Source organism: Coloeus monedula (genome assembly GCF_965178545.1).
Source record: "Coloeus monedula genome assembly, chromosome: 4".
Lineage (NCBI taxonomy): Eukaryota > Metazoa > Chordata > Aves > Passeriformes > Corvidae > Coloeus > Coloeus monedula.
In genome coordinates this window covers 28,045,975-28,112,792 of record NC_138784.1, presented here as the reverse complement: position 1 = coordinate 28,112,792, position 66,818 = coordinate 28,045,975, and the positions used below count along the sequence as shown (strand labels likewise).

The 66,818-nt window shown below is 48.7% G+C and overlaps 20 protein-coding genes across 20 annotated transcripts; 9 read left to right on the top strand and 11 right to left on the bottom strand.

Moving 5' to 3' along the window:
- Positions 1-2,419: 2,419 nt before the first annotated feature.
- Positions 2,420-3,100, bottom strand: LOC309571745 (histone H1.03-like; the record flags this gene model as incomplete). The annotated part of the gene is made up of 1 exon (XM_082279525.1): positions 2,420-3,100. The coding sequence occupies one exon, from the start codon at positions 3,098-3,100 to the stop codon at positions 2,420-2,422; it is 681 nt and encodes a 226-aa protein (XP_082135651.1).
- A 6,221-nt stretch (positions 3,101-9,321) lies between these two features.
- Positions 9,322-9,666, top strand: LOC309572347 (histone H4; the record flags this gene model as incomplete). The annotated part of the gene is made up of 1 exon (XM_082280547.1): positions 9,322-9,666. The coding sequence occupies one exon, from the start codon at positions 9,322-9,324 to the stop codon at positions 9,631-9,633; it is 312 nt and encodes a 103-aa protein (XP_082136673.1). The 3' UTR covers positions 9,634-9,666.
- An 818-nt stretch (positions 9,667-10,484) lies between these two features.
- Positions 10,485-10,874, bottom strand: LOC309572073 (histone H2A type 2-C; the record flags this gene model as incomplete). The annotated part of the gene is made up of 1 exon (XM_082280071.1): positions 10,485-10,874. The coding sequence occupies one exon, from the start codon at positions 10,872-10,874 to the stop codon at positions 10,485-10,487; it is 390 nt and encodes a 129-aa protein (XP_082136197.1).
- An 879-nt stretch (positions 10,875-11,753) lies between these two features.
- LOC309571780 (histone H3.2) lies at positions 11,754-12,164 on the bottom strand (the record flags this gene model as incomplete). The annotated part of the gene is made up of 1 exon (XM_082279585.1): positions 11,754-12,164. One exon carries the CDS (start codon positions 12,162-12,164, stop codon positions 11,754-11,756), a length of 411 nt encoding a protein of 136 aa, XP_082135711.1.
- Positions 12,165-13,457: 1,293 nt separating this feature from the next.
- On the top strand, positions 13,458-13,847 carry LOC309572584 (histone H2A type 2-C; the record flags this gene model as incomplete). Its single annotated transcript, XM_082280952.1, has 1 exon — positions 13,458-13,847. The coding sequence occupies one exon, from the start codon at positions 13,458-13,460 to the stop codon at positions 13,845-13,847; it is 390 nt and encodes a 129-aa protein (XP_082137078.1).
- Positions 13,848-14,701: 854 nt separating this feature from the next.
- Positions 14,702-15,151, bottom strand: LOC309572500 (histone H4; the record flags this gene model as incomplete). Its single annotated transcript, XM_082280831.1, has 1 exon — positions 14,702-15,151. Exon 1 carries the CDS (start codon positions 15,011-15,013, stop codon positions 14,702-14,704), a length of 312 nt encoding a protein of 103 aa, XP_082136957.1. The 5' UTR covers positions 15,014-15,151.
- An 8,353-nt stretch (positions 15,152-23,504) lies between these two features.
- On the top strand, positions 23,505-25,062 carry LOC309571748 (histone H1-like). The gene has a single exon (XM_082279529.1). The coding sequence runs from the start codon at positions 23,550-23,552 to the stop codon at positions 24,207-24,209; it is 660 nt and encodes a 219-aa protein (XP_082135655.1). The 5' UTR covers positions 23,505-23,549; the 3' UTR covers positions 24,210-25,062.
- A 138-nt stretch (positions 25,063-25,200) lies between these two features.
- Positions 25,201-25,590, bottom strand: LOC309571754 (histone H2A-IV; the record flags this gene model as incomplete). The annotated part of the gene is made up of 1 exon (XM_082279552.1): positions 25,201-25,590. The coding sequence occupies one exon, from the start codon at positions 25,588-25,590 to the stop codon at positions 25,201-25,203; it is 390 nt and encodes a 129-aa protein (XP_082135678.1).
- Positions 25,591-25,901: 311 nt separating this feature from the next.
- Positions 25,902-27,011, top strand: LOC309572636 (histone H2B 1/2/3/4/6). Its single transcript, XM_082281035.1, has 2 exons — positions 25,902-26,400; positions 26,753-27,011. Exon 1 carries the CDS (start codon positions 25,940-25,942, stop codon positions 26,318-26,320), a length of 381 nt encoding a protein of 126 aa, XP_082137161.1. The 5' UTR covers positions 25,902-25,939; the 3' UTR covers positions 26,321-26,400; positions 26,753-27,011.
- Positions 27,012-34,951: 7,940 nt separating this feature from the next.
- On the bottom strand, positions 34,952-35,341 carry LOC309571793 (histone H2A-IV; the record flags this gene model as incomplete). The annotated part of the gene is made up of 1 exon (XM_082279609.1): positions 34,952-35,341. One exon carries the CDS (start codon positions 35,339-35,341, stop codon positions 34,952-34,954), a length of 390 nt encoding a protein of 129 aa, XP_082135735.1.
- A 344-nt stretch (positions 35,342-35,685) lies between these two features.
- Positions 35,686-36,066, top strand: LOC309572524 (histone H2B 1/2/3/4/6; the record flags this gene model as incomplete). The annotated part of the gene is made up of 1 exon (XM_082280865.1): positions 35,686-36,066. One exon carries the CDS (start codon positions 35,686-35,688, stop codon positions 36,064-36,066), a length of 381 nt encoding a protein of 126 aa, XP_082136991.1.
- Positions 36,067-37,822: 1,756 nt separating this feature from the next.
- Positions 37,823-38,233, bottom strand: LOC309571776 (histone H3.2; the record flags this gene model as incomplete). The annotated part of the gene is made up of 1 exon (XM_082279581.1): positions 37,823-38,233. The coding sequence occupies one exon, from the start codon at positions 38,231-38,233 to the stop codon at positions 37,823-37,825; it is 411 nt and encodes a 136-aa protein (XP_082135707.1).
- Positions 38,234-53,238: 15,005 nt separating this feature from the next.
- Positions 53,239-53,907, top strand: LOC309572629 (histone H1.01-like; the record flags this gene model as incomplete). Its single annotated transcript, XM_082281014.1, has 1 exon — positions 53,239-53,907. The coding sequence occupies one exon, from the start codon at positions 53,239-53,241 to the stop codon at positions 53,905-53,907; it is 669 nt and encodes a 222-aa protein (XP_082137140.1).
- Positions 53,908-54,217: 310 nt separating this feature from the next.
- Positions 54,218-54,832, bottom strand: LOC309572361 (histone H2A-IV; the record flags this gene model as incomplete). Its single annotated transcript, XM_082280593.1, has 1 exon — positions 54,218-54,832. The coding sequence occupies one exon, from the start codon at positions 54,830-54,832 to the stop codon at positions 54,443-54,445; it is 390 nt and encodes a 129-aa protein (XP_082136719.1). The 3' UTR covers positions 54,218-54,442.
- A 321-nt stretch (positions 54,833-55,153) lies between these two features.
- On the top strand, positions 55,154-55,590 carry LOC309572086 (histone H2B 5). The gene has a single exon (XM_082280094.1). It carries the CDS (start codon positions 55,165-55,167, stop codon positions 55,543-55,545), a length of 381 nt encoding a protein of 126 aa, XP_082136220.1. The 5' UTR covers positions 55,154-55,164; the 3' UTR covers positions 55,546-55,590.
- Positions 55,591-56,991: 1,401 nt separating this feature from the next.
- On the top strand, positions 56,992-57,402 carry LOC309572658 (histone H3.2; the record flags this gene model as incomplete). Its single annotated transcript, XM_082281062.1, has 1 exon — positions 56,992-57,402. The coding sequence occupies one exon, from the start codon at positions 56,992-56,994 to the stop codon at positions 57,400-57,402; it is 411 nt and encodes a 136-aa protein (XP_082137188.1).
- A 1,119-nt stretch (positions 57,403-58,521) lies between these two features.
- LOC309571830 (histone H3.2) lies at positions 58,522-58,932 on the bottom strand (the record flags this gene model as incomplete). The annotated part of the gene is made up of 1 exon (XM_082279682.1): positions 58,522-58,932. One exon carries the CDS (start codon positions 58,930-58,932, stop codon positions 58,522-58,524), a length of 411 nt encoding a protein of 136 aa, XP_082135808.1.
- Positions 58,933-60,337: 1,405 nt separating this feature from the next.
- On the bottom strand, positions 60,338-60,759 carry LOC309572049 (histone H2B 1/2/3/4/6; the record flags this gene model as incomplete). Its single annotated transcript, XM_082280039.1, has 1 exon — positions 60,338-60,759. One exon carries the CDS (start codon positions 60,757-60,759, stop codon positions 60,379-60,381), a length of 381 nt encoding a protein of 126 aa, XP_082136165.1. The 3' UTR covers positions 60,338-60,378.
- Positions 60,760-61,099: 340 nt separating this feature from the next.
- Positions 61,100-61,714, top strand: LOC309572508 (histone H2A-IV; the record flags this gene model as incomplete). The annotated part of the gene is made up of 1 exon (XM_082280841.1): positions 61,100-61,714. The coding sequence occupies one exon, from the start codon at positions 61,100-61,102 to the stop codon at positions 61,487-61,489; it is 390 nt and encodes a 129-aa protein (XP_082136967.1). The 3' UTR covers positions 61,490-61,714.
- Positions 61,715-62,027: 313 nt separating this feature from the next.
- LOC309571746 (histone H1.01-like) lies at positions 62,028-62,657 on the bottom strand (the record flags this gene model as incomplete). Its single annotated transcript, XM_082279526.1, has 1 exon — positions 62,028-62,657. One exon carries the CDS (start codon positions 62,655-62,657, stop codon positions 62,028-62,030), a length of 630 nt encoding a protein of 209 aa, XP_082135652.1.
- Between the last annotated feature and the right edge of the window lie 4,161 nt (positions 62,658-66,818).

The window sequence follows — 66,818 nt, the reverse complement described above, 5'->3', positions numbered from 1 at the left end:
CCTGACAACAACTATCATAAGAGATAAAAAGATACACAAGAAGTACAGGAATAACATAACCCACTAATTGAGAATGAAGACAGGAAGAAATATATGCATGAAAGTTACCTGGTTTTGTGGTAATCTGACAGGCAATTGGTCTTTGTGGTGACTAATGCTGATGAAAAATCTGTAACCCCATCATAAAAAAAGCGTTCATCTGTACAAAGTGGTGCATTATTCTGTGGGGGAGTAACTTAAAGAGAATTCTTGGCAGGTTGCTAAGCCTATTCTGGTATATGCAGGCCTTTATCTAACTCATTGGTTCATTTGCCATTATTGGAACATCATAGACTTTTGATATTGACATCTGCTAAGTAGGTACATATGTGAAATAAACAGCTGACCTACAAACAGGTCTTCCTTGTAATTAATTGCAATACTGAACCCTTTTTTTTTTGACCTTCCCTCTAATTTTGCTGCAGCTTAGCATTTAATCATAAAGTGTATCCTTTGGGTTTTTGTCAAAGTATGCCCAGCCACTAAACACCAGCACACAGCACACCTTAGAAGATACTAAGGAGAGCCCATTTCTTTTCTTTCTTTCCCCAGTATCACGAGGCACTTTAACTTGTTTGAAAAAATAAATTAATGACCATATGTCCAAAAACTATGTCATAGAGGAGCAAGATGTGTTCACTTTTCACTGCAATAATAAATCACACATTTGAACCTCTGTTCGGTAGGTTAGCTAGAAACTTGAGCCATGATAACAAAATAGTATGCCCTGAGTTTTTTTTAGGATATCAACTTTTCTTATGTCTGGAACAAGAATCTGCTTATTAGCTGGAGAGAAGCCTGCTGAAGTCCATGTGAGGGGGACACAGTGATCAGACACCACAGCAGTGACTTAGTAATTTAACATAAGCTGTTTCTGAGGAAGAATCAGTCTGGAGTTGTGCACAGCTCTCCCACAGCTGAGGTGGCAGCCACAGGGCTAGCAGTGCACACTCTGAGGGGGAAGGAGGATGAGAAACGATGAATTAGGGTTACTGACTGATATGCCAATGGTGCAGCTGGCATAAAGATGTCATTACACTTATCCCCACAGTATGACTTTTCCCAGGCCACTCTTGCTCTTTGCCACTGCACCCTCTTTTCCCAGTAGATATCTATGCTGTGCTGCCCAACTCAGCTCTATAAGTTTAACAGCAATGTTTGGTTTGATGGTAATTTTGTTCCTATACTGGACAGTATAACCACTAGAGCTAATATAGCCAGTGCATTCAGCATTCCTGCACACAGACACACTTCCTTTCTTGTCGTGTGGAACAATTTTTTACAATATTTAACAGCTATCTTCAGCTAAGAACTATAAAGTCTAAAGTGAGAGACAAGCTTTGCGCTCATTAACACAGTAAATCCCCGTCCACACGCTGTGATCGCCCCATACTCACATAAGCCGCTTGCTCATAGAGCATGCGCAGTAAAAAAAGTGTGCCCTGCATCCTAAAACTGAGACGGGGTAAGTGCCAGTGACCAGAGCTATAGGTTGTTACGTGTACAGAAAATACCATTTTTTTTGTTCCAAGTGTGCAAAAATGAACACCCGGCTAAGAACTGAGTGCGACAGCTCCAAAGAGCGAGTTTGAGCACCGAGGTGGAGGACTGCGGGCAGCACCAAGGCAGCTCGAAACCTCGGACTTCTCGGACCCCGCTCGCCCTACGGTTTTCAAAGCGGGGACAAAATTGGACTGGAAGTGAAAAAGCCCGCGGGGGGGAGGGGGTTGGGGGAGGCGGTACAAACGTACCAGGGAGTTCGTAGGCCTCTTCCGCCAAGCGAACTTAAAGAAAAAGGTGGGGCACCTTTTTAACCCGAAAACTGCTGGACACTAGAAAAGCCGAAGAGCGACGGCCAATCTTTGCGGAGCGCGGGGTTTTCGAAATCCGCCGGGCTCTGGGGGCGGTCCGAGGCGCTTCCCTGAGCAGCTCTCCGCCTCCCTCCCGAGAGGAGAGAAACTACAGGGCGCCGCAGCATCCCCACTCCCACTCCCCGTCTCAAGAGCCGGGGCGCCCCGAGCGCCGCCCAACTACCCCGAGGAGTTCGGGCTTGCACCCATCTCCTGCGGCCAATGGGAAGGGATTTGCACCGAAGCACACAGGTTTTTTTTTTTTCTTTTTTAATGAGCTGTGCCGCGGTGTGTTCTGCTGCTGCGGTGCTGCTCGGCACCCGGGAACAAGAGCGCAGAAACATTATCGAGTCCACTTAAAAGCCACAGCAATGGAGAAGAAAAAAAAAAAAAGGTTTAAACTGCATACGCGTACACGAACAGGAATCTAAGAAAACAAAGTTCCAGCTCTTTTTGTGAAAACTTGGGTGGCTCTTAAAAGAGCCGTTGGAGTTTATCTGCAAAGCAGATAAGATTTTTTTCGAAACCATTTACTTTTTCTTGGGCGCTGCCTTCTTCGCCTTCGCTGCTTTCGGCTTGGCCGCCTTGGGCTTAGCTGCTTTGGGCTTCACCGCTTTGGCCTTAGCCGGGCTCTTCGCCGCTGCCGCCGCTTTTTTGGGCTTGGCAGCCTTTGTCGCCTTCTTGGGGCTCTTGGCTGCTTTCTTGGCTGCGGCGGCCGCCGGCTTCTTGGCTTTTTTAGGGCTCTTTTTCGCCGTCACCGGCTTCTTGGGCTTCTTGGCGGCGCTGGCGGGCTTCTTAGCCGCCGGCTTCTTGGGCTTGGCTGCAGCTGTTTTCTTCTTGGGAGCTTTTTCCTTCACTTCTCCGGGTTTCTTGCTGAGGCGGAAGGAGCCGGAGGCGCCGGTGCCCTTGGTCTGCACCAGGATGCCCTTGCTGACGAGGCTCTTGATGCCCAACTTGATGCGGCTGTTACTTTTCTCCACATCGTAGCCGCCGGCGGCCAGCGCCTTCTTGAGCGCGGCGAGGGAGAGCCCCTTGCGCTCCTGGGAGGCGGACACGGCCTTGGTGATCAGCTCGGTGACGCTGGGCCCCGCGGGCTTGCGGGCTTTGGAGCCGCTCGCCGCCTTCTTCGGCTTCTTGGCGGCGGCAGCTTTGGCCGGGGCCGGGGCGGCGGCGGCGACATCGGGCGCGGCGACGGGAGCGGTCTCGGCCATGTCGGCTCCTGCTCGATCCGGGCGAACAATGGAAGCGCCGCCGCCGCCGCCCCTTTTATAGCGGCGCCGCGCGCGCTGATTGGTGCGCCGAGCCCCGCTCCGCCGCCCGCCGCCGCGCCCGTTGTGTTTCTTCAAGGTCCAAAACCGACTTTTTCCTCACGAAATTTACCGCCGATGCACCCCGTTTCTTTCCGGGAGGGGAGGGGGGCGTCTGCCCTACAGGCTGGCGGAGTTTCCCGTTAGAAGGAGCAGAAATGAGGGAAATGCGACCGCTGAAAGTCAGCGGCGTGAAGGCGCAGAGACCTCAGCAGAGAGAAACCTTCGGTTTATATTGTAAATTAAAATTTTACTTTAAGCTAAATGGGCACAGCTGGCATGAAATCTTGTTCTATAGAAGGTTCTCTACAGAAGAGGTGAAAAACAGAGTGATTTGAACCGTTGGTCTCAGAGTAAATGGATATTAAATCCGAGGAAGTAACACAGTTTCGCCCCATGGTCCCAGACGCTGATGTAGAGCTGGCTTCCTCGGCTGAGCCGCTTCCCTCCGAAATCACCCTGCTTAGTCTCTCTTCAGCAGTCTCGGTGTCTCAGCTACTGCCTTTTGGGGAGACGTTTGTGCTTTAGCAGTGTGTGTGAAAGGCGATGTTACTTTCTTTATGCTTCTCTATTTCAGTGGAACAAAGCACCGACGTGTCCCTTCCGAAGACTGATGTTCCTGTCAGTGCATTTTCAATGTAACCTTGACGAAATAGCTTTCGTTTGTTAGATTCGGAAGTCAGGATAACTGCAATTACAGTAAAGCTGCTTTTAGTGTTAATACGTGCAGTAATTACCGTATTTGCCTCGTAATTAGATAAAATTGATTGGGAAATAGAATCTGGAGTGTACTGAATTTTGAATTTTACAGGGAGTTAAACCAGAAAATTCGGTCTTTTGAGGGTATATTGAGTAGCCAGGACACTTAACGCAAAACGCATTTCTGGGTTTTAATGAATGAATGTTGATTGTGTAAGTTTTTATCCCGGATAACACCGTCTCGTGATTCACCACTTCGCTATTTTCACAAAAGAAGAACCTACACCTTATCAAGAGGATTCCTGGCCCGGGAAGCGGCAGCTCAATATTACAAACAATGGATGAATTCTCTCTATTTTTTTCCCCCTTCGTTTTCAATGCAATGTTGATTTCGTTTAAATACCAAGCAGTTAACAGTCTGCTGCAATATTATTGTGTTCTGTACCCTCCATATCCGGGCTATCATCAGCTCCTAAAAACCTTTGAGCAGGTACATTCAGAGCTAAAAATAGCTGTATAAGGGTGAATGAAATGTCGGTAAAACGTAGAGTCCTCGCTGTTTGGGAGTGTGAAAATAAAGAAACACAGTGACTTGAGTCATTTGAGAGATGTCATATCCCTTTCTTACTACCTGTGTTTAAGTGGAAAATCGAAACGGCTACAACCAGAGCAAATACTAGATTTATTCTAGTAATTTGAAATACCTTTTTTTTTCTCCTCTTGAAGGTAAATGTTGAAAAAAATACAGCTTAATGAGGTCTCCCTTAGTAAATCTATAAGATGAAGGTAAATGCACGTTTTGGATGATCTGGCTGCGATAATGAGCATTAAAAAACTGCAGTGTGACCCTGAAGAATGTTGTATTGTTTCTTGATAAAACTCAGAAATGGGAAAATCTATTTAATGCCTGTTTGGTACTTATTTCCTATAGTGGGGGAGGATTAAGGCCTTCAGTGACATTACTGAATACACTATCAGAATACTGACACTGAGGATTTTTTTTTCTAAACTAGTAGTAGTAACTCCATAGCCAAGAAGAACAGAGAGCTCAAAACCTCCCAGAGGCACTAGCACTAACGTTTTGTTGTTCTCTAGTCCCTTGATATTTGTATATCAGTGGCTTGTTTGTCAAGCTATTCACATTTAGAGGCAGTTTTCTGTCAGCTTTCTGGACTTGTACAAGAAATGTAATCTTTATCAATCTTTGAAGGACTCCATAACCATTTTATTTCTCCCTGCATCTTTATGGCAGAAACAAATTGTGAGATTACTATAAACTGAACATTAGTGTTTTTCTTTGTTTTCATTGTCATGATTGTATACTGATTTACTTAGAAACTATAAAGTGTTTAGAGATGTGATCCTATACTCTCAAGCCCATCTTTCCTTCATATGGGGTATTACTGAGCATTGGAGATAACCTCAGTCAACAATGAAAGATCAAGAAAAAACAGACTGGTAGTATCAGGCTGTGGATGCTCATAGGAAATGAACCATTATGAATTCCTCTTCGTTGGAGAGCAAAAGAAAGATGGGCATAAAGCAGAAGACAGGAAGGGCAGACCTGAGTGTTGATGCAAGTCAGGGACAATCTGCCTCTCTTTTTTCTTCAGCTGTGTTTTGCTTCTGGATATTCAAGCACAATACCCTAGAATCATCCGAGTACTTGTATTGTAATCCAGTAAATGGTTTTAATTTCTCAGCCACTGCAGACTAAAATTTATTTTTTCAGGCACTGTAGAATATAACCCAAAAGAGGGAACATGTGCTCAACACAGCAAGTTGGTGCATTTGCATACATACAGCAGGAAGGCTTCCCAAGGCTTTGATACTCCATCATTTCTTCACGTAGAAGTTGTTTGGGTATCATCGCTCCATTCACCTTCCCCTAATTTTTAAAACCAGAAAATGTCAATAGAAATACTGAAATATTTTAGTAAAATGTTGTTGCGTTCCTTCCAGGAAATTAACATGTTTATGAATTAACACAGGCCTATACAGAGATTCTACCCAGATTTTTTAGAAGGTTAATAGAAGAAAAAAAAGAACCATTGTCCAGTGGGTTCATGTTCTGCATCAAAATCCCACACATGCTGTAAATTAATTCAGCTTTATGCAGATTGCTTACAGCAACTGGGCAACTACCCTTGCTCCTGTTCCTGAGATGAGTAGGGTAGGTAGTAGCAGTGATTCTTTTTCTGTTTTAATGCCAAATTTCAAAGCTGATTCCTTACACAGGTGTTCCAATGTAACATAAGTAATGAATCTCTGTTCCTTCTGCTTAAAGGAATCATAGGCTGCCATGATTTTTCTCTGTGCCTACTGACATTTATTTTCCTGAATGACTAGTAAAGTCAAAGTGTCCTATAATAAATTTTGATTTGGTATTTCCATTACCTCATGCCTAAATGAACAGCACCTAAATTCTTCACCAAGTGTTGTGACTTCCACAACAGTGAGGCTCTTGACTTGGCAGTAGAGCAATATTATTTTATTTATCTGATAATTTCTGGGTATAGGCCAAGGCTCATGGTGAGATATGCACTTCAAAATGTAAAAAAAGTCTGTATTCCACATTTGAAAGATATATAAATTTTATTTCTTTTTTTCTCATGCAATAGAACATGCCTCATTATCAGGAAATGAAACAATTTTTAAACCACAGGAATTAAAATTCACACCATTCAAATACAGATGGAAACTATATCACCATCTTTCAGCCTTTGTCCATTAGCACTCTTGAGAGGACAGAAATCCTGTTACTCAGCACACAGAAGCACAAATGAGCTGTAACTTTTTTTCCCTCTCAGGTGGAACACTAGGAGTTTCTGACACAGCATTAGACCTAAATCTCCTGCTGGAGCTGGCAAAAATATGTGAATTATAAGAAGGGATATTTTATGCCTAGTCAGCAGTGCAGATCTAGAAATAAGTATGGTCTAGAAAGAGCAATTTTCCAGGTCACAGATTCCCAAAGCTGATTGAAGAATGATATGATCTACAGTTATTTTCTAAGAACCATGTCAGAGTTCTTTCCAGGGCAGGATGTGAATGAGGCCTTCTTGTCTACAAGCAATGAATAGTTATTGCACTTTGGAAACTCCAGATATGACATAAGCAGATAAAGTTTTGGTACAGTGTCGTGAGGGAAGCCAAGGATGTTTGCAAAACTTCTAACCCATGTGGAGTTTTTTTCTTTTCCTCCATATGGCAAAATCAGCTCATGATGTTCCCCAACTCCTTTGATACATACCAGTTAGCTGAATTTCTATTACTGTGTAACATCCCAGACTCTTTAGAGCACACTCCAGGTCTTTCTACACTAAAGGGAATATCTGCCTGCCTGTTTTGAAACCTATTACATCAGTGTTGTAGTTTGAACAAAATACATCTTGCATTGTAACATTTAAACATAACAAGACTTTTTTCTTTTCAGTTTTTGTTATACTAACTGAAAATATCAATTGTTTTTCCGAAAAGAAAGAGGCTTACATCCCTCCTTTAATTTTTTGGTGCTCCTCTTGTCTTAATACTGATGTATTAAAATCTCTTAACCTAAAATTTACAAACAATTTTTTTTTAACTTAATGATGCAAATTGCAGATGAATGAAGCAAAGATTCCAAGAGAACTTTCACCCAATCTTCGGCCCTTGGAATTTTGAGTAAACAGCCAAAACTTTGGGAAAAGTGTGTCCCTGCTGCTTTGCTGTTTTGTAAAGATTTTAACCCTTGCACATAAGAGGAGATTATTAGGTGGATTCTTCAGCATGCACTGAAGTAGATAAAAAGGGGGTAGATGACCAGATGACTCACAAGTCAGTGAAAATATTATTCAAAAAAGTGCTAAATACAAACTCAATGTGTGTGAAACCTTGCTTTCCAAGGCTTTACATATCTGTAAACGTTTAGGGGCATGTAAAGGCCAGGGCAGCCATTTCATAGCAATTTCTGCTGTTTGCTGCAGCTAAGAGTAATTTTGAGATTCAGTTTACAGCTGACAGGCTCCCTTTTCACATGTTCAACACTGGTCCTCACTGATGAAATATAAAGAATTCAGCCTAGTGTTTGTAACATACAAATTAAAATTTCATCCACATAAAAAAATATTTTCATGCTGATTTTCTGAAAAAAAAACCCAAACCAAGCCAAAAACCAACTAAGCAAAAGACCAAACAACACCAGCCCCCTCAGAAAAACATTACATCCCCCCAAAAGAACTACGTCTTGGAAAATTTAAACACGGGAAATAAATTAAGAAAAACCTTAAGAAATTATTTCAGAATTTTCACAATTACCTAACACCATAATTGCCATAGTTAGCCTGTGGCATTATCAATTACTAAGTTATTAATTGTTTTGTAAGATAGATATATATATTCCCATGAGATTCTGCTTAAAAGGGTTCCAGAGCATATGTTGGCCCAAAACCCGTATCTAAAAAAGAAAGAATAAGAAAGTGGACATACATTTTCTGACAGTTATTTTCACTGTAAGGTGTATGTGGTTAAGTTTCTTTATAAAGTACTGCCATATAAGTTCCCAGTATACACTACACAGCATCAGAAGAGCAAGCAATTTAGACGATTTAGTGCTACTCACAAAGGAAAATAAAACGAAATCAAATCTTTATATTTGCACCCATTCTTGGAAAAAATTAGTGCTCCCAAGACATAGTTTATTTTTACCCAAATGTGGGAGGTGAAAAAAAAAAAAAAAAGTATGTTGTGCTGCAGGTAAAACACAATAACGTTGAAAGTATTCATTGTAAATCTGAAACAGCAACAGCAACAGGAAGACAAATATATGCTCCTATCTTTCATGTCACTTGGCAAAAAATGTAATGTGACAATGTTTGAAGGAAATTACATGATGCCCAGCAGGTGGCAGGAGGCAAAAAGGCAAAGTCAAGGAAAGCAGCCCCTAACGCTTTTCGGGAACACGGTACGGGGAGAGCGCAGCGCTAATACACTCTAAGGATTCCCGGAGTCCGCAATACCGGCCGAACCCCGGCGCAAGGGCGCAGTGCGCGGCGAGCCTCCGAGGCACGAGAGGCTGGTCACACCGAGCCCAGAGAGAGTCGACCGCGGGGACGTGCTCAAAACTTCATAGGCAGGTCTGGGGATGTCGCCTCCCGGAGGGGAAGAAGCCGGGGAAAGCTGTTCCGGGGAGCCGAGGGCCTGGGGGATTCTGAGCGAGGCAGGGGGGAGGGAGGGGGGCAGAGACGGAGGCGGGGACAGGCGCGGAGAAGGCGGCCGGGACCCCGGGGCGGTGCTGGCGAGCGGCGAAAGGGGCGGAGGCGCAGGCCCGGCCCCCGGCCGCCGAGCCCGCCCCTGCTCCCAACCAGGTCGGACCGCGCCGCATAAAGGCCGCGGCGCGGGCGGCGCTGGGGCACAGCAGCGGGGCTGGTGATAGCGCTAGCGGCAGCATGTCTGGTCGGGGCAAGGGCGGCAAGGGGCTCGGCAAGGGCGGCGCTAAGCGCCACCGCAAGGTGCTGCGCGACAACATCCAGGGCATCACCAAGCCGGCCATCCGCCGCCTGGCTCGGCGCGGCGGCGTCAAGCGCATCTCGGGGCTCATCTACGAGGAGACGCGCGGCGTGCTCAAGGTGTTCCTGGAGAACGTGATCCGCGACGCCGTCACCTACACGGAGCACGCCAAGAGGAAGACGGTCACGGCCATGGACGTGGTCTACGCCCTCAAGCGCCAGGGTCGCACCCTCTACGGCTTTGGCGGCTAAAGCGTTTTCCTTTTTTATCGTACCACTGCGACAAAAACCCAAAGGCTCTTCTAAGAGCCACCCACATTTTCATTTAAAAGAGCTGTGTTGCTGTGTTTTTAATGGTCATTGTTGGCTTGATCTTTAGTGTTATTTTAACATTAAAGCTTGCTTTTGTCCTGCTTCAGGCCTGTTGGGCTGCTCTCCTCCAGCGGCCTTCAGGTGAGTAGAGAAACCCAACAAAACCTGGCCAGGCCAAGAATAAAATACGCTTTTCTCTAAGAAGATAAGCATTGGATTGTGGTATGCTTAAGTTCTCTACGACAGGACATTGCGCTATATTCTTTTTCTCATTCCCGCTCGTGTCTGAAAAGGGGGACTGGGCAATTAGCTCCAGGGACTATAGCAACGCTGGGGGAGGAGGCTCTTCACTCTGCCGGGCGGCAGTGGCGGCCGCGGGAGCGCGGGCCCGTGTCCAAGAAGGGTTAAGCGCCCGCGCGGTTTCCAAAAGAGCGCGCGGGCCACGATTGGCTCCGGGACATCCCGCGCCCGGCGGAGCCCGCGCTCCCCTTCCGCGCTCGTCCCCAAACAGCACAGGGAACAGAGTGCTCCGACCGATCCCGGCCCGGGAGTAAAACGCAGACAGCCCGGCCGCGCCTGAGCACTCCGGCAGAACCGGCCAGGGCTGGGTACACGAAAGACACTCCAAACCACACACGCACCCAAGGACAAACGCAGGCGCCCTGCCCTTCCCCCTTCTTCCCCCCGGCGCCCACTCCGCAGCATTTCAAGCTCTTTCTCGAGGTTGTGGGTGGCTCTGAAAAGAGCCTTTGGGTTTCGCCTCTGGGCTCGGGACGCTTCCCTCGCCTGGTTTACTTGCTCTTGGCTTTGTGGCTCTCAGTCTTCTTGGGCAGCAGCACGGCCTGGATGTTGGGCAGCACGCCGCCCTGCGCGATCGTCACCTTGCCCAGCAGCTTGTTGAGCTCCTCGTCGTTGCGGATGGCGAGCTGCAGGTGGCGGGGGATGATGCGCGTCTTCTTGTTGTCGCGGGCCGCGTTGCCCGCCAGCTCCAGGATCTCGGCCGTCAGGTACTCCAGCACGGCCGCCAGGTACACCGGGGCGCCGGCGCCCACGCGCTCCGCGTAGTTGCCCTTGCGCAGCAGCCGGTGCACGCGGCCCACGGGGAACTGCAGCCCGGCCCGCGACGAGCGCGACTTGGCCTTGGCGCGCGCCTTCCCGCCCTGCTTGCCCCGGCCGGACATCGCTGCTGACGCTGCTCCGCGAACAAACCCCCGCTGCCACCGAAACACAGCAGGTGAGTGACAGCCGCCCTGAGGCCTCCGCCTTTATATCCCCTCCCTTCGCGCGGCCGCCGCCTCCTGATAGGCCGAGGCGCCTGTCGGGGCGCGCGCAGCCCAATGGCACAGCGAATCTCACGCTGACCAATCGCGAGGGGGCAGCGGCCAAAGGCTCCGCCCACGCTCTCCGCGCGGCCAATCACGACCCGCGGCGGGCGGGCCTCGGCTCGCGGCCCCGCCTACGAGAACGGTCGCTCCCGCCGCCGCCGCCGCCGCCGCCGCCGCTCGGACCGGCGGGGTCGCGCTGCCCCGTCCCGCAGTGTTTGCTCTCTCCCGTGCTACATTATACTTTCAAAGCCGCCGGGCTACACAGTGTGGTCGTGGGAGGCCCGAATCGAGGAAATGGAGAGAAAGACAGAGACAGTGTGAATAAAGGAGACGGAGGGGCCGCGGGGAGACTACAAAGACTGTAAATTCCCCTTTGTTTCACGCTGGGTATTTTCCCCGCTTGAAAATTTCGCCCTTTCTTACACCATTATGACCTTAAGTTTTCCGAACTTTGAAAACATCATACGCATCCCAGCATCGGAAAAAAAAAAATGAAACGTCTCTTCATTTTGTACTCTATCCTTAAAGTACAGAGTGAGGAACCGTCTCCGTTTACTCTGACTGCGTATATTCAGTGCTTTTTTTTTTCTCTACTTATTATCTCTATAGGCCTACATACCCGAATGCAAACCTCAGTGTTGCAGCTCCTTTTATTGTGTATGGAGTGGCTCTTAAAAGAGCCTTTGGGTTGGTTTAAATCCTTTTTAAATATAGATGGGAATGTTTTGAGAACGCTTATGCACGCTCACCGCGGATGCGGCGGGCCAGCTGGATGTCCTTGGGCATGATGGTGACGCGCTTGGCGTGGATGGCGCACAGGTTGGTGTCCTCGAAGAGCCCCACCAGGTAGGCCTCGCTGGCCTCCTGCAGCGCCATCACGGCCGAGCTCTGGAAGCGCAGGTCGGTCTTGAAGTCCTGCGCGATCTCGCGCACCAGGCGCTGGAAGGGCAGCTTGCGGATCAGCAGCTCCGTGGACTTCTGGTAGCGGCGGATCTCGCGCAGCGCCACCGTGCCGGGCCGGTAGCGGTGCGGCTTCTTGACGCCGCCCGTGGCCGGCGCGCTCTTGCGGGCCGCCTTGGTGGCCAGCTGCTTGCGGGGCGCCTTCCCGCCCGTCGACTTACGCGCCGTCTGCTTCGTGCGCGCCATCGTTCACAAAGAAGGCAATCAAGCACCAGCAGCAAGAGTAAGAGCGCCTCTGTATTCGGGGAGTATTTATAGCCCTGGTGCCGTCTCTGATAGGCAGACGGGTAAGTGCTGCGTTTCATTGGTGGATTCAAATTTTAAAATTCCCGCCCTTGTCAGATACCGCCTACATTTTCAGTCTTTTTGTTACTGAATACTTTATGTTCCTGTAAGAAGTCATAACGTATGCTATTACTATTTGCGGGAGCGCTAAGACTCAATATTGTTATTACCTGACAGAATTTAACTTGACTGTTAAACCATGTAAGGCTTAAAACTTTTCTTACAGCATGTAAACCTGTAACTACATTTTGCTTTATTAAGTCAGTTTGTCATCGTTCAAGTGTGAAATTTCCTGTTTTTATTTTAGTGGATATATTTGAGCAGGTCTAACACGCACGAAAGTTCCCTGGAAACTATTTGTATTTCTATTCAGATAACTTAAACTATCACAGAAATATGCAAAATATAACGGGGAAAAACAGTAGTTGGAAAATTCTACTTGAAAGAAAAAAATTAAAACGGAATAGTAAAAAAAATTATTTTTAGCCCAAGAATGCAAACCGTTCAGACCTTTTCTTTCTTGTTGATAATACATGGAAATGCAAAATGTACTAGGCACTTGTGAAACCAAGGGATCTGTCTAGGAATCAAAGCTTGTACCTGAAAGTTTAGATGCATTTAATGTTTTAAGTGCAGAGCCGCTGTTCAAATAAGGACCAGCTAAAAACGTAGGGGGGGAATTCCTGCCTTTGCATTCTACGCCTGTCCCATCCTTCCCCCTTTTCCCGCTCACTGACAGAACCACACTATCTTTGTCTCCATTTCCTCGATTCGGGCCTCCCACGACCACACTGTGCAGCCCGGCGGCTTTGAAAGTATAATGTAGCACGGGAGAGAGCAAACACTGCGGGACGGGGCAGCGCGACCCCGCCGGTCCGAGCGGCGGCGGCGGCGGCGGCGGGAGCGACCGTTCTCGTAGGCGGGGCCGCGAGCCGAGGCCCGCCCGCCGCGGGTCGTGATTGGCCGCGCGGAGAGCGTGGGCGGAGCCTTTGGCCGCTGCCCCCTCGCGATTGGTCAGCGTGAGATTCGCTGTGCCATTGGGCTGCGCGCGCCTCGACAGGCGCCTCGGCCTATCAGGAGGCGGCGGCCGCGCGAAGGGAGGGGATATAAAGGCGGAGGCCTCAGGGCGGCTGTCACTCACCTGCTGTGTTTCGGTGGCAGCGGGGGTTTGTTCGCGGAGCAGCGTCAGCAGCGATGTCCGGCCGGGGCAAGCAGGGCGGGAAGGCGCGCGCCAAGGCCAAGTCGCGCTCGTCGCGGGCCGGGCTGCAGTTCCCCGTGGGCCGCGTGCACCGGCTGCTGCGCAAGGGCAACTACGCGGAGCGCGTGGGCGCCGGCGCCCCGGTGTACCTGGCGGCCGTGCTGGAGTACCTGACGGCCGAGATCCTGGAGCTGGCGGGCAACGCGGCCCGCGACAACAAGAAGACGCGCATCATCCCCCGCCACCTGCAGCTCGCCATCCGCAACGACGAGGAGCTCAACAAGCTGCTGGGCAAGGTGACGATCGCGCAGGGCGGCGTGCTGCCCAACATCCAGGCCGTGCTGCTGCCCAAGAAGACTGAGAGCCACAAAGCCAAGAGCAAGTAAACCAGGCGAGGGAAGCGTCCCGAGCCCAGAGGCGAAACCCAAAGGCTCTTTTCAGAGCCACCCACAACCTCGAGAAAGAGCTTGAAATGCTGCGGAGTGGGCGCCGGGGGGAAGAAGGGAAGGGAAGGGCGCCTTGCGTTTGTCCTTGGGTGTGTGTGTGGTTTGGAGTGTCTTTCGTGTACCCAGCCCTGGCCGGTTCTGCCGGAGTGCTCAGGCGCGGCCGGGCTGTCTGCGTTTTACTCCCGGGCCGGGATCGGTCGGAGCACTCTGTTCCCTGTGCTGTTCGGGGACGAGCGCGGGAGGAAGGGGAGCGCGGGCTCCGCCGGGCGCGGGATGTCCCGGAGCCAATCGTGGCCCGCGCGCTCTTTCGGAAACCGCGCGGGCGCTTAACCCTTCTTGGATACGGGCCCGCGCTCCCGCGGCCGCCACTGCCGCCCGGCAGAGTGAAGAGCCTCCTCCCCCAGCGTTGCTATAGTCCCTGGAGCTAATTGCCCAGTCCCCCTTTTCAGACACGAGCGGGAATGAGAAAAAGAATATAGCGCAATGTCCTGTCGTAGAGAACTTAAGCATACCACAATCCAATGCTTATCTTCTTAGAGAAAAGTGTATTTTATTCTTGGTCTGGACAGATTTTGTTGGGTTTCTCTACTCACCTGAAGGCCGCTGGAGGAGAGCAGCCCAACAGGCCTGAAGCAGAACAAAAGCAAGCTTTAATGTTAAAATAACACTAAAGATCAAGCCAACAATGACCATTAAAAACACAGCAACACAGCTCTTTTAAATGAAAATGTGGGTGGCTCTTAGAAGAGCCTTTAGGTTTTTGTCGCAGTGGTACGATAAAAAAGGAAAACGCTTTAGCCGCCAAAGCCGTAGAGGGTGCGACCCTGGCGCTTGAGGGCGTAGACCACGTCCATGGCCGTGACCGTCTTCCTCTTGGCGTGCTCCGTGTAGGTGACGGCGTCGCGGATCACGTTCTCCAGGAACACCTTGAGCACGCCGCGCGTCTCCTCGTAGATGAGCCCCGAGATGCGCTTGACGCCGCCGCGCCGAGCCAGGCGGCGGATGGCCGGCTTGGTGATGCCCTGGATGTTGTCGCGCAGCACCTTGCGGTGGCGCTTAGCGCCGCCCTTGCCGAGCCCCTTGCCGCCCTTACCCCGACCTGACATGCTGCCGCTAGCGCTATCACCAGCCCCGCTGCTGTGCCCCAGCGCCGCCCGCGCCGCGGCCTTTATGCGGCGCGGTCCGACCTGGTTGGGAGCAGGGGCGGGCTCGGCGGCCGGGGGCCGGGCCTGCGCCTCCGCCCCTTTCGCCGCTCGCCAGCACCGCCCCGGGGTCCCGGCCGCCTTCTCCGCGCCTGTCCCCGCCTCCGTCTCTGCCCCCCTCCCTCCCCCCTGCCTCGCTCAGAATCCCCCAGGCCCTCGGCTCCCCGGAACAGCTTTCCCCGGCTTCTTCCCCTCTGGCCGTGGCGAGAATGCAGAAAGCCTTTTTTTTTTTTTTTCCCCTGATGTTTCGGCAATGCCACTGCACACGGAGCTGTCGGTCTTTAGGCCTCCGCGTATAGATGTTAAGGCCACGTTGACTATATCGTCTCACTTCTGAGGTTGTATTCAGGCATTCGATATACTGAGAACCATCTTACAAATATATGACCTTCTGGGTCAATTTCATGACCTTAGGGCAGAATTTGTCTTATATAGTCTGAAGCATGAGGAACATTATGCCTAAGTATTCACCTTAGACCAGAAGGAAACATGTGTCTTTCCAGAAGCAGGCTATACCTGATTCTCAGCATACTGTATCAGTGGCAATTTGCATAGGGCTTTTTCAGCAATAAAATGAAGATGCTTTATTTTCTCTCCTAGTGTCTTTAGAGTTTGCTTCCCATTCACCCTTTTTTTTTTTTTCCTGTCTCTAGTATTTGCTTCACACTAAATCCCAGACATCCTGGTGATATATAAAAAGCATTATCTTTCCATTAAGGTAATTGCTTCTAACTGGATGCAAACTAATAACATATGCGAAATGCACAACAAAAACGGCTATGCCAGCCATGTTCATGTGTGCCCCATGTTTTCAAAGGCTTGAGTGGATTGATTCTGAGTGGATACTCTTTCTTTTATGTGTATGTTTTCCTTTTACAAGGGTATGATGACATTTCTGGTTTTTTGGTATAACTTCATGACTCTAATAATCAGTCATCATGACTTTCCAATCCCTGCCTCATTTCTGTTGGCTATACCTGCAGTCCTCCTATTTGTAGTACAAGACCCACTGGGTCTATGAAGTTAACATAATTCAAATATGGAGAATTTGCCTGTGCTCTTTATGGCCAAATACACACATCATTACTCACATAGAGACAGAAGAAAGTCCTTCAAGATGAAGGGCTAGGAGAGATCTCTGTGAACTCTGGCAACCTTTTTTCTCGTTGACTCTGGCATTTTTTTCTGCCTTAATCACAGTGACTCCAGGAAGGTAAGTCTGAAAAAGTGACAGGGTCTAAAAATACAATGGTGAAGTCATTGTTTCACAGCATCTTTCAACTCAGATATTTTATATAAGAATGTCTCTCCTGGCCCTGAAGACTTATCATTCCTTTTTATCTCTTCCTCTAAATGACTTGCCATTCCCTCTGTTCCACATACATTATCTTAATCTCTCTGCAGCTACAGTGAAGGGTATTCAGTCCACTCTCCTTGCTGGTTGCCATTTTGTTCCACTTCATGTTTGTTTTCCAGCAGCATTTTATAACACAGGCACACACTAAGGACAGCTAACCACATATTAATGAAATTCTCCACTATGACAGGGATACAGTCCACATAGTATACATGTCCATCACTCATTTGTCCATCTACCACTCCCACTCACCTATTCCTCAACCTTTCATGATTTGTAATGCTAAAGCAAAATCCTAAAACATGAAAAATGTTTCGCCTGGAGAAAGCAACTGCTAAACACAAAGAAGAAAAATCCATTTGTGGCTCCCTAATTCAAAGACATCCCCTCTGACTCAATGAGTCTCCAGCCCACAAAGCACTAAACCATAAAGGACCACTTTGATGAGATTATCAGCTATTGTTCTTACCCTCTTTATTTACTGGCCTCTGTCACAGTTGGGATATTGGTCCAGAATGAAGTTTCCTGTTAATTACTCAGTTCTTCAAGTGACATAATTATGTTTCTAGAATGCAATTCAAAGAGAGCAGAATCTCAAGGCTGTCCTGCTCATATCACCCATTAATTTCTCTGCACTCTGGCTCCCTGCTGATATCACTAATTTAAGAAACAAGTTCTATTACTACAGTATGTATTCTTCTGACTGCTCCCAGAATTACAGCTTTTATGTGTTCCCAATACTAGCCTAACAGCCAGTGTGCTCCTCAAGTTTGAAAGGACCATAACTAGATGACCCTGCTACCCTAGGGGAAGGTGACAAACAAAACCCCAAAAAACCCAAACAAAACAATAAACTAAAGCTAAGACCATTCACCATGTAGGGACAATAAGTACATGTGGTAAAATGAAAATAAGAAAAATCTAAACCCAAACAGATTAGAACATTAAGAACCCATTTTTTCCATTAGTGTCAAATGCAAACAAAAATTCCTGTCTTCATCCACTGATGTGGCTAACAGTGACAACCCTTGAAAGCCTTCCAATGTACTCAAGCATGCCAAGACTTGTTTTCTTCTGAAGAATTAATAAAAGAAGCACAGATTACAATTTTTCCTCCACTTAGGTTTTGGTTCCATTTTCTTTTTCCCCCAGTGAAGTTCTTTATTAAAATGAACATGCCATAGATCTGGACAATTAACATCAGAATTTATCAAATGTTCACCTTACTCATCAGCAGGCCCCGTTCTCAATAGCTTTGAGTAACTTTGCCTATTAGGTTTCCTTGAACATGTCTCACTGCAGTTTGAGCAAACCCAAACCCAAGCAGGTTTCTCTTTACTTATCACCTCTGTACAGCTGGATGTCTGCTGATCCCTGCTCCTAGTTGCTCATTGCTGGCCTTCTGTGCTGCTCTTGTTAAGCACACAGTTAACTGTCAGATGTTACAAACTACTAACCTCCAACAGCATGCAAAAGTTAAAGCTGTTACTCTATTCCCTATTTCAAAACCAAATCAACAAAATCTTGATTGCATTTTCAGTTCCAAAGCAGAAAAAAAACCTGTGCCATAAAGACCAAGATTTAGTTCTAATACGCTCGTTATGGAAGCCAATCCTTTCTGGGACCAAGGCAAGTTGCAGGCAAAATAGATGAAATGCATTCTTCCTGACTGTGCCCAAACTGTATATACAAAGCCTCACGAGCCTCTGAAGCCAGATTCCTAATTTTCTAACTGTATGACAGCAGAAGTGACTGACCTCATTTATATATTGTGGGGAAATTGAGGCACCAGCCAGCCCCTCCAGTGCCCCTGGCAATCTGGACAACATACTGACCTGAGATAGTGCTACTCTGGCAGCAGACCACGGACAGCACAGCTGCAAAGCACGTACTGTAAAAACATGAACTACAGCACAACACTTACACGGTGAACAACTCTTCAAAACCTCTTTGTTCCCTTCTATGGGAAAACAGCCAGCCTATCCAGCTAGCACCCAAATGCTACCTTGCAATACTCCTGCTCTAGAAAGCTGGCACAAGCAGCCTTACCTAGAGCCAGTACCTGCTTCACCTCTGATGAATAACAGGAAGGCAGCATCACTTAAGGAGAGCACCTCTGCATGGTGTGTCGCACAGTGCTCTGGCTCTCAGCCTATGTGGTGCCTGGGTGCTACTGTCAGTGCCTGTGTGGCAAAAAATGAGTTGCCTGCCAACCCAAATTTACCTGGAAGCATGTCACATCAGTGTCTGGGGTGTCAACAGCCAGGGAGATGGCAGATTGCAGAGCAGCTGCGCATGCACAATGTGTCTGAGGACACTTTGTCCCTCCATAGGTTCCAAACACGTTTCTGGCTGGAGTGGGAAGCAACATTTAGATTCATCACATTGCTCTCTCCCTCATACCAGAAGTCACAGCACTATCACACCAGCAGGAAAGTCTGGAGGGCAGAAAACACACAGAAGTGCTGCGGTGTTGTGGGCAGGAGGAGTGAGTTGCTCAGCATCACTGCGTGTGAGCTGCTCACTAGTCTGAGCAGCCAGGATTCCGTGCGGATGGAGAGGTCGCTATGAGGAGACAGTGTGGTGGCACCCTTCCATGGTGCACTTCACCAGTAAATGAAGGTCACAGCGAGGCACTTTTGATTCAGGAGGAGACAATTTCTTTGGGGAGCCATAGATGATGCAGCTTCTGTTAATGTTGTTTACCTTTCATGGACAGTTTGTCTCAGGGCCCGAGGTGTCCTCAATCTCCCATTGATGACTACATTCAAACCATGCCTGCGTGGTCAAGAACACAAATTTTCAAGTGGCTTGGATTAGTTTTAGAAGACCAAATTACTTTGGGATAGAAATAATTATATTCTTTGATATCTGACTGACTGAGGACCTTTTCATTGTGTGTGAAAGAAGTAAAAAAAGCCTTGACCTAATAAACACACACAGAGTAAAGAACAAAGTCCATACATTTTTCATTAGCTGTTCTCAGAAGGGTTTTGGCCCCCTGTATTTTTGCTGACTTTTTTTTCCTTTCCCAGAAAGGATTTCCTTCCCAGCGCCTCCTAACTATGGACATATCCAGATTTCAGACTATAGATTTTCAATTGCAAAATTACACGCCATGGCAATGAAGAAGGGAGGACACAACAGGTGCCCCAACCCTTAACCAAGGGTACAGGGAGGAGTGTACAACATTCCAGGAAGCTGAGTCTGTGGGGATAGTCATCTGTTGTCCTACCCTCTTTGTTCTGCTCCCTACAGATGCTCACTCATCCCCTGAATTTAAAAGGCCTTATGTGACCTCAGGATACTCAGGAGCCTTAACAGCAGTAGCAGCAGCAACATTAGTACTATGTAGGCTGAGGCTTGTTTTGCTGAGCTGCAACAAGTTTGTAGTTTGGTAGGTATCACTTTAAAATTCCTTAGCTAAGTGTTAAAAGTTGCTAAACTGTGCTGGCTGGTTGGATCACACAAGTGTTATTACATTTGCAACTCAGATGAAAGATGAAGTCACTGAGGGCAAGTAAGGCATGGGTGTAACACTGTAATAGGAGTGTAATCACAGGTTGCAGGGAGCATTTATACCTCTTTCCTGTGGAACATGTATGTGGGAATGCAGCACATAATGTAAAGGCCCTCCCCTAAATCTCTCTGGAAATTGCCATCTGAAGCAAGGAGAGGGGCTCTGGTGTACTTCCTCCAGCTGTCTAAGAATGACTGACCACAGCACTCAGCTACAGCAGGTAGAGCAGCCCAGTAGCCACATTCGTGTGGCTGGCTCTCATGCTAATGGCTCCTAACAAAATTGCCTGAGAACAACTACTGTGCTACCTCTCCTTATTGCAAACATACCTAAATATAACCCACAGCTTATTTTCCTAGGAACAAGTATTGGCAGGTCCCAAACTGCAGATGGGAACGTTTGATAGCTCTCGGGTGTAGTGCCAGCCCTTGACTGTGGTTCCTCTGTCTCCTTGCTTACGCCAAGAGGTCTTAAAAGATAACTGCAAAAGTTGGATAGATTTTGGTATCTGAAGGGAAGCGTCTTGCAGGAAGGGCTCAGACTGCAGGTTTGTTATGTAGTGTGGCTTGCTAGGGTGCCCATAAGGTGAGATGGATTGAAGTCATTCATATGAAGTAGACCTTACAGTGGTGCCTTCTCCAGAAGTATCTCTGGAGATGCTGATATTACTTTCCTTCTCTTTTAATGAATAATGAATTCTACCTCCCTCCAGTCTCACTGGGAAAAACAAACTTCATGTAAAAGTCTATGTAGTGTCTTCTCAATGAAATTTTTCCACAATATCCTATCTCTAAACCAGGATTATTTCCCTTCCTCATTTGTTCAGTTAGTGGCAAAACTCCCACTTCTGCCTTTTAGGTAATCCTTCACCACATTTTTTCTCTGCCTGAGCACATCCATTCATTCTTTTTTGACTATCTGCTCTGACTGCAGAGCAGCAGTTTTTAAAATTGCCAAATACTTTTCCACAATATTATACTTTTCCACAATATAAATATGCCAAATAATTTTCCACAATATTGTTCCTGCATGTATTTCTTTCACATAAAGAAGAATATGTGTTCCAAGTAGAAATTCTACATCACTAAACTTGGTTTATGTCTTTGCTGCAAAACCATAAAAAAAAATCATAGTTTCTCTCTCTGCCATGAAATTTCTGAAGTTACTTCAGTTTAAGTTACTAGATTGTAACTAGAGACCCATATATACTTAGTAGTCCTTTTTGGAAATGGGGACAGGGTTGCAGCTGCTGGGAGAAAATCCAGGCAGAAAACTGGGATAGTGGCTATTAACCACCTCAATTTTGCCACCACCAAGTGTGAATGAACATTCTGTGAAGGCACAAATGAGAGCTGGAATATTTACATTTTTTCCAGTGAAGATTACTGAAGTAAATGTGTTCAAAATAACAAGAATAAGCAACAATGAATTTTTCATTTTGCTGACATGTCACTCATGGCCTGTGCTTTTCCTCTGTCTATATGCAATGAAGTCTCTAGGCAACTGCTAAATTTCATATGTTCCCAGCAGTTGCTACCTTATTACACTATGCAGTCAAATCAGTGGAAAGGTTAATTCACTGATTTACATAATACAGGATAAAGTCTTCAAAACATTTTACTTTCATTTGGCAGTTTCTGAAGGTATATCTGCAATACCCACACCCACTCCAAATTGTTTAATCCCTGTATCCTTACTATGGCAGGATTGCCAAACAGAACCTTGAAAGTCACAATTTGATTAGTTCTTCTCTCAATTATTTTCCCCTTAAAGCATTACAGAACTCAGGTGCAGTTTTACTGCAACCTTTTTTTTTTTTTTTTTGTATTTTATACTTATGGGGCAGCAGTCACAATTCTTCCCTTCAGTGCATTTATTCATAGTTCCACATTCCCTGAAACACAATCTTACAGCAAATGTAAAAAAATCTCTCATCTTATATACATTTTAGTATTTACAAAACAGCCATCGTAATGAAACCATGACATAGAAATAAAATTACATTTCCCTAAAACTGCCTACTGATACAATCTGAATTCCTGGTTGCTAATATGTACTTAAATACTGTATTCATGTTTTATGTTACATCAGGTATTACTAAAGGGCTGGCTGTAGTGTAGTCTTCGTGTTTCTTAAATAACTACACAAGGCAACGGATAATACACTTTTTTTCATAATCGGTTACAGATTAATGAAATATTATTCCAGAGCTCTGCTCTGTTCAGCGTATTACAACATCTTCCACCAGATATCAGTATTGATTGGCTCTTTCCTGGTCCTTTAGGAATGACCTATGGCCTACCTCTCCCCTTGTTAAAACTCAGGTTATCACAAAGTGCTTTAGTTTTTACCATAAAGGCATTTCCTTATTTCAGTGATTGCTGTAAAATGCACAAGTAATAATGAGGTGGGTTTTATTTAGAGTGGAAAGAGGATTCAGAATTCAGAGGCTTTACCTAAACCTTTGTGTAGCCATATTCTTTGAGATGCATAAAAAAATCCAAACAGTAATATGGTTTAAAATTCTACTACTTTTAGAGAAAATATATAACAAGAAAATACTCTTCAGGAACTAAGAGCATAATTACTAAACTGTGATGCTGGTCCTTGCAAATCTTAAATTAACCAGAGACAAAGATAATTTCCATAAACAACAGAAGTTTAGGAGATTGCTTTCTTTTACAAAGCTGCAGTTCTGTAACCTAAGGTATCAAATGACTATTTACTTCAAAATAAAATGGAGCATGAAAAGCAAATAGCTTGATTTACTTAATAATTGGTAGAAAAATTCATATGGGAAACAAACAAAAAGAAAACACCCCACATAGGGCAGCAGGGTAACTTTGCCTCCCTTGTACTGAAATTCCAGGAAGACAAAATAAACCAACTGTATGTTCATAAATCTCCAGATAATAACAAATTGCTTATGTTTCTATAAAAAGTGCAATAGGAGGTTGTACGAGACACTATTACACTAGACTTTAGCGTTTTAGGAGGTAAAACACATGGTCAAAGGAACCGGTTCTTAATCCATATTCACAGCTGAAAAAGGAGTTTGTGTTACTTCCTCCTCTTCAAAATCAATTTAAACTGTCAAAATAGCTTTAATTCGTCAGATTTCAACTTTGACCCCAAGAAAACCCTCTAAATAATCAGGCTGAGTTGTTGCTATAACATTTATGTCAAAAGGAAATTTTTAATTTGCAAGGAAAAACAAAAGTTTCTCCCTTCAGAGGTCTCTCCAGCAGCAGCACACGGGATTTATCGCCTCTCCTTTAACTCAAATCGCGTGTTTGCCGCAGGAAACTCTCCCGAACGCAAGTACCTGCTCTTCTCCCCCCTCACCGAGGAAATTGGGCGATTTGGTGGCAGAAATTCCGAGGAAAATACACTTTTGTTAGTCCAAAGAAACACAAATCGAGCACACCGAAGGGCTCCCCGGCCGTGCAGCGGGGCGGGCTCTGCAACCCACCAATCACCGCGCGGCTCCGCTCTAAAAATACGAGCATCTGACCCGGGCCAGCCCAATTGTGTTCGCCTGCTCCGCAGAGGAAGTCGCCGCGATGTCCGAGACCGCTCCCGCCGCCGCCCCCGATGCGCCCGCGCCCGGCGCCAAGGCCGCCGCCAAGAAGCCGAAGAAGGCGGCGAGCGGCTCCAAAGCCCGCAAGCCCGCGGGGCCCAGCGTCACCGAGCTGATCACCAAGGCCGTGTCCGCCTCCAAGGAGCGCAAGGGGCTCTCCCTCGCCGCGCTCAAGAAGGCGCTGGCCGCCGGCGGCTACGATGTGGAGAAGAACAACAGCCGCATCAAGCTGGGGCTCAAGAGCCTCGTCAGCAAGGGCACCCTGGTGCAGACCAAGGGCACCGGCGCCTCCGGCTCCTTCCGCCTCAACAAGAAACCCGGAGAAGTAAAAGAAAAAGCTCCCAAGAAAAGAGCGCCTGCAGCCAAGCCCAAGAAGCCGGCGGCTAAGAAGCCCGCCAGCGCCGCCAAGAAGCCCAAGAAAGCGGCGGCGGTGAAGAAGAGCCCCAAGAAGGCCAAGAAGCCGGCAGCTGCAGCGGCCAAGAAAGCGGTCAAGAGCCCCAAGAAAGCGGCAAAGGCCGGCCGCCCCAAGAAGGCTGCGAAGAGCCCGGCTAAGGCCAAAGCGGTGAAGCCCAAGGCAGCCAAGCCCAAGGCAGCCAAACCCAAAGCAGCCAAGGCAAAGAAGGCGGCGCCCAAAAAGAAGTAAATTGTATCAGAAGAGTTCTCCTCTACATACTTTGTTATCCAACGGCTCTTTTAAGAGCCACCCACACTTTCCCTAAAGGAGCTGATGCACCGAGGTCATCTGTAGCCTGCAGCAAGGATCGAGTAATTCGTAAGTCGTCAAGAGGTCAATTGTGTTTTGTATTTTTTGTTCCCTAGGATTACCGAAAGAAATGCTAATGAACGCGGTATAGCGCGGCGGCTTTAGGGAAGTGTAGACCTTTTCTTCTTCCGAGTGATTACTTTGACTACCAGGAAACAATGTTTTATAATGATTTGATAAAAAATCGGATGTATGTTTTTTTAAAGATTATATTTTGTAACAAAATAATGCAATTGCCAGGCACGCTACTACTGAGCCATGTCTAATCTATTGTATTATTTCTCTTACGGTATCTCCGTAAATGCCTTTTGTCTGTTTGGGGGGAGGAGGGGAGGGTTTCTTTACTGACACAAATATAGCTCTCAGTTCTCCCAATCCTTTTGTTCCCGATGAGAAAGAAAGAGCTTTAAGTCTTGAAAAAGCCCGCCTTGCCCAAGGATTGGCCAGTGGAAGTCCCCGCCCGCTTCCCTTCCCCCTCCCTTCCCCGAAGACGATTACGCCTCTTATCTCTGGAACTGTATCAGCCACTCGGAAAAGAAAGAGGCGGAAAAGCGGGGAGGGACGGGTACTCTCAACAAATACTGTTCCTATGTTCTCCGACATAAGAACTAAACGGAAAGTATTCCATACCAGGAAGAACTTGTATGGAGAGAGGACGTTTTGACACGAGTTTGTTAACGAAAATATGGAAAGCGTTGCTACTATATCTCAAGCCAAAAATAAAAAATAACATAAAACACGGGTTGAGTAATTAATACAAAATAGCCTTAACTGTTGTTTGGATAACTCAGCTCTCTTAGGATCTTGTGGGTGGCTCTGAAAAGAGCCTTTGGGTTTCTGGAGAAGAAATGCGCCAGTGGCGCTTCGGCGCTCACTTGGCTTTAGCCTTGTGGCTGTCGGTCTTCTTGGGCAGCAGCACGGCCTGGATGTTGGGCAGCACGCCGCCCTGCGCGATCGTCACCTTGCCCAGCAGCTTGTTGAGCTCCTCGTCGTTGCGGATGGCGAGCTGCAGGTGGCGGGGGATGATGCGCGTCTTCTTGTTGTCGCGGGCCGCGTTGCCCGCCAGCTCCAGGATCTCGGCCGTCAGGTACTCCAGCACGGCCGCCAGGTACACCGGGGCGCCGGCGCCCACGCGCTCCGCGTAGTTGCCCTTGCGCAGCAGCCGGTGCACGCGGCCCACGGGGAACTGCAGCCCGGCCCGCGACGAGCGCGACTTGGCCTTGGCGCGCGCCTTCCCGCCCTGCTTGCCCCGGCCGGACATCTTCCCTTGCTCGCCTCCTCTGAAAGGCACCGGCAGCAGAGCGCAGCCGACTCTCGGCGCGCCCCGGCTCTGCTCTCGCTTTACCAGCTCGTCCCTTCGCTGATAGGTTGAGAAGTAGGTCTTGTGTGGGCAGCCAATGACAAGGCGAATCGAATTCTGACCAATCAGACGCGGCTACTGGGGAGTGATGACATATTTTGTGTTCTGACCAATGAGAATACGCAGGGCCGATGCTGCTCATTTGCATATTGGAGCTATAAATACGTGGCACGCAGCCGCTCTCCTCACTTCGCTCCTCGGTTTATCGCAGAGCGGCTGTGTGCAGTTTCGGAGATAAGCAGTTGTCGCCATGCCTGAGCCGGCCAAGTCCGCCCCCGCGCCCAAGAAGGGCTCCAAGAAGGCGGTCACCAAGACCCAAAAGAAAGGGGACAAGAAGCGCAAGAAGAGCCGCAAGGAGAGCTACTCGATCTACGTGTACAAGGTGCTGAAGCAGGTGCACCCCGACACGGGCATCTCGTCCAAGGCCATGGGCATCATGAACTCCTTCGTCAACGACATCTTCGAGCGCATCGCCGGCGAGGCGTCGCGCCTGGCGCACTACAACAAGCGCTCCACCATCACGTCGCGGGAGATCCAGACGGCCGTGCGGCTGCTGCTGCCCGGCGAGCTGGCCAAGCACGCCGTGTCCGAGGGCACCAAGGCTGTCACCAAGTACACCAGCTCCAAGTAGGGCGTCTCGGACCGTCACTTGCAACCCAAAGGCTCTTTTAAGAGCCACCCACTTTTTCAATAAAAGGGCTGTATAATCACGTAAGAAAAAACCTTATTATTCTGAAAGCTTCTTTTAAGGTTTGGTTTTTGGTTTTTTTGGTTTTTTTTTTTTTGAGGGGCTTTTAGGTTTTGCATGCAACTTAGGGGTTATTTTTATAAAATACTGGTCTCCAGTTAATTGTCTTAACATTCACTAGCTGCAATAGATCTGTAACTAAAGGTGTTTTAAATCGGCTGGGGGTGTTGGAGTTTTCTTAGCTGATGCTGGTTTTCCTTAATTTATGGTTCTCACAATTTTCAGTGTCATTGTATATGAGTAACACCTTACTATTCAAAGTTTTCCTGTTATATATATGTTGTAGCTGAAAGAAATATTTCTGGATTTTTCTAGTTAGGAGGGAATCGAAATTATTACTAACGAGTACTCATCCACGTACAGCCGTGCTATAGTAAGATCTACCACTTGATGGTGCTGTGTCTGGGGTCTTTGTAGGAGAAGTAAGAGGTGAGTACAGTGCACTCTACTACAAAAGAATTTATGTAGCAACAAGTGACATTTATCCAAAGCTCTTGCCAATAGCCCAGTCACCAATACAACGCAGAAGTACTTTCTGAAATCGCCTTTATTTTCTCTATTTGTCTTAATAATTCTACTGTTCATGTGATTTTTTTTTTTTGTTATAGCAACTTTCCTAGCTTCTCCCTGTGACTGCTTTAGGCTCCCCTTGTAACTAAGAAAACACGTGAAAATTAATTTTTTTTTTTCTCTTACTTGTCTTTTCTGCATTTATCTGTAACTAATTGTATTAAAACTATGAAATACTAAGGAACTAGATATCCTGGGCTGGCTTTGTAAGCTATCAGTTTATCATAAAGCTACTAATTAGGCTCAAACTGCAGGCTTTCTGAGTCACTCCATCACGTTCTTGGATAATTACATGCTACCCTAGACCCAGATCAAATTCATTATCACTTTCAAACTAGATCTGAATAATCCTGAATTGCAAGTATGTATTGTGAACTTCTGAACATAATTTGTACAGGGACCACAGAATCACCAAAGTGCACTTTGAAGTACTGACTTGCACGTTGTTTGGTAGTACAGGTAATGAGACAGGCACCAGGTCTCTCATAAATTTGTCACCTATTACCTAATAGAAGTTAATTTCAGTTTGAGGGTTTATGGGGACTTCTCAGATTGGATTTCAGATATCCAGTGGGAAGAGGCTCTCTCCATCCTCTTCTTTATCAGCTTAAAATGGTGTTTTGACATCTCTCCAAGTGCTTTGGTGCAAACTCTGAAACACAGGTTGCTTATTCTGGGCATCTGTTTATGTCTAATACCTTAAAAGATTAATAAACCATGGTATACTCCAGTCTCTAAGCTTTTTAAGTGTACCTGAGTCACTAGAAAAGCACAAAGAAGTGCTTATATTTTGACAGTGAAGGTGGTCAGCAGAACAATTGGTCGGTGGCTGTTCTGCATAATCAGTCATGTTAAAATACTCCAGTTGGAACTACAGCTATCAGGTGCCAGCCCTGCTGCCTGATTTGAAGTAGGAGCTCAGTGATGCCTTTTGGCCTCGCAGCTCATAAGTGTTCATTTTGCCTTTCCTGTCTCTGTGTGCTCCGTGTTGCACGCTTCATTAGCAGCTGTCACAGAAATTCGGAGGATTTTTTTTAATAGATTATTTCAATGTGTGAAATTGTTTCTAGGCCCATAAAACTCTGCTCAACAGAAAATAAAGTATTGCTGATTCAGTATGAATGATAAGGCATATTAGGGGGCTCTGTGAACATAGCATTTGACATCTGCTGTGACTAACACAACTCTCATTTTTCTAACAGTGCTGAGGACAAAGTCTCTGAACTAACAGAGAGCTACAACCGTGGAAAATTTTGAACTCGTTCCTTTCACCAGAGGTAAAAGTAGTAGGATTTAAGCTGATTAAATTAACAAAACTTAAAATTTTCATGCAACAATAGGATGAACGTTCAAAACCACAAGTGCAAATAGTGTGAATATAAAATCATATGACATCTTATTCTTCAGTCTTTCACGTTCTTTACTGTTCTTTTCTATTTATTTTAGAGTAGTGCTCTCTATATTCTTCAAGACACTCTAACCAGGATGACATCACCCAGCACCAGTAAGATGGCACTGTGTTCAAATACATCATCCTGGTAGAGCAGGTGATTTTCTGCTGTCACCTAGACCATGAAGGAAGCAAGCAGATGCCACCTCAAACAGTTTTCCTGCCCTAGGTTCTTCCTTGAAGATGAGTTTCCAATCTACTGAGTGAGTAATTTCTTTATCCAACATGCAGAGCAGATAGAGCTGGGTGCCTCCAAAGAGGAATTGCCTACACCAGATTGCAACTTAAATTATATCTGTGCCACCCATCACCCAAGCCCCAAATTCCATTATTTAATTCTTGGTGGTGGTCCCTTGATGTCATATTAATTTTTTTGGTCACTGGGTACCCTTCTGAAGTTATCTCATTCTCAGGATTGTTTCCTTGGTCCATCTTCATTCTGCTTCTGTCTTGACAGTTTCAGCTTGTTCTGTGTCTGTGGCATTAGTTTTATCAAAAAGTTTACACTCTCATCAGCTTGTGTGCCCTAGGCCTGCAACTTGATGATCTTCCAGTGCAAAGCAAAGTTATTAATCCCATCAATTCTCAAAACTGGGAAGTGCTTGAATGCATAATCTTTAAACAGGCCCTTCATGTTGTCTTTTAATCTACCCTCCACGCTTACCTTCAAAATACCTTTTGATTTACAGCAACTGAAATATAGGGAATATTTACACTTGGTAATACAAATATTTTTTTTAATTTTTTTTTTTTATATCTCAACTCTTTGTATCTCAAATGATCAGACTGCTATTATAGTTTAGTCCTGTAGTAAATAACCAGCAAAAAAGAATACTGAAGAACAACACAACCAGTTACAAAAAATTACCCTATTTTATTTTTACTAGAATAATAAAGTTAGTATCACTCCTGGAAGGATATATTTCTTCTCTAGATGACCATCCTGCAGTAAAACTTATGTTTATTCATCATCATCTTTAAGTAAAAAAACACCCTCTCTTTTTATTTCTGCAAAAGTGAAATGCACCAGCTGGGCAAACAAATAACTGTATTCTCTAGTTAACTGACTGAATAGTGAATCAGAAATGAGAAATAGATACCATGCATCTGGACCAAAACCTGAACAAATCACACAGTGTTTGTACCACTTTTTTGTTCCTTCCTGGTTGTGTTTTTTGTTTTGTTTTGTTTTGTTTGAGGGTTTTAGGATGGGGGGGGGGGGGGAGGGGGTTGTTGTTTTGGGGGGTTTTCTTTATGTTTGTTTTGTTTTTATTAATGAAATAAAGCAATATCTGCTCACAAACCTGAAATCAATCTTCTTTTTCTTTTAATGGCCACAGAATATAATTACCTGACACCCAGGACAAATTATTGCAATGGTAGTTTCTCAGAGGCTTTCTTTTCCATTTTACATAGAAAAGAATATATTTTTTAAAAATTATGGTTGCAGGAAAAAGTATTGACTGCAGCTAGGGAAAAATACACACCTTGATGTAATGTTTTCAGCCAGTGATGAAAATCTGCCCAGGTCAGAGGGTAAATGAAAAAAATTAGGACTTCAGGTTCCAAAAATCTGGTCTTAGGGTTATGCCATTCAGAGAATTGCACAGCTCAAGACATGATACAAATCTCACTGGAGAAGAGGGCAGAAAGTAGATGGGAAGGCAGCTGGGAACTTCTCCCTTCCCAACTCACACACCTACAAGGAAGGAAGAAGCATTACAATGAGCAGAGGCAGTTCCCTCCTCAAGGACTGGGGTCACAGGACCAGAGGCCTATGTAGGTGGAAAGGGTGTTTTGGGTTTTGGGTTCAGTTTCTTTCATGGCTACAAAGAACTGAATTATTTGACAGCAGTCCTATTGAAGTGGTTGTTCCAAAAGGATTCCTTGTCAAAAACAATAGTAGGTATTAATCACAAATGTTCATCCTTTCATTTTTAACACTGAAAATCTCAGGAAGCAATTCTGGACATACTTCCATTTTACATTGTCAGGAAAATTAATCCACAAGCACCAGAAGTTTATGTCCTAAAAGGAGACAGAGGAGTCCTGTTATTCAAATAAAGAGAGATGTCATGGGCATTTCCGATGGGGTCTCTCAAGTTGTTGGAGGATGCAGCCTCCTTTTTATCCTAATTTCCTGGCTGCATTTCCCTCCCCATTGGCTGAGGTACTTGAGAGGTACAGACTTCCCCAACTGCCTAGTAAAGACCCCCCTTCTAATGTGTAGGGCCCCCCCCTTGGTTTTTTCTTATTCCTTGTGTCTCTGTTCTTTTTCTCTAAGTCCAGGGATTTAACACAGTCTCGAGTGTGTAACAGTCTGTGCCAATTAGTGGAATTCCTATGGAATTTATGGTTCTTCCCATTGCTTCTTTCACCTCTCAGTATCTGGCTTTATCTACAGCAGGCCCACAGTTTGTTTGTAAAGACACCTCCTTCTCATTCCTTTCAACATCTAGAAAATAAGTAGATTGAAAAGAGTTACAGAACAGATTGGAATTTTAATCTCACATAAAATCCGCAACTTTTTTGTACCTGTAACCCTACTTACATTGCATGTAGATTGTTTTACTTGCAAAGGTCATAGGGAAATGGAAGAAGTAATTCCTGAAATAAGAAGAGAGCGCTCATACAGAGTTACATCTGAAATCTGGGCTTGAGACAGATTAAAGGACATTGACCTCCCTTTGTGCAGCATCAGAGCTGTGAAGAAATACACATATCTCTGGTGTGCATCCTCTTTTCCTGTAGCAAATGGCAGCAACTGCAACAGTAAACGATCTGATAACTCCACATGATCAAGTTGTTTTGGTTTTTTCCCTTATGCTCTTGGGTCATAGCAAGGGGGTTAGTGTCTTTAGTCATCCCAATTATAAAAAAGAAAACAAAAATTACCACAGGAATGGCATAGCCCCAATCTTTCAACACATCAGAATATGTTTTAAACAGTTTCCTCCACCTGTGCTCCAAGCATCAGCAGACTGGACTAGCTGCATCACAGGCAAACCTGGATGCCTGGACTCAGCTGAGCTGCCTCAGGAAGCCAAGTTTAGCTGAGTTGGTTCCACTCTCTACATGCGAGGGCTTTTGAAATCACTGCTACAAATCCCATGGAAGAAGTTAAATGGTCACACTTCACAGGCATATGTAGCTGCTGGATTTTTAGCCTTAAGTGATACTTATATGTCATGCAAAACCTCATAGGATATGTGTGTGTTGTACTTCAGACTTACCATAGCAGCTCACATTTCTCAGCAGAAAATGACATGGTATAAAGAATAGGGAGAAACACCAGGAAACTGCAAAAGAGCTGGGATTAATTTACAGCATTCATCTGAACTGAATGATGGCTGCTTTTCTGCTTCACCCTACAGGTTTCTTTCTTGACAAAGGAAGAGTGAAAAATACTTTAACTGGGGGTTGGGGTGAGACTGGAGGGGAAATACCTTGCGTCTGGATTTAAAAATCCAGGGCCCTGCTCTGCCCTTCCAGGAGATATCTGACCCTTTTCTTTCCCTTCTCCCCGCTGTTCCCAGGGGCCTCTTGCCTCGCAGGGGGTTGTAGGAAGCCTCAGAGCAGCGTAACCTGATCAGCCCCCAACCCCCTAAACACCCCCATTCCCACTGTGAAGTCCTGCTCCATCCCGTGTTATTCCGCCATTTCCCTCCTCCCAGAGGCGGATTAGTCCTTAAATCACCGTCCCTGGCACCGGCGCAGGGAGCAGGAAAATATCTGCTTGTCAGGGCCAGACCAACAAACCCATTTCTCGTTGTCGCTGGAGAAATGATGGCTCCTGGTGGGAACCGTCCACTCTGTTACCCACCTACTCCCCGGCCCGCGCTGTATTTAAGCAGCAACGGGAAAACTCAGCTTTAGCCCGGCTCTCCTCCTTAACATGCCCAAATGAAACTCCTGCGATTAAATCGCAAAACGCAAAACAAAGAAAAACCAAACCAGCCACGAATTCACGTGAGATTCATTCGTTTTAACGCACAGCCAGCTCGTCAATCCAGGAGCCACCGTGCATCCCGCCGTTCCAAACTGCGCCCAGACTCCTTTCCTCGAGCACGGATGAAGAGGGGGATGAAGAGGGGGTGAAGAGGGGGATGCGGCATCAGAGGGACCCGCCGGCGGGGGCGGGGCGGGCGGCCTGGGGGGTTGGTGAAGGTCTGGCCCGCTGGAGGTGCTAAGTGCTCTCATTAACGCAGGGAGGCATTTTTATCTTCCTCCCGTTCTGCTGTTGTAAAAACAAATTACTGTCAAAGAAAAATCCGGGAGACCATCTGTGCCGACTATAGGAGACTGCCGGTGCTCACACCGGCGTTGTTAGGAAATACATACATTTTCAAAACCATTCTGCCCACTTAGCCCAGGTTTGGTAAACCACATCTATAAAGCATCTTCACAAGAGTGTATGGCTGTACAATATACATTCGAGGTCCTGCGGCCCTTCATAATCTGGACCTCGTGTAGCCCTATCTTTATTTTATGCCTTTATTTCCCATGCATGTAATTCGAAACTACAACTGCATAATGACTAAACACGTTTCTTAGCAGGAAAAAATAAGAGGAATGACTACAATAATAATTATTAATTATATATCTTCTTGACTATTACCGTTGTATTCTTTACATCAGGGCATTCTTTTATAAGGGAACGAAACCCATTAAATTGTTCTGTTGGAAGTTTCTACAGTCTACAAACTAGAATTTTATCCCAGTCACACATCTGGGTGATGCACCGACGGTTTTTCTTAGAAGCCTTTCCCATTGTTTGCTACAATCCAATATGCAGAGGACAGTTTCATTATGTGGAACAAGGTGATGCGGAGGGGAGATTAGTGTAGACTTCCTTCCCCTATGGAAGGGTAAATTTATCACCAACTTAGTTTTAGGAAAATTAAACTCAGTGAACCCCAGGTCACGGGAGTTAACTCACATCTCTTTTTCCCTATGCTGGAGGAGAGAGATGGGAAAAAACTGGTCGTGTTGAAAACTGCTCCCGTTGCTGCAGTGCCACGAGCTGCAAAAAAAGAGCTTCATGAAGTCAAGAAGCTGCTGGCCTCTGTGACCAAGAGCCTGCACGAAATGCTAAGAGAAAAATAAGCCAGGGAGTCCCACTAAAACCAGAAGGAAATCGGAAGCCAGCAGGGCAGCACCAAAGCAGAAAAATAAACTTTAAAGAACACTGTGACCTAAACAGACAAACAAACTTTAAAGCAACGCTGTGACCTGCTGTAAGAGCAGGAAATTTTCTAAGCAGGACTCGCTTTCTCACAAAAGGAAGTGCTGGCTCGAAATTCCTCACACCCCGGGGAGAAGAGGGCGTGGATCAAGTGATAAGTGCCAGAAAAACGAAATTAAAAGCGATAGTGCTTTTTCCAGTGTAACACAGTGAACACCACCGTAGTGGTACATCACATCAGACCGCTCCTTGAGAACACTGGCAAACTCCTCCCTGCCTGAAATTTTTCCCTGGTGTTATACAACTCTGGCAAGAAAAGCCGGTGGGACTCCTTCATATATGTGTTAAAAAGCTGCAAAAATTGATCAGTCAGGGGCCCGAGGCTAGGAACACCTCTCCCGTTGTGAAACAATTTGTTCAAGGTCACTGCCAGGACTGCATAATTTTATTCAGGGCCTTATTTTTGTGAGAAAGATTTGCTTCCCTTCCCACTCCCCTTTCTCTGAAATGACGTTGCAACAGTGATCAGCTCCTATTTAGTACTCTCAAAGAAAACAATCCAGGCTGCTAATAAGACTTTAATATTGTCCTCTAATACGTACTGAACAGAGCACCTACAGCAAAGGTGGAGGTGGTTGGCCAGGACATGTGACATTTAGATCATTTTAAAACCCCTACTTGCCACTGGTAACGCACTGAGAATGTCAGTGCTCTCAAAGCACAATAAATCATTAGACAACTAAGAAATTCTAAAAAGGCATTAGAAGAAAGTTAATCTTGGTGAAAAAACGAGTAAATTATTAAAAAAAGTAAACTAGCATTAAGACAACTTCAGTACAGAAAGAGGGAGACTGGAACGAAGAATGGCATAACTAAAGACTTGAAGAAAAAGGGACTTATGTGTTTCTGCCTGTATTATCAAACAACCAAAACTGCAGTGACTCAACCCTTTGTGACCAACGTGGGCGGCTCTGAACAGAGCCTCTTGTAATTAGATTAGCCGCACGCAACATTTACTTGGCTTTAGCCTTGTGGCTTGCAGCTTTAGAAAAAAAGCCTTTCCAGTAGGCACAAGAATTTCATGCGTGCAAGGATCTTGCTGGCTTTTAGTGATCTCAATATCTTTTGAGAGCACTCTTTTTTTTCAACACGAGAGAAGGGAGAGGGGCTACAAATACGGTTGCAACCGCGTTAGAGACTTCTAAGCATACTTAAAAGCAATTTAGCTCCTTAGTGACCTTGTGGGTGGCTCTGAAAAGAGCCTTTGGGTTTCGCTGGGTATAACTGCGCGGGCTTTGTCCTTCGGCGCTCACTTGGCTTTAGCCTTGTGGCTGTCGGTCTTCTTGGGCAGCAGCACGGCCTGGATGTTGGGCAGCACGCCGCCCTGCGCGATCGTCACCTTGCCCAGCAGCTTGTTGAGCTCCTCGTCGTTGCGGATGGCGAGCTGCAGGTGGCGGGGGATGATGCGCGTCTTCTTGTTGTCGCGGGCCGCGTTGCCCGCCAGCTCCAGGATCTCGGCCGTCAGGTACTCCAGCACGGCCGCCAGGTACACCGGGGCGCCGGCGCCCACGCGCTCCGCGTAGTTGCCCTTGCGCAGCAGCCGGTGCACGCGGCCCACGGGGAACTGCAGCCCGGCCCGCGACGAGCGCGACTTGGCCTTGGCGCGCGCCTTCCCGCCCTGCTTGCCCCGGCCGGACATCGCAGCGATTCAGCAGCAGCAGCAGCGCACAAACCACAACAGCGTCCTGAAAGTCAAAGGAACAGCGAATGCTACGCGCCCCGTGCCTTATATACCACCCGAGCGGAGCAGCAGCGCCTCTTCCGATTGGCTGCGAGAGGAATTGTTCCGACAGCCAATGACAAGGCGAATTGAGACGCGTCCAATAGGGACGCTCGGCGCCGAGCGCAGAGAGGATGCCGGGCCAATGGCGATGCGGCGATTTCGGCGGCGCCGCTATAAAGGCGGCTCCCGAGCCCCAGTCCCGTATCGCCGTTCTGCTGAGGTGGTAGCTGCTTGTGGAGAGAGAAGCTGTGCTTGCAGCTATGCCCGAGCCGGCCAAGTCCGCCCCCGCGCCCAAGAAGGGCTCCAAGAAGGCGGTCACCAAGACCCAGAAGAAAGGGGACAAGAAGCGCAAGAAGAGCCGCAAGGAGAGCTACTCGATCTACGTGTACAAGGTGCTGAAGCAGGTGCACCCCGACACGGGCATCTCGTCCAAGGCCATGGGCATCATGAACTCCTTCGTCAACGACATCTTCGAGCGCATCGCCGGCGAGGCGTCGCGCCTGGCGCACTACAACAAGCGCTCCACCATCACGTCGCGGGAGATCCAGACGGCCGTGCGGCTGCTGCTGCCCGGCGAGCTGGCCAAGCACGCCGTGTCCGAGGGCACCAAGGCTGTCACCAAGTACACCAGCTCCAAGTAGGGCGTCTGGGACCGTCACTTACAACCCAAAGGCTCTTTTAAGAGCCACCCACATTTTCAAAAAAGAGCTGTAATTTATCTCAGTTGTGTATTTGTTCGTAGCATGTTTGCTGATTTGCTTAGTGGAGAATATTCAGCCCCAAATACCGAAAATTACATTAAACACTTATGGTTTTAAGAGTATAAACCATATTAGATCCTATTCCTGGTTTTTGGGCTTGTTTCTTAATTGTTTTCTCTGCTGTACTGGCCCCACAAATTGCTGACAAGCCTTCATTTCACCTACTTTGCGTGCGATGCTTCAATTGGCAGCTATTTGAAGGGCACCTTCCCTGCGCTATCCTCCCGGGTGCTGTTACTCAGGAAAAGTCCTTTCTGAAATGAGAGAATGGAATTAAAGTGCTTTCTTCCCCCGATTCGACCGGTTTCAGCCGTGGTCTCTCCCCTCTCCTATCCATACCACAGCCAAATGCCACATATTTTTTTAAAAGTGTCTTATTTTCACTAATTTATAGGGAAACACTTTTTTTTTTTTTCCCTATGCTTCATTGGTCTTCCCAGTCTGAAAAAGAGAATTAGTTTAAAACAAATGCCTTACGTTATTAATGAAGCTGTTGCCTATTAATTCGTTTTATGATTCTAAGAATCCGCATAATAGCTTGTTAATGGCTTCAGAACTGAATAGCATTCATATAAGGTGATTTCTTAGTCCCTGCTGCCCCCTTATGGGTGTTTTTGAATTTTCGGTGATTTTTTGTTTTACAGCACCGGGTTAAGACTTCAGATTCAGATATGTAGGAAAAACTGCAAATACTGATGAGAAACTGATCCCAGGGGATAAGCAGGACTTTGAGGACCGAAAAATTAAATAATGGACACAAAATACAAGAGAGAGAGTTCTTTAAATTTTAGAATTGGCGGCTCTTAATAGACACAATCTCTCCCTGACAGGGAACAGAGGCAGCCCACGTAGACCCAAAGGCTCTTTTTTCAAGAACCTCCACATGCACAATGAAAATGGCTGCAGCCCTGCTCTGTTATGAGCATGGTTTCTATTTTTAAATTTCTTTTAGAGTGTAACGCTATGTATTTATGGTCCCCGCTTCTCCTTTTTTCGAGTCTCATTTTTCTGAGCTGCTGCATATAAGAAAACTTTGTTTTATAAAACCCCATAAGTATATAAACGTCATTTACAATTCATCCGAGAGGCTTTGCAGGGAGTAAGTTGTGCTTTATGAACAGTGGGTGAGAGAGGGAGACAAAATCGGAGGGAGAAGTGAATATATTGGTTTAAGAGGGGTAAGCAGTCTCAAGTAGAATGGCGTTTACATCCCTGTGACCGTGCCTGACGACACAGCTCTGGAGGGGAAAGGACGGCCGAGTATATGAACCACTGTCTGCAGTTACCCCGGGTTAAACAACACACTTTAAAATCTCTCTGGCTTCGGAAAGAGGAAAAAATTCCTAGAGCTCATTGCAAATTTTGCTGTCAAACCAAACACGTAACTATTTACAAATAAGCCACTAAGAGCTCTTTCTGTGTATTGTATAGGGGTCATTTACATAAACTTAAAATTCTTAAATATGGACACCCATCCCGCCCCTGCACTATAGCTCCTCTCGCACCCAATCAAAACATCCTTGTTTAAAACAGCGCTCCAGCTCTTTTGCCTGTGCTTGTAGTGGCTCTTAAAAGAGCCTTTGGGTTTCTATGGCTTGCCTCCGTGCTTAGCCGGCAAAAGGCTACAGCAGGAGACTTAGGCGCGCTCGCCGCGGATGCGGCGGGCCAGCTGGATGTCCTTGGGCATGATGGTGACGCGCTTGGCGTGGATGGCGCACAGGTTGGTGTCCTCGAAGAGCCCCACCAGGTAGGCCTCGCTGGCCTCCTGCAGCGCCATCACGGCCGAGCTCTGGAAGCGCAGGTCGGTCTTGAAGTCCTGCGCGATCTCGCGCACCAGGCGCTGGAAGGGCAGCTTGCGGATCAGCAGCTCCGTGGACTTCTGGTAGCGGCGGATCTCGCGCAGCGCCACCGTGCCGGGCCGGTAGCGGTGCGGCTTCTTGACGCCGCCCGTGGCCGGCGCGCTCTTGCGGGCCGCCTTGGTGGCCAGCTGCTTGCGGGGCGCCTTCCCGCCCGTCGACTTACGCGCCGTCTGCTTCGTGCGCGCCATCGCCCAGCACCAACACACGCGCACAAACAACGCACAACCACCACAGCCCGCACTGCACCAGCGGCTCCCAGCCGCCGACTATTTATAGCCCGCCGCCCGCGCCGATTGGCCGCCCGCGAGACACCGGCCGGCTCCCATTGGACCCTTCGCGCGAGCCCGGCGAAAGGCCCCGCCTCCGGGGCGGGAAACGCGCGCCGGCCTCGCCCCGCCCCTGCCCCCTTCAACCAGCGGTTTGCGAGGCGGAAGGAGGGGCGGCAGCACCGCAGGCGGGCAGTGCAGCGCCGTCTCGTAGCTCACGCCTCGGGCTCGCTCTCCTTTTCCCAAAGCCGCTCGGCTCAGCGCCGGGCCCGCTGGCTAAAGCTGCCATCGGTAACGGCCTCCTTCCCCGAGTGCGCTCGGATTTTTCCCGCTCCGTCGGCGCGTTCTTTTCAGGGCCGCGGCCGAAAGGCTGAAGGCGCACGGCGGCAGCCGACTTCCCTGGCCAAGCCAGGCTTTCCCGGCTGCTGCCGCGGCCCGGCGGAGGCGCCGCGCGTCTCGCGGGGAGCGCGCCCCGGTGAAGCGAACGCGCGGGCTGCGAGCCGCGAGCGCCACCAATCAGCGGCGCGTGGAGAGCCGCGTGACGCGCGGCCGGGCCCGCCCCCGGGGAGGCTCCGTGCAGTCCTCACTCAGGTCGGACCGAGCGCGGCAGCGGCGCGGCCCCGGCTCTGCCCGCCCGCCTCCGGCCCCGTCCGCTGCTCGGCGGCGGAGTTTACGGGGCGCGGGGAAACGGCGGTGGGGAGAGAGGCGGACGAAAGCCGGGAAAGAGCCACTCTGGGGAGCCTGTGCTCGTCCCTACCGCCCGTGCAGGACTATGCGGTTCGGGGGCGAGATCGCATACTGAGGGGAGGGAAGGAGAGCCGGCATTCGTCTCGGAGCCTTTTGTTCAAAACCAAAAGAACTGAACATCAAGAGCACAGGGTCGTCTGGAATCGCCTGTGCTTTGAATGCCCCTGATTCACGCAGTCTTCGGTTCGCGTAGCTCAACAAGGAAACACCACGTACTAGAAGTCAGGAATACATTTGTTTCGGCCACGTTTGCTTTGAGACCAGCGACAGCATTCGTTCATCTAACCCGCCTCCCCCAATCTGTACATACATCGAAAGAGGGCTTCCACGGATTTAAGCGAATTATGAACGTCCTCGGGTCCGTTGAAGCAGATGCAGGACATATCCGTTTACCGTAGACAATGCACGTCCCACTTTCCTTAGTATTTACAGTGCTTTCACACTGTAACCGCTCTTTTCCTGAAAAAAAAAAACCCAAAACCCAAAAAACAACAACAAAACCCAAACAAAAACAAAATAAACAAACCCCCCCCCAAAACAACAACAAAAAAAACCACCAAACCAAAACGGGACATCAAAGTTCAAATCACCATAGCATCACCTCTCATATTGAAAAGGTGGTGACACTTAAAAGAGTCTTTAAGTCCAGAAGGTCTGGCACAGGGCGCAGAAGCAGTTTACTTGGATGCGGTGTATTTGGTAAGAGCCTTGTCTCCCTCAGAGGCGGGTGTTGTTTCCCCTGCCAGCTCTGTGCTCCCTTCGGATGTGCGGCGGTTTACGAGATGGGGTTGCAGAGCAATGTGAGTTCTCGTGGGTTGTAGAGAGACGTAATTGTCGTAGCCCTAGATCCATATACGAGGACTTTTGTGTTTCCTGGGTATCAAAATGTAGCGTTTTTCGCGTGGCACAGAGAGATGGGGATACCGCGGGCGCAGAGCGGGTCGATGTGTGCGCCCATCGGCGCCAATGAATGCGTGTGTGTTGGGGAAGAGCAAAGCGAAGTGTTTGTCGTTTGAAGCGCAGAGCGATGCGTGTGTCATCGGGAGAGGAGAGATGTGTGCCTCGTCGGGCGCTGATGGAGGTGTGTGTCTGCCGGTGCAAAGCGATGTGTATTTCTTTCGGCGCGGCGCGATGAGTGTGTGGGGAAGCAGCAAAGTGCTGTGTCCGTTCGTCGGGGATCGAAATGATCCCTCCGTCGCGGAGGAGCGGGACGATGTGTGCACTAGCAGGCGCTGAACAGTGTTTGTCAGCTGGTGCAAAAAGATCTGTGTTTTTGCTGGGCTCGGGAGATACCGTATGTCGTAGGGAGCAGAGAGATGTATGTGCCGGGAGGTGCGGAGGGCTCTGTCTGTCGGGACGTAAGGGTAATGTGGATTGAGGGCGCTGAGCGATGTGTTTCTGGCAGCGGGTGGGGAGTGTGTGGGGACGACGCAGGGCGATGCGTGTTTCGGCAGACTCAGAGAGACGGGACTGTCGTGCACTGCGTGCATCGTCGGGCGCAGAATGATTTACTTGTAAAACAGTGCAGAGCGATGTGCTGTCCTTCGGGAATGAAGCGATATGTGTGTAAACCGGCGGGCAGCGATGTGTGTGTGCGGGAGGGGCGGGACAATGCGTGTGTCATTGGGAGGAAAGCCGTGCGTGTTTCGAGAGGCGCAGAGCGATGGCAGCGCCGTACGCAGGGCAGTGTGTGCCCCGTGGGCGCAGAGCGACCTGTGTGTCGGGGGGTGCTCGACGGTGGTGGAGCCGAGGAGTGTAAATCTAATTCGTTTTTCGGGGGGCACTTTTTCGGGATCATAGAGCTATGTGTATGTCAGACACACAGTGCGTGTGTTTGCATACCGTTTAATGGTAAACATATTGTGGAACGTTTAGAACATGAACATGTGTAAGCTGGACGAAGTAGAATACTGAAACACAGCAGTGGGCTGTGGAGAGAAGAGGTCACTGTAATAAGTACTCCGTGTTGGGACTCCCGAGCACTTGTAAGGATACATCAAATCTCCCTTCTCCCGCCTCTTGACGGGGGAGTGAATGTGTTGTGCAATTCACTAGATCGTAATTTACCTGTTTCGTTCCGTGTTTCTTCGGTCGGGCTTGCACGAGCCGCGACAGCGCGGGGAGGGGTGACAGCCTCCTGCATTTCCGTGCTCCCGTTTGCCGAGCACGGCACTGCCCGACCCTCCCTCCTTGCCCGACGCTCTCTCGGCGGTCGGACCCACCCCCGCTCAGCGTAGGGAAGACGAGCTGGTCACGAAGGTGCCCACTGCGATCAGGAGCTCGGCGGCAGCGCTCCGTCTGAAGCCGCTGCTCTTTCCGCTCTGGCCCCGGCGCCGCGTCCCGCCGTGCTCTGCTTCTCTCCGCGCCCGGCTTTGAGACTGACATGTTAATTAAACACACATTCCCGCGCCGAATTTGTATCTATCTCATCTGACTATTCCTTTCCAGAAGCATTGGTTTTAAGGGGGTTAATTATCTTCTGTTTCTTGAATCGCCACAGGAAGCCCTTGAACTGTCATAGTCACGGCCCCCAAATTAACCCTTAGCAGGCTTCCGAGGTCTGTGCGGAAACAGGCGAGCTGTACACAGTCCCACTCGTGTCCCGGAGCAGCTCCTTTCCCCAGCCGCTGCATCCTGGCTTGCCCGTCCTGTCCAGGAGGGACCGCCGTGGGGCTGACAGCAAACTTGCCCCTGCATTTCCTCTCGGCACCAAGTCTCTGTCTTGCCTGGGTGTTGAGTGAAAAGCTATTGTACGTGGAAGTTTTCTAAGTGCGGGAACTGCTGAAATAAATGCCGTGTCTTATCTTGTATGGAAGTATTGGACTCCTCCTCAGATCCTCCCCGTCTCTCCATTTCGCTCCCGAGACCTGTGGCAGAGCACAATTCATACGAAAAATAGCCAGAAATAGAGAAATCGGGTAGGGGAACCTGCAAAGGTCAGACTCTGGGCTGAATCACAGCAGGACCCCGACCGTCAGTCTGTTTGTTCATCACCTGCCTTCACCGTCTACATTTTCCCGTGCTGGTCCGGCACACTCCATCCCCCCTCCGCGGCGGCTGCAGCTGCAGCTTCGGGCCCCGTGCCCTCACACGGCCGTGGGATGGATGTCTGGCCGGAGCCCCTGGCACAGCCCGCACTGAAGGAACGGCGTGGAGTCCTTCGTGTCCCTCTGCTTCTTGTGGCACGAAGAAGTCTGAGCAGGCAGTGCCAGGGCATCCCGGCACTGTTCCCTTCAGCAGTCCACACCCTCCTCCCACTCCACACAACGGGCAGACTGTCACTTAGGAGCACACTCCATCCCATCCCCTTCTGTCAGTAGCACACCTCTGCACAGATTTGGCAGTAAAGCCACACTTCGCCTAATCAACGCATTAGTTATCACTGATATTCTGTGTTACACTCAGCTTTCCAAGAACAGTTTCATACAGTCTCTTAAGGCGAAAATATCCTGGCACTAGATGGGGATAAAGTTCCTCTTCCCAGTGATGGTACGAAGTGCTTTATCTTCTCAAAACTATGGCAACCATCACCGACATAAATAAATATTTAACCAACAAGTTTAACACTTTTGCTTGCATATTGAGCTACAAAAGTCTCATGGCCCCATGATTTTATTTTTTTAATTTAGATGAAGAGAATCTAAATTAAAACACTCTTCTTGATGGATTTTTGCAGACATGTTATCTCTCTGCCACTGATTGCCTGTTAAAGTCCTCTCCTTAAAAGGCACTGGTGGATATGGTATTTTGCATGGGGGAAAAAGCTAAATGCCATGGAAAAGATGGTGAGTAACAGCTGCGATAAGCACCAGAAGGCATGGTTAGAAACCAAAAACCGTCACCAACAAAAAAACCCTCAACACACAAATACCCCCAAACAACAACAACAAAAACCCCTACAAACAAACAAACCCAGAAAACCAACCCACAAACACACTTCCCCCCCCCCCCCCCAATAAAAAAACACACACTAAAAAAACAATCCCAAATCGACGCAGGCAGTATAAATCAGTTTTTCTTTGGGAGTTGCTTATCAAACTGTCCCTGAGGAACAAAACCATAAGAGCCCCCACAATTAGTTTGATATCTTCCTAGACAAAAATTCTGTGAAGAGCTGTAAACGAGTAAGCTCAACGCATTGTTCAGGGTGGATGTTCATACCTGATAACAAGGAAATGGGAACGGCAAAGACAAAGAAGAACATTTGCACATTTAAGACAGGGATTTTAACACCCTTTTGTTCTTGTAAGGTACTGTCTTTCCCGCAGGAGCAGCCCACAGAGATATTTGATGTGTCTGTTCCTCGCCTAACTTTTTCTGTGCTCTCAGATTTATGGAAGAACTGATTCCCTGAACACAGCATGACATTTGGAAGGGAAGCTGGTCCCCATCGCCGGTTCCACATGATGGAAAATCCAACCCTGGGCCGACAGTGCAGAGCAAAACCGCTTTACTCATCACAGTAACAACGTACATGCAGATTTCATTGCAGTTCTGCTTGTACTTCGATATCCAAGAGGACTCAGTTCCCACGAGGGAAACATACTTCCTGTTGGTTGGACAGTCTTTCTCCCTTTTCCTTTGCCAGACTTGACGGTTACCTGTTTTTCAAGTTTTCTCAAGGTCTTGCACTCCACCTGCTGGTTTTAACACCTTGACTTTGGGGTAGCGTTCAGTCTCAGGTTTTACCTTCCATGTTGTGCCTGTGCATCTCTAACTCCACCGGCTCCACTTTCCCAGCTCAGCCTCATGCCAACCTCATCCCAACAGACTTGCTCAGTGATCCAGGACAGTGTGGCTCTCCCCAGTGACTGTCACGATCCCTGCCCCATTCACCATGTGCAGGTGCTGCATGGCTGTGTCCTTGGCCACAGAATGGCCCTTCCTGCCCCACTGTCCCCTTTGTCTTTCAGCTCAATCACCTTTCGGGAGGGCAGCCCACTCCTGCTGCTCCCCACAAACCTTGCTGAACTCATTTGTTCACCTAAGAATGTACTTAATGAAGCTAAATTAGACATAACATAAAGTCTTCTCCCCTTTCAAATGGCCATAACTTACACATCTGTCCTCTTCAAGTCTATTAGTGATGATAGCAGAGATATTGAGGAATGAAATAAAAATTCAGCCATTTCCAAATATTTCCTGAAACATCATCATGATCCCACACAGACCACTTTTTCTAGCTCAACATGCCATCACTTTCTCAAATATCTGATACCAGGAAAATATCAGGCTCCCCTTGAGTTGCATAAAGATGACTGAGAGGGGACCTTATTAATGTATGTAGCTTTCAGAAGGGAGGGTGCCTAGAGGATGGAGCCAGGCTCTTCTCAGTGGTGCCAAGTGGTGAACAAGAGGCAGAAACTGATGCACAGGAAATTTCACCTGAATATAAGGAAGAATACTTTACTGTGTGGCTGAAAACACACTGGAACAGACTGCCCAGAGAGGCTGTGGAGTGTCCCTCACTGGAGATATTCAAGAACCACCTGGACACAATCCTGTGCAATGTGTACCAGGATTACCCTGCTTGAGCAGGGAGGTTGGACCAGCTGACACACTGTGGTCCCTTCCAACCTTTCCCAGTCTGTGGTTCTATGACATATTGCTGACACTGTTCAACATTACGTCTGCTTCTACAAACACTGGCTTCAAAGTATCACAGGTATCAGTAATAATGGCTATCAGCCTGATCTGCCTGTTCCCTTCTCTTCCTCTACTCCTTCTGTCATTCTTCCTAACCACCTCACTCATCTGGAGGTGCCTCCTGTCTGTTTTTCCCTGGAAGTTACTACATACCCACAATTTCTCATTCCCACTCGCCCTCTCAGAGAAGGACTCTTTCTTCCTGACAGCATATGAGCAATGGCCATTGTTACCAAACATGTAGCATCCACCTCTTCCCTGCTGCATCAAATGTCCACATGCCTGATTTATGGCACTGAAACGTGTTTTTGAGCTGTAGCAATTCAGCCAAAGAATGTGCTGGACATCATTATGGTCAACCTAAACAGAGAAGAGAAGCTTAGGATGGGTATTCTAAGGCACTAGACAGGACAGGCCATTTCTTTGTCCAGCTAAACAGAGTAATAAACCCTCTCACTACCTTGCTTCAAGTTATCTGGGTGAGATGGACAAAGGAGAGAGATAAGAGGCAAATGGATCATATCTTGAGGAGATAAAGACATCCCAGGGGGAACAGTGAATCAAAGCTGAGCCACCCTGCCCACCTGCCTCAAGCATCTGTATGTCCAAGTGATAGATGGCAGCATCCTGTAGGGAAGTAGATGATGGTGATTGCCCCACACTTTACCCTGCAGTGAGCCTACCAAAAGATGGGGCAGCAAGTGTTCTCATGAGCTAGGTTAAGAGAAAGAATCATTGAAATTTAGGTATGCCATAGTTACCTCCCACTGATTTTGCTGATCTCATTCTGTGAATGAAATTTGGTTTTTCTGTGAATACTGGGGCTGCATGCAGAGAGGCTTCCAGAACAATCTGCAAGGCCTGTAATGCTTGGGGTTTCTTTTATTGAAGAAGGAGAAAAAGGAAACAGCAGTTAGGAACTGTAGGAAACAACCAAAGTGGCTCCTGGGTAAAAACCCACTATGACTTCCTGAAAAGGAAGGACTTCAAGCTCATTTTGGAATGCATAGATCTTCCCAACCTCAAAATATCTGGGAAGAAACCACGGATATCAGCTTTCCAGTGTCTCAGCTTTCTTCTCAGTGCTCACCTGCAATGCTCTGATGCTCATTTATCATAACCTACAAGGAGTAAGAGTATCTCAGATGGCTTCCACATTTAAATTACTGCAGCTAATTGGCCTCTTCCCATCCTTGTAGTTTTTCCTTCCACCATCACTTGCAGGTCTTCTGAGCCAAGGCACCAGACAGCTAAGAAGTGACTCAGCCCCTCAGTCTCTGCCTGTAATGCTTGTGGCTTGTAGGAGATGGTACAGAACAGTTCAGTTCTGCAAAAAGTTGTTCCACTTGTAACTTTTCACTTCACCCCAACAACTGAGAGTCAGACAGCTGCAGAAACCAGGCAGAAGTCAAAACAGAAATGTTTTTCTTACCATCTTGAAATGGGAATTAGATCTCACCCATGTGTTGTTGCAGTCACCTTTGCTGAGGATGTTTGTGGAGTGGATGGCCTAGGAAAGAGAGGGCTGCATCCTTCCCTCAGTGGGAAAGAGCTGCTCTTTCCTAAAGCACAGAGCAAGCAGCAGCAGTCCAGACAAGTCCCAAGTAACATGCATAAAGTGTGCACCAGCAAAGGAAATGTCACCTTCACATGACTTCTGATTAAATCACTGATATACAAACATAAATTAATTAATCCAGCACAGTAGCACTTTCATACATATAATATTTATATCACATTGAAATATTAAATATTAAAAAGAAGCATAGTAATTTGACTGATTGATTGTTCTGAACTGATTCTTGGAGTTATCCCTTAACTGAGCTCAGAAGTTATCAAAAACTTTGTAGTCTGAAACAATCAAGGAACTATTTCTCTCTTGCTTTGAGCCAAAATGAAACTGCTTAAAAAATCTGAGTATGTTTGTAAGAAATTAATTTAAAAAAAAAAAAGCAAGCTGTGTCTGTGGGTCCCCTTGTAATACCTAAATTTCGCTGCCTAATGCCTACAATAACTCAGGTCACAAATTTTTTTATTTTAAGAGATTGCTCTTTTATCTGGGGCCTTTAAATCTCTATGAATACAGAAACTTTTGTCATGGGGAAGAGTCCTTTGCTGTAAACTGAACAGTATGTAATTATAAGTTCTTCCCTATTAAGACGTGAAGTTTTCTTACTCATGTAATGATGTGCTATGGTTTAGAATATCATGATAAATATGTTTTTAAATAAAATCCATCATGTATGGACAAAAGATGTCTTTCAAATCATCCAAAGTCTGCAATTACATCAAGGGCAGATTTGAGTTGCCTTGAGTCACTCTGTGACTTTAGTTATGGGCTTTTTTGTACCAGGAGCACCCATAAGCCAGAATGAATTTGTCTGCACAACACACATGAAGTATGACTGCTCAGTAGCACAAGCATCAGGAAGGGCTTGAGAAAATACTGAAGTTACTGTGCAGCCTTAGGCAGGCCCAGGTGCAAAACATGTTAATGGGGCTCTGCAGCTACAGGCTTAATGCATGACTCAATCACCCTGTTTGAAGTGTGCATATATAGGCTGCAGTCCTGCCTCCTCAGCTGCATCTGTGAGATGGACATCTCCAGATATCCTCCTGAGCAAACGCTGAAAGTCAGTCACAATCATAGTGCGCTCAGTGACATTAATCACAAGAGTGAAGTGCTGAAATTGATGGCTATTAACTGTTCAGAGGGGTCAGGAAGGAAGGGTGGGGCAGGTTGTCCTCTATGTTAAAAAAAAAAAAAAAGTGGATTAATTGCACAGAACTGTCTTAGAAAAACAGTGATGGACAGTTGAGAGCTTCTGGGTAAAAAATTAGAGGCCAAGCCAACAAAGGAAACCTCACGGTTGGTACTTACTACAGCCCACCCAATCAAAAGGAGGAGGATGTTGATGAAGCTTCTTTCTTCAACTACAGGTGCCATCATATTCACATGCTCCTGTTGGGGGACATCAGTCAACCTGATATCTGGTGGAAGATGTCACAGAAAGCTGTGAGCTATCCAGGAGGCTCCTAGAGCGTGTTGAGGATAATTTTTTAATCCAGGTACAAGGAAATCCAGCCAGAGGAGAAGCACTACTTGACCTGTTCTTGACAACAAAAATTAACTAATTGAAGATGTCAAGAATAGTGGTAACCTGGGCTGCTGCCTAAGCCCAGACCTATCACAAATTTGAGGGGTATCAGCCAGACAAACCATAAAGATCCTTAATTTAGAAAACATTCTGTTGCTTGAGAAAAATAGGGAATGGAAACCCCTGGAAAACTGCCCTCAGGGATAAAGGAGCAGGACAGGCCTGAAAGCTATTTAAGGGCATTTGTCTTGTGGAGCAGGTGCACTTGATTCCCACGTGTGAGAAAGCAGGCCAGGAAGGTGGAAGAACAATATGGCTGAGTACGACCTCCTGGTCGAACTGAAGTGCAAGAAATAAATGCACAGGCAGTGGAAGAAGGGACACATATCCTGGGAAGAATATAGGGTGCTGTCCAGGTGTGTAGGGATGGAGTCAGAAAAGCTAAAGTACATTTGGAACTGAATGTGGCAAGGGATGTGAAGAGGGCTTCTGTAGGAACACTGATCAGAAAAGGAGGACTAAATAAAATGTGCCCCCATAAAAAGACAGGATATTTAGTGACTACTGGCATAGAGAAGACTGAGATACCCAAGAATTTGTTTACCTCAGTTTTCACTGGCAGTCTCTCTTTGCCATCTCCAAAGTCCATGAAACTCAAGGCATAGACCGGGGGAACAAAGTCCCTCCTATTGTAAGAGAAGATCAGGTTCAAGACTGTCTGAGGAACCTGAATATGCACAGATCCATGGCACCTAAGGGGATTCATCCCAGGGTCCTCAGGGAATTAGCAGATATAGTTGCAATACAGATATTGCTTAATATTTTCATCATTACCATAGTGGGATCGAGTGCACCCTCAGCATGTTTGTGGATGACACCATGGTCAGGGGTGCCACTGATTCACTGGAGAGAAAGGATACCATGCAGAGGGACCTTGGCAGGCTTGAGGAGTGGACCCATGTGAACCTCATGAAGTTCAACAAGGTCAAATGCACAGCCCTGCACCCAGGTCAGGGCCATTCCAAATACCAGTACAGACTGCAGGATGAGCTGATTGCAAGCAGCCCTGCACAGAAAGACTTGGAGATACGGGTGGATGAAAATTTGGACCTGAGGCGGCAATGTGCATTTGCAGCTCAGAAAGCCAGCTGTATCCTTGGCTGCATAAAAAAAAGCACAGCTAGCAGGTTGAGGGAGGTGGTTCTCTTCATTCACTCCACTCTAATGAGACCTCAGCTGGAGTACTGCATCTACCACTGGGGCTCCCAGTACAAGAATGACTTGGAGGAGGTCCAGAGTAGGGCCATGAAAATGATCACGGAGCTAGAACACCTCTCCCATGAAAGAAATGCAATGGCTGTTTGGCCTGGAGAAGACAAGGCTCTGGGCAGATCTCAGCATGGTCTTTCAAAATAAGAAGAGCACTTACAAGAAAGACAGAGAAAGACTTTTCACCAGGGCCTGTAGTGACAGGGCAAGGGGCAAGGTTTCAAAAGCAAAAGAAGGTAGATTTAGATAGGCTCCAAGGAAGAAATTTTTCATTACGATGGTGGTGGGACACGCTGGAACAAGTTGCCAAGAGCAGTTCTTGATGCCTTCAGTGGAAGATTTCAAATCCAGGTGGGATAAGTCTTTGAGCAACCTGGTCTAATGAAAGATGTCCTTGACCATGACAATGAAGTTGGTCTAGATAATCTTTGAAGGAGCCTTCCAACACAAATTGTGCTATGATTCCATAGTGCACCAAGGCACATGGGCTCATAGGAAGGACCTTCCTGAAAGCATGCATCCATACCAGAACAGGAGAAAAGTGGGTCCTTGAATTCCTGACTGAACTTTGGAAAAATTTCATAGAATCATAACATCACAAAATATGCTGAGTTGGATGGGAGCCATCAGCACCATCAAGTCCAAGTTCTGGCCCTGTGCAGGACACCCCAAGAGTCACACCATGTGCCTGAGACCATTATCCAAATGCTTCTTGAGCTCTGTCAGGCTGGTGCTGTGACCATTTCCCTGGGGGGCTTGTTCCAGTGCCCAAACACCTGCTAGGTGAAAAACCTTTTCCTGATAGCCAACCTAAATCTGCCCTGACTCAGCTTCGTGGCATTTCCTTGAGTCCTGCCACTGGTCACAGGAATGAAGAGATCAGTGCCTGCCTCTTCCCCTCCTGAGGAAGCTGCAGGCTGCAATGAGGTCTCCCCTCAGCCTCCTCTTCTCCAGGCTGAATGGACCAAATGACCTCAGCCACTCCTCATACCCCTTCCCCTCAAGGCCCTCATCATCCTTGTGGCCCTTCTTCAGGTGCTGTCTAATCACTTAATGCCTTTTTCATATTGTGGCACCAAAACTGCCCCCAGCACTCAAGGTGAGGCCACCCCAGTGCAGAGCAGAGTGGGACAATCCCCTCCCTTGCCCGGTGGCGATGCTGTGCCTGATGCCCCTCAGGACACGCTTGGCCCTCCTGGCTGCCAGGGCACTGCTGGCTCATGTTCAACTTGCCATTGACCAGGGTCCCCAGGTGCCTTTCCACGGCACTGCTTTCCAGCACCTCATTCCCCAGTCTGTACACACAACCAGGATTGCCCTGTCTCAGGTGCAGATTCTAGCACTTGCCCTTGTTAAACTTTGTGTGCTTGGTGATTGCCCATCTCTAATTTGTCGAGGTCTCTCTGCAGGGCCTCTCTGTGCTCCAGGGAGTTGAGAGCTCTTCCCAGCTTACTGTCATTGGCAAATTTAGTATTCCTTCGAGCCCTGCACCCAAGTGGTTAATGAAGATGTTGAAGAGAATTGGGTGAGGATGGAGGCCTGACAGGTCACCAGCCTGATGTTACCCCAGTTATTTTAACTCTTTGTGCCTGATGTGTGAGAACCAGTCTGGCCAACATATCGGGCCCTTGGTTCCCTGTAGAAGAGTCTCTGATTACAATTACGCGTCTTTTCCTCTTAACAGGGGAGGTCTTGATGCGGGGTACAGATGGTGTTGGTTTAGGAGGCCCCTCTGTCCCAGAAGGGCTCATGTCATCAGTTGTCTGGCCTTCTGCTTCCAGGGCCTCATACCTGTTCTAGAAGGTGCCAGTTCAACTTGCTAAGTTTTCAGAAGGAGGAGAAAGCTTCCTCCTGGTCAACCACTTCCAAATATCTCTGTCCACTGTATTTAATATGTGTTCTGTTACCAGAAGGATCAAGGAAATCACTGCCTGTGCTCCTGATCCTTCAACCTATCATCCCAAGGCCAAGTGGTATTTAATAAATGTTCTGTTAGCTTGACTACTTTTTTAAAGGGAAAAGTAGAAGACAGAAGTAATTTTGTTTTTACTGACTACATCATTGTACAAAGCTTCATATCAAATATTCATATTCATAGGGAAAAAAAGTTAAGATTTTTTTCTTGACAACAATATTTGAAGCAATGAATTTATTTTTAAATAAGTTCACGCATTAAATTAAAGGAATTAAACTTCTTTCTCCTTCCCTCCTCCACCTGAAAACCTTTGCAAGATCTCTTTCCATATCCTTCTTTGTTCAGCCTAAAGCTAACTGTCTATGGTTGTGAAAAACAAAATTTAAAAAGTCCATATAGGTGGCCAAAATTTTGGAGGACCAGGAAAAGGAGCTTTTAGGAAAGCACATAGAATTCTTCAGGACAGTGCTGCTACATCAGGTGTTTGGAAGAAGGATAGAGGCCTAGCCTAAACCCAGGAAAATGCATTTGCAAAGGTTCAAAAGAGTCTAAAGGTAAAGGTACTAGTGACTCTGAGTGATTAAAATGGATTAAGATACAGAATTTGAAGGAAATATGTATGCTACAGAATTATCACCCAGAAATTTCTCCTCAGTGGTATGTATCTTTCCCAAGAGATTCACTTCTGTGACAATGTAGTTCACAACCCAAAATTCACAGCGGATTCAGCAGGTGAAAGTACCACAAAATGTTAGCATCAGGACAAAACCAAATCCACATCATCTTCTGGTTTTGTCCTCTCTCACATGATGTTACTCTGATGGTTGTCTTCCCTATAAAAAAGCCTCTCTGAAATGCCACCACATCTCTTGACAGTCTTTAAGTACACCCCAATCAAGATAATCTAGTACCACTGACAAGTTCTTAAAACTGACCACACCATCATCAAAACTTCACAAGACAGTGTACGATATTGTATTGCCCAAAGACGTAGTGAAAGAAGCCAAATAACTGCGTTTGCAATTGTATGAATCAATCCCCTGGGTCTCCTGTTCTTTCCCACAGTGTACTACAAATGTTCAAGCATGACCATTCAGTTGCTATCCAACTCATCACAAGAAAAAAATCATTTTTATGTATATTCAATTTATCCCACATCACAATATTCATGCATTGGAAAAAGCCATGCCCTTCCTTCTCTCAGCAGTCCTGAGGAGAAAATTGTTTTATTAAGTGACTTGAATGATATTATTTTATTAGAGAAATGCCTGCAGCTTTACGTCTGTTCTACATAATAAAAACATGCACACTCTATTTTGACTTTATTTTGTTTTTCTTTTTTGTAAAATTGCTGATTGTGGCTGACAAAATTCCTCAATTATAATTGTCAAGGTAAGCACAAAAATAAATACAACCTTAAAATAAGAATATACAAATGAATGGGTTTATCTACTGTGCATCACAAAAAGAAGTATTTTGGAAAAAACATGGGCATACAGTTCGTTAAAATGTTAATACAAGGACGCAGAAAACTCAGGGCAACAGAGAAGCAACTTTCTGTATGTTTCTATGGGATTTTAAAGATAGATGATTATTTAAGATTTTTGGGCTAATGTTTCTGGTGAAAAATGTCTTTCTTTTACTTTTTATCAACTCCGACTAGATCTAAATAGGGCACTGTGTCCAAAGGTTTCATTATTTTGAAGAAATGAAGACGTGTTATGGAAAACAACTCATAACCCAGATACAGAGCCGAGTGACTACCTTGTGTTATTTGCATCTTTTCAAAGCTAATTTACGATAAGATAAGGTCTCGAGATTACCCCCATTTTGCAGGACCTTGATGAAAAACCCTCTCAGAAACATATATCCGGTGTCACTGAGCCAGTGGTGTCAAAAGCAAAGTTTTAATTCAAAAGGAGAAATTAAAATCATACGGTCCAGCTCTGCGTGCAATCCCCAAACTCGGGGATTACTGACTCGCCTGAAATTCATTTCAGGTCTCGGTCGAAAGAAACGTCGCAAGCCAAAACTATTCTCTGTCCTCAGCAAGAATGCCAAGAAACGGGGTGCCGCGGTCCAATGCTTTTTAAGAAAAAAGCATTTTTTTGAGAGGGAAGAAACACAAGGCGGGCGGCAGGGAGCAGGGCAGGGGGCGGGGCGGGCTCGGGAGCGGACCAATCAGCGCCCGCCGCGCTGCTATAAAAGGGGCGCCCGCGGGGCCGCCGCAGCCGCACTCGCGCAGCACCGCGATGTCCGAGACCGCTCCCGCCCCCGCCGCTGAGGCAGCGCCCGCCGCCCCGGCCCCCGCCGCCAAGGCCGCCGCCAAGAAGCCGAAGAAGGCGGCGAGCGGCTCCAAAGCCCGCAAGCCCGCGGGGCCCAGCGTCACCGAGCTGATCACCAAGGCCGTGTCCGCCTCCCAGGAGCGCAAGGGGCTCTCCCTCGCCGCGCTCAAGAAGGCGCTGGCCGCCGGCGGCTACGATGTGGAGAAGAACAACAGCCGCATCAAGCTGGGGCTCAAGAGCCTCGTCAGCAAGGGCACCCTGGTGCAGACCAAGGGCACCGGCGCCTCCGGCTCCTTCCGCCTCAGCAAGAAACCCGGAGAAGTGAAGGAAAAAGCTCCCAAGAAGAGAACGGCTGCAGCCAAGCCCAAGAAGCCGGCGGCTAAGAAGCCCGCCAGCGCCGCCAAGAAGCCCAAGAAGGTAGTGACAGCGAAGAGCCCCAAGAAACCTAAAAAGCCGGCCGCCAAGAAAGCAGCCAAGAGCCCCAAGAAGGCGACAAAGGCTGCCAAGCCCAAAAAAGCGGCGGCAGCAGCGAAGAGCCCGGCTAAGGCGAAGGCGGTGAAGCCCAAGGCGGCCAAGCCGAAGGCAGCAAAGCCGAAAGTGGCCAAGGCAAAGAAGGCAGCGCCCAAGAAGAAGTAAGCCGATTAGTGGCGGAAAGTCTTTGCATTTAAACCCAACGGCTCTTTTAAGAGCCACCCACATTTTCTAAAGAGGGCTGAAACGCTAAGGCTGCTGCCGTCGCGGGGGAAGGTTAAGCGGGGAGGTGTGCGGGAGAACGGCAGTCTGCTGCTGCTGGTGAATGTGCTGTTTCGAGTTCAGGAACAGCTCCAGGGGCGCTTCAATTGGGAGGGGCAGGGTGGCAGCGTCCTGGAGGCTCCCAAATTGTGCGCAAGGCGCACGGATTGGGTGCGGAAGGGCTGAGCAGCTTCCCAGGAGCGCTGTCAGCCCCGCCCCAGAGCGAGGTAAGAAGGCACCTTAGAAGGGTGCTGTTGTGGGTGTAAGGAACTGCACCGGGCACTGACATTAAAAGGCCCAAGACAAGCGTTTGTTAGCACTCCTATGGGCTTTTACTACTTCAATGAAGTTCAAGCTCTTTTTCTGAATTTGTGGGTGGCTCTGAAAAGAGCCTTTGGGTTTCGCTGGGTATAACTTCGCGGGCTTTGTCCTTCGGCGCTCACTTGGCTTTAGCCTTGTGGCTGTCGGTCTTCTTGGGCAGCAGCACGGCCTGGATGTTGGGCAGCACGCCGCCCTGCGCGATCGTCACCTTGCCCAGCAGCTTGTTGAGCTCCTCGTCGTTGCGGATGGCGAGCTGCAGGTGGCGGGGGATGATGCGCGTCTTCTTGTTGTCGCGGGCCGCGTTGCCCGCCAGCTCCAGGATCTCGGCCGTCAGGTACTCCAGCACGGCCGCCAGGTACACCGGGGCGCCGGCGCCCACGCGCTCCGCGTAGTTGCCCTTGCGCAGCAGCCGGTGCACGCGGCCCACGGGGAACTGCAGCCCGGCCCGCGACGAGCGCGACTTGGCCTTGGCGCGCGCCTTCCCGCCCTGCTTGCCCCGGCCGGACATCGCTGCGATCTCGCAATCGCTCTCAAGCTCCGCAAAGAATGAAAAGTAGTTTCCGACCTCGAGCTTATATGCCTTTTCAGCGAAAGGCGCGACTTTGGATTGGCTGAGACCGGGATGCGGCTGAATCAGCCAATGGGTACGCGGATCCAAATTCGACCAATGGCGGTGAACGGCGTAAGCTACCGCTGCAGGAATTTGCCTCAGCCAATAACAGCTCGGGCTGCAGGATACCCTACTTTGCATAACCGCCGTATAAAGGCGAGCGCGCGGGCGGGCAGTTCGTTCGCTGCTCTCCAGGTCGTTGCTGTGGTTGTAGTGGTAGATTCGCCTCCATGCCTGAGCCGGCCAAGTCCGCCCCCGCGCCCAAGAAGGGCTCCAAGAAGGCGGTCACCAAGACCCAGAAGAAAGGGGACAAGAAACGGCGTAAGAGCCGCAAGGAGAGCTACTCGATCTACGTGTACAAGGTGCTGAAGCAGGTGCACCCCGACACGGGCATCTCGTCCAAGGCCATGGGCATCATGAACTCCTTCGTCAACGACATCTTCGAGCGCATCGCCGGCGAGGCGTCGCGCCTGGCGCACTACAACAAGCGCTCCACCATCACGTCGCGGGAGATCCAGACGGCCGTGCGGCTGCTGCTGCCCGGCGAGCTGGCCAAGCACGCCGTGTCCGAGGGCACCAAGGCTGTCACCAAGTACACCAGCTCTAAATAAGTTGCTTCTGCATCTTGTTTCCGATATTGTCGACCCAAAGGCTCTTTTAAGAGCCACCCACTTTTTCAGTAAAAGAGCTGATGTTGTGGCGAGTCCTTACCTCTCACGCTTTATTTTTCTTATTTGTTTTAGGGGGGGGGAGGGGAGGGGTGTGAGACAAATGTGCAGTTACGGTGTAAAAGTACCGTAAGTTTAAAGGAAAGCAGGATGTGCGTTGTTTGCGCTATGCGGATGTGTCCTGCATCTGCTTCAACGGACCCGAGGATGTTCATAGTTCGCTTAAAAAGCCGTGGGAGCCCGCTTTTGGTGTATGTACAGTTAGGGGGTGGCCGACTAGACAATTACTAAATGCTGTCGGTGGTCTCAAAACCGCCGAAACAAATGTTCTGACCGGTGGGACGTGGCCTTTCCCTGCTGAGCTACGCTAAGGGACGATGGTGGGAATCGGGGCATTAAAGCACAGGCGCTTCCAAACCACCCTGGGCTCTTGTTCTTTTCATTTTTTGAGCAGAAGGCTCCGAAGTGGATGCCCGCTCCCCTCCCCCGCAATGTGCGTTCTCGCGGGCGACCGGGGCAAGCAAAGAGGAGCGCGTTCTCGCCCCCGACCTGCGCAGTCCCCGCACAGGTAGCGCCAAGCACAGGCTCCCGGCGCCGCATTTTTCCCGGCTTTCGTCCGCCTGTTTCCCCGCGCCCCGTAAACTCCGCCACCGAGCAGCGGACGGGGCCGGAGGCGGGCGGGCAGAGCCGGGGCCGCGCCGCTGCCGCGCTCGGTCCGACCTGAGTGAGGACTGCACGGAGCCTCCCCGGGGGCGGGCCCGGCCGCGCGTCACGCGGCTCTCCACGCGCCGCTGATTGGTGGCGCTCGCGGCTCGCAGCCCGCGCGTTCGCTTCACCGGGGCGCGCTCCCCGCGAGACGCGCGGCGCCTCCGCCGGGCCGCGGCAGCAGCCGGGAAAGCCTGGCTTGGCCAGGGAAGTCGGCTGCCGCCGTGCGCCTTCAGCCTTTCGGCCGCGGCCCTGAAAAGAACGCGCCGACGGAGGGGGAAAAATCCGAGCGCACTCGGGGAAGGAGGCCGTTACCGATGGCAGCTTTAGCCAGCGGGCCCGGCGCTGAGCCGAGCGGCTTTGGAAAAAGGAGAGCGAGCCCGAGGCGTGAGCTACGAGACGGCGCTGCACTGCCCGCCTGCGGTGCTGCCGCCCCTCCTTCCGCCTCGCAAACCGCTGGTTGAAGGGGGCAGGGGCGGGGCGAGGCCGGCGCGCGTTTCCCGCCCCGGAGGCGGGGCCTTTCGCCGGGCTCGCGCGAAGGGTCCAATGGGAGCCGGCCGGTGTCTCGCGGGCGGCCAATCGGCGCGGGCGGCGGGCTATAAATAGTCGGCGGCTGGGAGCCGCTGGTGCAGTGCGGGCTGTGGTGGTTGTGCGTTGTTTGTGCGCGTGTGTTGGTGCTGGGCGATGGCGCGTACGAAGCAGACGGCGCGTAAGTCGACGGGCGGGAAGGCGCCCCGCAAGCAGCTGGCCACCAAGGCGGCCCGCAAGAGCGCGCCGGCCACGGGCGGCGTCAAGAAGCCGCACCGCTACCGGCCCGGCACGGTGGCGCTGCGCGAGATCCGCCGCTACCAGAAGTCCACGGAGCTGCTGATCCGCAAGCTGCCCTTCCAGCGCCTGGTGCGCGAGATCGCGCAGGACTTCAAGACCGACCTGCGCTTCCAGAGCTCGGCCGTGATGGCGCTGCAGGAGGCCAGCGAGGCCTACCTGGTGGGGCTCTTCGAGGACACCAACCTGTGCGCCATCCACGCCAAGCGCGTCACCATCATGCCCAAGGACATCCAGCTGGCCCGCCGCATCCGCGGCGAGCGCGCCTAAGTTTCCTGCCGCAGCCCACGTAGACCCAAAGGCTCTTTTAAGAGCCACTACATAATCAAATGAAAGAGCTGTAGCACTGCCTTAAGATGTGAAGGATGAGGGAATGGCAAGAGATACAAGGTGAGTTAATTAATAAAGTAGGCCATGTTACGTGTGAGAACTGTTAAATCGTTTATTGTAAATATATACTGGATTTTTCTTTATATACCAAAGGTGCAGCCACTCTAGACTCACCCTTTTTTGGTATTACTTGGTTTTAGTCTGTTTTCCTGTTATAAATGTACTGTAGTGTTGGCTTTTCGTATGGTACATAATTATGAACGTATTGCAATGTTGGCTTTTTGCATGTTCCTTAATGTTAGAAAAACTTCACCTAGGTTCTGTAATGTAATATATGATATGGAATGTTATTGTTTATGTAGTTAATTTAAAAAGGATAGACAGAGAAAGTCTTCACCTTCCTGGAGTATCTTATCACAGAAGAAAAATCAGAAAGCAGAGAAGAATTTATGGAAAAAGCAGAGACGGAATGGAGCCAAGAAGGAAGATATGGCTGATGGGATGATACACAGAAACTCCAAACATTTGTGAATCATGCATGATTGTGACGAATATGCAATAAGAAATGTACTTTTAAAGACAATCTTTCGGATATAGAGGCGTGCCTTTCGATCTCTACCAAAGCACCCGGCCGTCCTACCGTTTTTGCTGTTGTCTCCTAATTGTCCCTTTTATTAAACTTCTCTTAAAATTTTATAGTGAATCTCATTTTTCACACTTCCTTAGCATTAATAAATGCTAGTATGCCTTTTAAAACAAGTTTTTAATGTAATGACGTTCCAGAGCAATGCTACAGCTTAGCGTGCAGCATATAATGGGGTCTAAGAGTCTCTGAGTCTACGTTAAAAGCCCCTTCTACAAATCAAGAGATGCGTCTACCGAACTCAATGCTTCTATATATAAGCACGCTTTGGTGGTTTCTCCCACCCAATAAAAACGCATTCATTCCACAACAGCGCTTCAGGTCTTTTAACTATAGTTGTAGTGGCTCTTAAAAGAGCCTTTGGGTTTCTATGGCTTGCCTCCGTGCTTAGCCGGCAAAAGGCTACAGCAGGAGACTTAGGCGCGCTCGCCGCGGATGCGGCGGGCCAGCTGGATGTCCTTGGGCATGATGGTGACGCGCTTGGCGTGGATGGCGCACAGGTTGGTGTCCTCGAAGAGCCCCACCAGGTAGGCCTCGCTGGCCTCCTGCAGCGCCATCACGGCCGAGCTCTGGAAGCGCAGGTCGGTCTTGAAGTCCTGCGCGATCTCGCGCACCAGGCGCTGGAAGGGCAGCTTGCGGATCAGCAGCTCCGTGGACTTCTGGTAGCGGCGGATCTCGCGCAGCGCCACCGTGCCGGGCCGGTAGCGGTGCGGCTTCTTGACGCCGCCCGTGGCCGGCGCGCTCTTGCGGGCCGCCTTGGTGGCCAGCTGCTTGCGGGGCGCCTTCCCGCCCGTCGACTTACGCGCCGTCTGCTTCGTGCGCGCCATCGCCCAGCACCAACACACGCGCACAAACAACGCACAACCACCACAGCCCGCACTGCACCAGCGGCTCCCAGCCGCCGACTATTTATAGCCCGCCGCCCGCGCCGATTGGCCGCCCGCGAGACACCGGCCGGCTCCCATTGGACCCTTCGCGCGAGCCCGGCGAAAGGCCCCGCCTCCGGGGCGGGAAACGCGCGCCGGCCTCGCCCCGCCCCTGCCCCCTTCAACCAGCGGTTTGCGAGGCGGAAGGAGGGGCGGCAGCACCGCAGGCGGGCAGTGCAGCGCCGTCTCGTAGCTCACGCCTCGGGCTCGCTCTCCTTTTTCCAAAGCCGCTCGGCTCAGCGCCGGGCCCGCTGGCTAAAGCTGCCATCGGTAACGGCCTCCTTCCCCGAGTGCGCTCGGATTTTTCCCCCTCCGTCGGCGCGTTCTTTTCAGGGCCGCGGCCGAAAGGCTGAAGGCGCACGGCGGCAGCCGACTTCCCTGGCCAAGCCAGGCTTTCCCGGCTGCTGCCGCGGCCCGGCGGAGGCGCCGCGCGTCTCGCGGGGAGCGCGCCCCGGTGAAGCGAACGCGCGGGCTGCGAGCCGCGAGCGCCACCAATCAGCGGCGCGTGGAGAGCCGCGTGACGCGCGGCCGGGCCCGCCCCCGGGGAGGCTCCGTGCAGTCCTCACTCAGGTCGGACCGAGCGCGGCAGCGGCGCGGCCCCGGCTCTGCCCGCCCGCCTCCGGCCCCGTCCGCTGCTCGGTGGCGGAGTTTACGGGGCGCGGGGAAACAGGCGGACGAAAGCCGGGAAAAATGCGGCGCCGGGAGCCTGTGCTTGGCGCTACCTGTGCGGGGACTGCGCAGGTCGGGGGCGAGAACGCGCTCCTCTTTGCTTGCCCCGGTCGCCCGCGAGAACGCACATTGCGGGGGAGGGGAGCGGGCATCCACTTCGGAGCCTTCTGCTCAAAAAATGAAAAGAACAAGAGCCCAGGGTGGTTTGGAAGCGCCTGTGCTTTAATGCCCCGATTCCCACCATCGTCCCTTAGCGTAGCTCAGCAGGGAAAGGCCACGTCCCACCGGTCAGAACATTTGTTTCGGCGGTTTTGAGACCACCGACAGCATTTAGTAATTGTCTAGTCGGCCACCCCCTAACTGTACATACACCAAAAGCGGGCTCCCACGGCTTTTTAAGCGAACTATGAACATCCTCGGGTCCGTTGAAGCAGATGCAGGACACATCCGCATAGCGCAAACAACGCACATCCTGCTTTCCTTTAAACTTACGGTACTTTTACACCGTAACTGCACATTTGTCTCACACCCCTCCCCTCCCCCCCCCTAAAACAAATAAGAAAAATAAAGCGTGAGAGGTAAGGACTCGCCACAACATCAGCTCTTTTACTGAAAAAGTGGGTGGCTCTTAAAAGAGCCTTTGGGTCGACAATATCGGAAACAAGATGCAGAAGCAACTTATTTAGAGCTGGTGTACTTGGTGACAGCCTTGGTGCCCTCGGACACGGCGTGCTTGGCCAGCTCGCCGGGCAGCAGCAGCCGCACGGCCGTCTGGATCTCCCGCGACGTGATGGTGGAGCGCTTGTTGTAGTGCGCCAGGCGCGACGCCTCGCCGGCGATGCGCTCGAAGATGTCGTTGACGAAGGAGTTCATGATGCCCATGGCCTTGGACGAGATGCCCGTGTCGGGGTGCACCTGCTTCAGCACCTTGTACACATAGATCGAGTAGCTCTCCTTGCGGCTCTTCTTGCGCTTCTTGTCACCCTTCTTCTGGGTCTTGGTGACCGCCTTCTTGGAGCCCTTCTTGGGCGCGGGGGCGGACTTGGCCGGCTCAGGCATAGCTGCAAGCGCAGTCCTCTCCCGCAGCAACCACAGCAACTAAAACCACTCAACGCTTCTACAGCCTCGGGAACCGCCTTTATAGCGGCGCCGCCGAAATCGCCGCATCGCCATTGGCCCGGCATCCTCTCTGCGCTCGGCGCCGAGCGTCCCTATTGGACGCGTCTCGATTCGCTCTTCCATTGGTTGTCGGAACAATTCCTCTCGCAGCCAATCGGAAGAGGCGCTGCTGCTCCGCTCGGGTGGTATATAAGGCACGGGGCGCGTAGCATTCGCTGTTCCTTTGACTTTCAGGACGCTGTTGTGGTTTGTGCGCTGCTGCTGCTGCTGAATCGCTGCGATGTCCGGCCGGGGCAAGCAGGGCGGGAAGGCGCGCGCCAAGGCCAAGTCGCGCTCGTCGCGGGCCGGGCTGCAGTTCCCCGTGGGCCGCGTGCACCGGCTGCTGCGCAAGGGCAACTACGCGGAGCGCGTGGGCGCCGGCGCCCCGGTGTACCTGGCGGCCGTGCTGGAGTACCTGACGGCCGAGATCCTGGAGCTGGCGGGCAACGCGGCCCGCGACAACAAGAAGACGCGCATCATCCCCCGCCACCTGCAGCTCGCCATCCGCAACGACGAGGAGCTCAACAAGCTGCTGGGCAAGGTGACGATCGCGCAGGGCGGCGTGCTGCCCAACATCCAGGCCGTGCTGCTGCCCAAGAAGACCGACAGCCACAAGGCTAAAGCCAAGTGAGCGCCGAAGGACAAAGCCCGCGAAGTTATACCCAGCGAAACCCAAAGGCTCTTTTCAGAGCCACCCACAAATTCAGAAAAAGAGCTTGAACTTCATTGAAGTAGTAAAAGCCCATAGGAGTGCTAACAAACGCTTGTCTTGGGCCTTTTAATGTCAGTGCCCGGTGCAGTTCCTTACACCCACAACAGCACCCTTCTAAGGTGCCTTCTTACCTCGCTCTGGGGCGGGGCTGACAGCGCTCCTGGGAAGCTGCTCAGCCCTTCCGCACCCAATCCGTGCGCCTTGCGCACAATTTGGGAGCCTCCAGGACGCTGCCACCCTGCCCCTCCCAATTGAAGCGCCCCTGGAGCTGTTCCTGAACTCGAAACAGCACATTCACCAGCAGCAGCAGACTGCCGTTCTCCCGCACACCTCCCCGCTTAACCTTCCCCCGCGATGGCAGCAGCCTTAGCGTTTCAGCCCTCTTTAGAAAATGTGGGTGGCTCTTAAAAGAGCCGTTGGGTTTAAATGCGAAGCAGGAATTATTTCCATGTGGAGCTTACTTCTTGGGCGCTGCCTTCTTTGCCTTGGCCACTTTCGGCTTGGCCGCCTTGGGCTTCACCGCCTTCGCCTTAGCCGGGCTCTTCGCTGCCGCCACTAGTTTCTTGGGTTTGACAACCTTTGTCACCTTCTTGGGACTCTTGGCTGCTTTCTTGGCTGCAGCTTTAACTTTCTTGGGGCTCTTCTTTGCTGCCACCACCTTCTTGGCAGCGGTAGTAGGCTTCTTAGCCGCCGGCTTTTTGGGCTTGGTTGCAGAAGCTTTTTTCTTCGGAATTTTTTTTGCTTCTCCAGGTTTCTTGCTGAGGCGGAAAGATCCAGACGCACCTACACCTCTGGTTTGCACTAGGATACCCTTGCCGACAAGTGTTTTTAGCGCTAGCTTGATGCGGCTATTATTTTTCTCCACATCGTAGCCGCCGGCGGCCAGCGCCTTCTTGAGCGCGGCGAGGGAGAGCCCCTTGCGCTCCTTGGAGGCGGACACGGCCTTGGTGATCAGCTCAGTGACGCTGGGCCCCGCGGGCTTGCGGGCTTTGGAGCCGCTCGCCGCCTTCTTCGGCTTCTTGGCGGCGGCCTTGGCACCGGGGGCCGGGGCGGCCACGGGAGCAACGACGGGAGGCACTTCCGACATTGCGGCGGAACGGGGAGCACTGGGCGGGAGCGGCCCCGCGGCGCCCCTTTTATAGCAGCGCGGCGGGCGCTGATTGGCTCCGCCCGCCCCGCCCCGCCCCGCGCCGCTGCCGATCTGCGCCCCGCGCTCCGTCCTTTGTTTCTTCGGGTGAAATAGAATTGGTTTTTCTACTTTATCTGTCATTAAATCGTCCTTTTTTTACACCTGTGAGGCCGTGGGAGCAGCTGTTTTTCGTCTGTTGGTGTCTTGTCGCGAAAAGAGTTGGATTTGGGTGGCTAGGAGACAAGAAATCCTGAGTCCTGCCGCCAAACGGACCTCGAGAGCGCGAAAGTTTTGGTTTTCTTTGTAAATTAAAAATTCTCGTTTAAAGCTAACGTGAGTCGGAAAACTCAGTATTAATCTTCAGATAATCCTTTTTGCATTAGATAAGAAAGCAAACAGTTAGAATCTCATTCTTTAAAATAAAATGGTTTCAGAGAGAGTGAGGTAGCACAAAGCTGTGCTGTCGCTTCTACCGAGATTTACACCTCTGGCTTCTGTGAAACAGTCAGGGATATTTTTTTCCTGTACTTCCAAACATAAAGTTTCCAGACTTTCCAGACTTTGCATGAAGTATTAGACAGCATGTACTTTATCACCCTTAGAATGGACCACTTTCTCTGAAATACTTTCCTATTGCTAACATAGCAAAAGGCTTTCTAACGTCAGTGGAATGATTTGGGACATGAAGACCAAAGATTAATAATTTTGCTTTAGACCACAGAGCTGCATGTAAGTCTCTGGCACTCAGAAACAGACCACACTCTAAATAAAGCACACAGTGCTAAATCTGTAAAATCTGTTCGTATGACTCATTAACATGGGGGAAAAAATTAACAGAGCTTGAGTCTGCAAGAGATGTGAATGCATCATTCCATTCGTATTTTGCTCTGAAGCTGGAAAGAAAAAATCACAATTTTTGCTCACTGCTCTTATTCCATGTTACAGATCACCTCACAGCAGTTTCTGTACATAAAAGCTTTGGCTGCAGCTCAAAGCAATGCAAAGCTCTTTATCCACAATGTAGCGACTACCCTATTAGCACACACACATTCTTACCAGCTACAACTTTGTGTATAGTTTTGTGTGTCTGTCAGGATTTCCTAATTTGTTTACATTGAAGTTTAATGGCCATCAATAGTTTAGCACTGTCAGATTGCTGCATTTGTACCTCATGTTAACAAACTGCATTTGCATAGTTTAGGTATGATGCTGACCAGTTATGATCAATTTCCCTGTTCCAACAAAATGAAAAATCTGTGAGTGGAAAAATACCACCTCACTCCTCTATTTCATTCCACTAGAGGACAGCAAAATTAACCTCTTGAAGATTTTGGAAGACTCTTCAATTAATTCACAAAGTCAGATTAAAAAAAAACCTCATATAGGCACTTTGACATTTTCTTGTATAATTATGGTAAAAAAGACTTTAGGAAAATAAACACATTTTTCTCCCACTTATGTTTTCTTTCTAACTCCTCCTTGCCATCCCGAGGTCCCCTAGCTGAGGAATTATGATGCTATGATGAGGCAGAGAGTGCCAATAAGATGGCAAATTCAGCAAATCTGGATCTGGGTTTTCAAACCATATTGGAAGTGGGATGGCTTATAGAGCAAGGTTCACTGGAAATTTTACAAAGGCAAGAGGTCTTGACTGTATGACATTTACTCCATGTAGTAGTAGGGGGCATAAAGAACTGAACAGTGAAATTGTTGACATCCCCTAAAGTTTCCTGCAATCAGGTGGATCAGTATGTCTGCTCTGTCCCATCTAGGTCTGACAGAATCCTTGATGTCCTTTAAAAATGAAACTCATTACAGTGACTAAGCAGAAGTCACTTTTTGTACTCACCAACTCTTCAACCACCAACGCCAATGCCTGTGTTGGGACAGAAGCCTTTCTACCTCCCCCATTCTCTGCAAACCTTATCTTACAAGAGTAATAATGCATCACAATAGCACACTTTCCTCGAGTCTGTAACTTAATATCACCAAGACTGTTTTCCTAGTATACACACAGCTGGCACACAGCTGTATGCCTAAATCCTGTATAGCAGTGACAACCACAACATCAACCATCTCCAGAGGAAAAGCTTCTCAGTACGTGCCACAGCATCACTGCAACACATTGTTGTAGTCCTTGTCTCTCTCTTTTGACTCTATCGTTCTCTATCAAACGTTAAATTGAGCAACTTGAGGCTAAATTTTGTAATTATTTTAAGGCCTCCTACTTATTTGATTTTCCCCTTCTGTGTCTATTCCATTATTCCCTTTCCTTATTTTAAAAAAGATTTTATAATCTCATGACCATTTTTACATGCAAGCAGTCAAGTCATTTTTATTAAGGGAAGGATGCAGAACTGTAAGAGGATAATCGAGGTCTACAAGGAGATATGAATACAGCATCACCTCATTGAGCAGTAAATATACAAAGACTGTGGTTCATGGTTCATCCTCCTCCCCCAAAACCTGCTGTTTCTTGTGTGATTAGCAGCACGAAAACCAGAAGCTGTGCACCAGAGATCATCACTCTAGTCATGGTCAAGCTTATTTAAGACATATGGAAGTAGTACATATACCCCTGCAATGCAGACATAAAAATGAACAGATAGGGAGGATCCTTACTGGGAAAGATTCTCCCTCCCTCTTATGCATTTACCGTCACAATTACAGCCAGCTTTGCTACCTCACCTTAAAAGAGGTGAAATCAGGAACAACAGGATCTAAATCGCGTTCCAGGCTGTCGGTCTCTGCGTGCACTGTCAGTACGGACAGAGATCTCTGGTAGAGTAACAAAAATCTGCCAGCAAATCCTACAGAACAAATTTTTTTTTTGCAGGTGCTAGCAATGTGAGCCAGCTTGGACTGCAAGAGATTAGATCTGAAAGCCCCTTGGAGCACTTCCCAGTCAGCATGGAAAGTACAGATTATTATACCCAGTAACAAATGCCTACTAACTTGCAAAAATCTATAGTAATCCAAACCAAACTTAGTGCCTGCTAGCCAGCTAACAAAATTGCAAAATCAGGGTAGCTTTTCAAATATCACATGTCCCTTTTGTGATATTTGACCTGGCTCTAGGGGACAAAGCTGAGTGGCCACCACAGATGACATTACAAGTCCTAGGAAGAGCACCTTACAAAGGTCCAGTCTTCAGCTGTTTGTACTCATACTGAGGACAATTCTTGAACCCTTTCTCCTATTCTTCCCCTTCCTTATTACTTTTCCACATGAACACCTAACTGCACTGCATTTCACATTACCATGACTTTCCCATGTAAAGCCCATCTCTGTTTTGGAGATAGGAGAATTGAGAGTCATTTGCAATTCTGAAAAATACAGTTGCTTGGATCCTCCAATTTTAGTTTGATTCACGTTTTTTACCCTTCTCCTGCTGAGGCCCAGCTATAGGTGTTAACTCGCAACATTTTCTGTCAGCAGAAAAATGGTTCAGAGATGATTCATCTAATTTCATATGGAAAAAATCCCAAACCAAAACCTGTTCAAAATGTAGTTAGTTAGTCTGCTCATTTTAACTTTTAATTTGCCACAAACCTCAGCTCCCTCCCATACACACACATAGGCAAGGCCAAGATGTCAGTCTGCAGGTGGGAGATCAGGAGAGGGGCTCTGGGCTCAGCCCCAGCTCTGGGCATTGGATACCTGCCTGGTGCCACGGGACCATGGCCGGGCAGGGCTGTGGGGAACTTGAGACTGGCCCTGTTTCTGTGTTGCTGGGATAGGGACTGAGGGCTCCAGGGGGGCTGGAATGGGATCCTGGGATGAGGACAGCATTGGGGAAGCCCCAGGAAATGCTGGGCAGGGACAGGCAGGGCTGGTGGTGCCCTGACAGTACCCTCCTTGGTGAAGTAGGGACTGTAGAAGGCTCTCAAAGCTAATGCTTCAGCAGCTCTCTAGTTGCAGACAACAGGGAGCACTTTTGGCCCAGTTGTATGCAGCTGTTTGATGACAGTCCTAGTGGACAGAGAAGTAGTTTTCAGTTATAACAAAACTCTACTGCCACTGGCACTTATCGTCAACATTGTGTAGTCACCAGGTTTAGGTTTAGGATGGCTGGAAACAACAGTTCCTGCACCTCAGTTTGGTGATTCCCAACTCTTT

Excerpts from the sequence above, each read along its gene's own strand:
- LOC309571748 (XM_082279529.1), top strand. The coding sequence starts at position 23,550 with ATGTCCGAGACCGCTCCCGCCGCCGCCCCCGATGCGCCCGCGCCCGGC.
- LOC309572636 (XM_082281035.1), top strand. The coding sequence starts at position 25,940 with ATGCCTGAGCCGGCCAAGTCCGCCCCCGCGCCCAAGAAGGGCTCCAAG.
- LOC309572086 (XM_082280094.1), top strand. The coding sequence starts at position 55,165 with ATGCCTGAGCCGGCCAAGTCCGCCCCCGCGCCCAAGAAGGGCTCCAAG.